Source organism: Balaenoptera musculus, chromosome 1, assembly GCF_009873245.2.
Source record: "Balaenoptera musculus isolate JJ_BM4_2016_0621 chromosome 1, mBalMus1.pri.v3, whole genome shotgun sequence".
Classification (NCBI taxonomy): Eukaryota; Metazoa; Chordata; class Mammalia; order Artiodactyla; family Balaenopteridae; genus Balaenoptera; species Balaenoptera musculus.
Window position 1 is genome coordinate 75,874,251 of NC_045785.1, and position 68,384 is coordinate 75,942,634.

General features: G+C 38.2%; 1 protein-coding gene across 1 annotated transcript; it reads left to right on the top strand.

Moving 5' to 3' along the window:
• Positions 1-4,431: 4,431 nt before the first annotated feature.
• Positions 4,432-38,664, top strand: CLCA1 (chloride channel accessory 1). The gene is made up of 14 exons (XM_036858619.1): positions 4,432-4,643; positions 8,990-9,130; positions 9,301-9,448; positions 12,155-12,260; positions 16,278-16,455; positions 23,610-23,828; positions 24,389-24,616; positions 27,870-28,044; positions 29,868-29,974; positions 32,467-32,682; positions 33,247-33,508; positions 34,611-34,781; positions 37,039-37,278; positions 38,120-38,664. The coding sequence occupies exons 1-14, from the start codon at positions 4,482-4,484 to the stop codon at positions 38,506-38,508; spliced, it is 2,742 nt and encodes a 913-aa protein (XP_036714514.1). The 5' UTR covers positions 4,432-4,481; the 3' UTR covers positions 38,509-38,664.
• Positions 38,665-68,384: the final 29,720 nt, after the last annotated feature.

Below are 68,384 nucleotides of genomic sequence, written 5' to 3' on the forward strand. Positions count from 1 at the left end.
ACCACGGTAATAAATTTAATGAAAGGTGCAAAAGACTTTTACCCTTAAAACTATAAAACATGGTTGAGATCAAGTAAATAAACTTAAAATGAAGAGATATGCCAGGTCCATGGATTGAAAGACTCAATATTATAAAGAGGTTGATTCTTTCCAAACTGATATATAAATTTTTTTTTAGGTAAGAAATGGACTTACTTAGAGAGATACACATTCCATAGAATGCAGTCCATCTCAAAAAGGCAAGAATGACCTTGGGAGAAATAAATACACTCTACCAACAGAGTATGGGCCATCTCAGAAGGCGAGAGTCCCCGAAATATGAGGTGGTTAGTTTTTACGGGCTGGGTAATTTCATAGGCTAATGAGTGGAGGATTATTCCAACTATTTTGGAGAAGGGATGGAGATTTCTAGGAACTGGGCCACTGCCCACTTTTTGGCCTTTTATGGTTGGCCTCAGAACTGTCATGGCACTGATGGGTGTGTCATTTAACTAATGTATTACAATGAGCGTATAAATTTAATGCGATCCGGTCAAATCCAGGAGTTTTTTTCTGGTAGAATTTCCAAGCTGATCCTAAATTTTATATTTAAATGCAAAGGACCAAAAATAGCCAAAATAATCTTGAAGAAAAACAAATCTGGAGTGCTTACATTACCAGATATCAAGACTTACAAACCAGCAGTAACTAAGACAATATGGTACTGAGGTAAGCCTGGTCATATAGACCAATAGAACAGAATAGAGTCCAGAAATAGGCCTGCACACTTGCAGTCACCCCATTCACAACAAAAGCACAACTGCAATTCAGTGGGGGGAAATGATGGTCCTTTCAATAAATGATCTGCATGTATTGCTTTCCAGAGAGGAAAACAAAACAAAAATCTTGAATTTTACCTCACAATATACACACAAAAATAATTTGAGATAGATCACAAACCTAATTGTGAAAGATAAGACAATAAAACTCTAGAATAGAATATTGTACAACATCTTCACGAACTTGGGAAAGCTGTCTTAAATATGACCCCAAAAACATTACCCATAAAATAAAAAATTAAATTGAATTCCATTAAAATTAAGAACCTCTGTTCATCCAAGAGACCCATTAAGGCAAGCCACCTACTGGGAAAAGATATTTGCAATACATACATCCAATAAAGAACTCAATACCCAGAACATATAAAGAATTCCTTTAGATCAACAAGGACAATACTAACCTGATTAAAAATTGGACAAAAAGACTTGGACAGGCACTTCATAACAGAGGATATCCAAATGACCAGTAATTATATGAAAAGGTGTATAACAAAATTGGTCATCAGGGAAAATGCAGATTAAAATCACAGTACTATATGATTATACCCCACCCAGAGTGGATAAAATTGTAAAGAGCAGCAGTACCCTGTACTGGTAGAAATGTGGATCAATACAACAATTTTGAAAAGTATTTGGCCGATCGACTATGGCTAGACATACATATACCCTGTGACCCAGCAATCCCACTCTTGGTATGTACCCAACTGAAGTCAATGCTTACGTCTATGGCAGTGTTATTTAAAATAGCCCCAAACAGGAAATAATCCAAATGTTCATCAAAAGCAGTAAGTAAATTGTGGTATATTTTTACAAAGAAATACAATGGAAAAAGAACATATTACTGCTACACACAACAACATGGCTGAATTTCATGCAGAAAACGTTATGTGAAAGTAGCCAAACACAAGAGGGCATACTTATATTTCTGTTTATATAAAGTACACAGACAGGTAAAATTAATCAGCGTGGCGATGGAGGTCAGTATCGCAATTACCATTTGGAGGTTTTTGACTAGAAGGGAACACAACAAAGACTTCTGGGATGTTGGAAATACAAACTTTGGTGAAAGTTTGTCTCTCAGGGTGTTAAGTCCCTGCACCTCTGGTTTGTGTCATTTGGCCCATCTGCACTGCCTCTGACAAAGTCAGATCCCAGGTGCCGTGGGGTGATGCTTTATGTGAGCCAAAGCCTCTGTGAATCTGTTTAGGCTGAACTTGGGCACCAGAGAGAGTGGGGCTGCCACCACACCCTGTCCAGTGGAGGCCGTGCTAAACTCCGCCCTCTCCCTGGGGAAGCAAAGAGCCAGTGGTGTTAGGAGATGAGGCAACCGAGGCAGCAGCAAGGACTCTCCATTGAGGGAGCAGCCAAGGCCCAGCCAGCAGGGAAGACCATGCAAAATATGAGGAGGCACCTCAACTGGATCTGTCCTACCGGTGACCCCTGTCATAGGCACCTGCACCAGCCACAGCCCGGCAAGGGCAAGGCAACTAAAGGCTCAGACCCCTCAGTAAGGAAAGGTTGGGTTATACCAACAGGCAAAAAAAAAAAAAAAACACAGATCAGTCAAAATGCTGGCTAAAAATGAGGGAAATTGGTGATGAAGGAAGGAGATAATACATATCTATAATGGCCTTGAGACCAGCTATAGCAGCATTGTGATTTATTTCAATAACTCTGTCGCTTTGGGTATTTTAGGAGATTGCAATTGGCCAGCACTTCAAAGGAGATTCTATGAATGATTCTATGAGAGGGCTTGTACCCTCTCTCAGGGAAAAAGTAAGACAGCTTGTGCCCCTGCCCCCAATTCCAGCCTTAACTTATAATATTGGAGCTAGATAGGATGAAAGGAGGTGAGTGGATCTGAGCAGTTCAAGAAGTAAATTGTACTGGACTCATCTTATTGAAGCTCCTTAGGGTTGTTTGGCCCCACCTGTCCACCTGACCCAATGGGCACTTGCTCCTCCTCAGTCACTACCTACTCCTTGTAGGCCCAAGTGGTTTTACTGCCAGAGGTCAACAGGCACCACCTGGCATCTTTGGCTCTTTATACACCACAGGGCATAGGATTTTCTTTCCAAGCAGCTGCTGAATGGGCTGGGTGACACAGCCAGAAAGGTGATCACCTGCAGGAGATCACCTGTAGGAGATGAGAAGGAGCCAAACACTTTTCCTTCCTCCTATAGCCCATTAGGAGACATCCCAGAAAGCAGGGCAGGTGCACCTGCAGGGTGGCCTGCTGGGTCTGTTTACTATTCCAGAGCCAGTTTAGTAAGCGCCTTTCATTGCTTCCCAGGCTTCCCTGAATCATTTCCCCTTTTTCTCACTCTCACTGTTCTGGGATTAAGCTTGCAAATCATTTTCACATAAGCTTGTCTTAGGCTCTCTTTTCCAGGGAACCCAGGAGAGACACATATAGTGGGGGGGGGGGGTATGAGATATTTTAAAATGTAAAATTTTTTATGACATATGTATAATAAATGCATACATTTATTCAATAAGAATTGACTAAATTATTTTTATATAAAAGTATATTTAGATTATCTGGACAACTATTTTATCATTGAGTACTTCCACTCTATTCCAACGCTTCACTTTTGATTGATTAAAGACTACATACTTAAGCAATAAGTACTAATTATTAGCAGCAAGTACCAATTTAATTTTTATGAGTGAGTGTCAAAGACAGAGAAGATGAAATTGATGCTTACCACTGTGTGAAGATCAAATGAAGTTATGGGATGAAGGGATATTTCAAGTAATTTGAATATAGGACCAGTTTGAATTGGTAGACCAATTTGAGTTTTCATGTGAGATTTGGCAAACTTAAAAGAATCTATGCAGTAGCTGGCAGTCCACAATTCATATTCTGAGAGACATTTAATTTCAGTAAAATAATTGAATGCTAATTTGAATTTAACTGGGCAGTAGAAGCTATGGAATAGTGAAATAGAGGTTTGATGAGGAAACTTGAGGGAGTTTCCCTTGCACAGTGAGATATAAATTTTATCTTTTCATTATAGAATATTCAATAATATCTAATGTGGCTTGCTAATGTTTTGGTGCAAGTAGATTGTCTAAGGGAGTAACGAGAGGTGCTGAGGTTACATAAAGATCGAAGACGATAAAAATAAATACCACCATGAGGGATAACTGGATATACAGTTTATACTTAATGAATGCGTACTGAATACTCAGAACAGTCAGGCCTCCACTGGGCAGGCAGGGGTTAGAGGGTGGGGTTGGGTGGGTCGGTGTCCCTGGCTGGACAAACATTTGTAAGAAGTAAACATCTTTCAATGGCAAAGCTGCTTATCAGCTGTGAGTCCTTCCTGGGAACCAGATGTGGCTCCCCGCCCTTGTTCCCAGGAAATGGCAAAGGTGAAGGCAAGGCTAATATTCCTTTCAAAACAAAATATTTAAAAGTACACAAAATTTGAGATGAAATTGTAGTTATCATAATGATAGCTATAGTTATCATTCGTCATAGTGGTGGCAAATCCAATAGTGAAACAATTTGGGGTCAAGGGGTTAAAATCCTGTGATAAACCACCTCTGTTAACTTGGAAAAATGTGCGTTTATGTATCCATATATATAGGGGTAAGGAAAGATGCCTCCATAACTAACATTTTCCAAAGAGAGAACTCAAAGGGAGATGTACAGCAATGGGGTCATTTAAGAATTCGGTTTTCATCTTGGTCCTTCACATTCTGGAAGGGGCCCTGAGTAATTCACTCATTCAGCTGAACAATAATGGCTATGAAGGCGTTGTCATTGCAGTTGACCCTAATGTGCCAGAAGATGAAACACTCATTCAACAAATAAAGGTAAGTCCTAAATGGCAATTATCCATGCTTTTTTGAAAAATTAAGCATAATATTGTGATAGAGGAAACGTGAGTTCTCTAATTCCAGCTGCGTGAGACTGGCAAGTTTTTTTTTATACCTGTGTCTTCATTTCTTCAGCTATAAAATGGAAATAATAACACAACCATTATGATTCTTCTGAGAGATGAGATAATAAATGCAATGCACATAATTCAGAGCTTGATATATTGTTGGCACTTAATAAATGATTTCATTGAAAATTATTTAGTTCTGCAACCAAGGCAGAGCCAACTACACTTGGCAGATACTGTGAGATGCGCAGAGGGTAATTCCTTTGCCTGATTTTACCACTGGCTCATATCAGAGTCTCCTTTCATCCTCCTAATTGTAACCTGCTTCTCTGCAATTCTAATATAGGAGTCCAAGATGCAAATCTCTGACTTAAGAACAAGCCTGACCCTTACAGTGTGAGGAAACCCTGCATTTTCCCAGCCCCAGTGCAAAGTGTCCTCTCGGGGCTGCTGAGCAGCCTCATTTCACTTGTTGCTTTCTCTGTAGGGGAAGGAAAAATTCGGGAAGAGGACTCTTCCCGTCCAGGCAGAGGCATCTAACTGTTGTAAGATAGAGGGATTAGAGAGGTTTTGTACAACAGCAAACAGCAAAGAATAAGAGGGAAATGTCTTATAAAAGACCACCCTGGAAAGCAGCTGTAGCACACCCAGAGGTGGTACTGCATAATGAACAGAAGTACTGAGTTTATAAAATGGGGATAATAATAAGTATCTTCCTCACAGGGCTTTGTGAGGATTAACAATGCATGCATAAAAGGGAAGCTAGGTGAAAGGTATATGGGAACTCTGTACCTTTTTTGCATGTTATCTGTTAAGTCTAAAATTACCTCAAAAACTTAGATAGAAAGGGCTCATCATTCCTTACCAAGCCAAAGGTACTGAGACTTGTTTCTGGGCAAAGTTCCTGAGTGTGAGCTCAGAAGTTAATAGTGCAAGGGCCCCCAGGGGTCTCCTCGAAAGGTTCCTTGCTCTAAACAGAAGCAAACCCAGAAAGATGGAGTCTGGGGAGAGAACCGTCTCTACCACCAAGAGGAGTTTGGGGCTGGAGAAGTACAGCAGTTGAGGGAGAGAGGAAGTTCACCTGCTTAAACCAGAAGACCATCAGATATTACTGCCATCAGTGAAAGGGAAATTCATGCCTTCTGAAATTTCTTAACAATCAGAAAACTTGGGTGAGTCTTTGATTGCTTCTAAACTTAGGAATGGCATCAGAAAAAATAGCCACTTGGAGCAAGAGACCAGGAAAGTGTTGGAGGAAAGTGTGACCAGTATGTTTCTGTCTCCAGCTGGACAGTCAGTGGTGCTCAGGGACATGTGGGAAGGAGCACATTAGCGTCTCTAAGGACAATGGCAATTTGTATTTCTATGGTGCTTTAGAGCAAAAGCAAAAGGACTTTCACCTCACTCTCTTTGGGGGGGTTCCTCCTGAGAAATATACTTCTCCCTACAATTATTAAATTGGTTTTTTGGTATGAGCCCTAAGTGAGTTGGGTATGAGAGAGGTTGGTTTCCACGTTTCCTTGTCACAGGAGCACTTTTAAGGGCAATAGTGTGCTCAGAGTCCCTAACTGAGTAACTAATAAAAGCGAGTCCCTATTTGATGTTCCAGACCTGCAGTCGAGGGACTTCACTGTGGGTTTTGCCACTTTCCTGGTCATCCCTCAGTCTCTGCTTTCTGGGGAGACTCTCCCCCGGGTGTCCTTGTGTGAGCAGAAGCCTCTAAGTCAGCTCTTAAATACTATACTTGCTTCAGCAGGGCAGTCCGAGCGTCTCTCCACCTACAATACCGGCGGGTGGCGCTGCGGCAGTTCCATCCAGGGAGACTACACTCTCATCAGTATTGCATAAGCAGTGGGAGCACAGGTCATAAGATGAGGGAGTGAGAATCAGGGAGAAGCGCTCTCTCGCTCTCTCTCACACACACACCACACAAGAAAGATAAACAACAGGAGTCGTTTGGGGCCTCCTCAATGTATGGGAACCCAGGCATCTTCGGTCTTAGCGCTCCTGGACAGTTTGCCCCTCATTATAACCTCTTCATTCATTCATTTGTTCCTTAATCCAAGAAATATTTACAGAGCATTTACATTATGTCAGGTACCAGGAATCCAGTGGTGAACAATATACTATCCCTATCCTTAAGGAATTACCAGCCCATTCTATAAACTTCATCCTCAACATTCTTCAAACCTCAAAAGCTTAAGTGTCTTTTTGGATATGAGGTCACTTTCTCAAAATATGGAACAGATGCCAAAGCAAAGATTCATTATTAATGTTTCTGTTAAAACACAGAAGACATTTCATGCTGCTTAGTCGTCTTCCTAGGAGACACCGAAAATTTACATTTCACAAGTCAAATTGTAATATAATACTCTAACATAGGAAGTTTTATACCTACTTTTCAACTTTCTGGTGATATTGGCTCAGTATTTTTATTTTAAAAAATTATACAATGTTAAATTCTCCTAGCAATTGTTTAAAATCTGGCTTTTTTTGGAAGGAGATGCAAATCATTTGGAGAGCTTTTATAAAACTAGCAAGGCAACCATTATTATCACCATGTGAAAGGTTGGAAACTGAAGCTCAGAGAGACAAAATAAATTCCGAAAGTTTAACCCATTAGCAAGCAACAGAGCAGGATTCACCCCTGCATCAGTACCCAAGTACTCTTTCCCCATACAGTGATGAATTGTTTCTGCTCCTAAGGCCAACCTCCTAGACATTGGAGCCTAGTCACTCTGGTCTATTCCAGCAAGGACTTTCCTCCAGCAATGATCCCTTTTTTCTCTTGTATTATCAGGTTTTTTTTTTTTTCCATTAGCATATACATATAATAGTTCCCATTAAAAAAACAAACTCCCTTGCCCTGTAGTCTTCCTTCATCTACTGCTTCATTTCTCAATTCCCTTTTAATTTGTAGAAAAACTTCTTGACCCGCTGTCTGTTTTCACTGCCTCTGCTTCCTCACCTCCCGCCCTCTTGAATTCACTCATATGGAGCTGTTGTCTCCATTCCACAAAATGGTTTACTCAGATTGCCAAATTCATTGCTCAGTTCTGAGTCCTCATCTTCCTTGATTGCTCAGCAGCATTCAACTCGGATGATCACTCTCTCCTTCCTGAAACACTCTCACCCTCTGCCTTCGGATTTCCTTCCCGTGCACCAGCTGCTCCTTCTGAGTCTCCTTTGCTGGCTCTTCCTCTTCCCACTTCTGAATACTGGGGCTCCTGGAGCTCAGTCTTCAGTCCTCTTCTTCCCTCTGTCTACACTCACTTTTGTGTTTCTCAATGATTTTCAGCCCTAATAGACCCAATTTCCCTTTCTATAATAAATATCTTGTAATACCCTTTCTATCAATACTATCTTGTCATGATGCATCTCAGGGAATCTGCAGAGGCATTTATAATTTAACACTACAGCTCTTTTGTTTTAGAGAAATAAATTTAGGCATAATTTGAAAAGAGATTATATACTTATGCCACTTCCTTATATCTAACACTTAGTGCTATACTAAAAACAAATACTATCATAATATTTAGTTAGCCCCCAAATTATTATAGGAGTCAGCAGGTGTTGAAGTTGTATTCATTTTAATTTGAGTTTCTCTCCACTACTACTTGGTGTGAGATATTGAGACTAATACTCTCTAGTTCTCAGTTTCTCCCTTAAAGGCTCACTGATCCTCAAAGGATCATATAAAATGAAACTAAGAGCTAATATTTGATAAGCACTTGTGCTAAGTAAACATGGTTCCAAATGCTTTCTTGACTTCATTTGATCCTCACAACAACCTTATGAGCTGGTCACTGTAATATTTTCCATTTTATAAATGGGGAAACTGAGGCTCAGGAGGGCTCAAGGAAATTTCTTTTCTTTCTTTTTTTTTGGCCACGCCACGAGGCTTGTGGGATTCTAGTTCCCCAACCAGGGATCGAACCCAGGCCCCAGCAGTGAAAGCGCTGAATCCTAACCACTGGACTGCCAGGGAACTCCCTCAATGAAATTTCTGATGTCCCACCATAAGTGGTGCAGCTGGGATTAGTGTCTGCTTCTGGAGTCTTCACTATCAACCATTACACTGTGACACAGAGCATGTGGTAAAAAATCTCAAAAAAGGCTAGCTATTATTATTAACAAAATAATCTCCTCTTCCAAGCTTGATAAATAGCTAGTTTTTGGAATTGTGAGATACAGATGTAAATTTGAATAATTGGTAATTTCATCTTTTTTTCTGTCATTAAATGCTCTTGTTTATGTTCCCCCTCTCCTGACCAGGATATGGTGACCGAGGCATCTCCATATCTGTTTGAAGCTACAGAAAAAAGATTCTATTTCAAAAATGTTGCCATTTTGATTCCTCAAAATTGGAACACAAAACCTGAATATGTGAAACCCAAACTTGAGACCTACAAAAATGTGAGAATATCAAGTTCTTTTTTCAAATTTGGTTTTCTTTTGTGACTCAGATTTTTTTCATCAAAATATTCTAGAATCAAATAAAATTGTTTCAAAATATGCTGGTGTGAAGTAAGGTCAGTTCATTTGCTGAAATTTTGTAATGATGAAAACTTTTTCTTAAATTTCAGGCTGATGTTCTGGTTGCTGAACCTAATCCCACAGGTAACGATGGACCCTATACTGAGCATATGGGAGGCTGTGGAGAAAAGGGTAGTAAAATTTATCTGACTCCTGGGTTCCTAGCAGGAAAAAAGTTGCTTCAATATGGATCACAAGGTATGGGTAGAGATGAAATATTCTGCTATATTTCTCATAATTTAATAATTTTATGTTGCAAATGGATAAACAATAGCGTTATCTTTCTGAGTAAGAACATAAAATAGACTATTATAGTATGTTTCTTTCATGTAAAACAGATTCCAAATAGTGCATTTCTCAGTTAGAAATTTATTTTCTTCATATTCTGCATATATATGTGTGCAAATATAATATTTTTAATTTTCAGATTAGTATCAGATAATAACTCTAAAATAGTTTAATATGTAATGTTGGGTTTCTATTGCTCTGTGGGGAGACACCTGAACAAATTAAACCTCCTGCCTGCAATTCAGGTAGTGGCCACCAGATGGCAGAGATGCATAACGTTTTCAGACTTCAATGTGCGTTCATACTATAAACGGATTGTTAAAATGATTCTGATTCAGTAGGTGTGGGATAGGACTCAAGAATCTGCATTTTAACAAGCTCCCAGGTGATGCTGATACTGCCTGATCTTGGACCTCACTTTGAGTATCAGACAGATATCCTTGCTGTTCAGCTCTCAAAAATATGTGACTAAAGAAAAAATCAAATTTTCCTTCACAAAATATCATTTAGCATTCCCATATGAACCAAATAGAGCAATCTTTGGAGAAAAGATTAAAAGAAACCATCAATGGAGTATATATAATATGTACTTTCCAAGTATAATCAAGTGTGATTAGTATTAACTAATTAGGTTAACTAATAACTTGTACTAGGTTTCTTTACCACTTTGAAAAGATTAGAACAAATTTGATTTTCTTCATTTAAATAGGCAAGGCAGAGAAAACAAACAAGCAAACAAAATAGCGCTGGTGCCTGCATGCCCCACCCCCAAATACCCTAGAGCACTTTTACAGACCTTATCAGAAAGAAGTGTCCAACAAACACACCTCTTTGTTGTTCTTTTACAACACCTCCATAACACGAACAGAAAATTGCCAATGTATAGCTCAATAAATATGTGTTGAACTGATTTACTTAGCTGCTCCAACCCACTCCTGGGCCCACTCCAGCCATCAAGGTCACTATATACAATGTCATTCCTTTATACTCTCTCCTTTCTGTACTATGACTCCACGCCTGCTACTTCACAGTCTTCCCTTACCTTTAAGAGGCCATCAGTTGTTCCCTAGCAGTGAGAACAATCTAAAATCCTTAATGTGAGATACTAGGGTTACTTAACATACACCTCCTCACGTAACCTTCCAAATTCAGCCTACCTGGGAATTTACATTCCAGAAAAACTGAGCTGTACATAAGTCAGCTTGTACATTCATCCAAATTTAACAAATACTCACTAAGTATCTATTAAGTTCTAGACAGTATGTGCCAAGACATGACAGTGAAGAAGTCATGGCACCTGTTCTCATGGAGACAGGAGTCTGTAGTGAGAGACTGGCAAGTAAGAAGCAATGACAGGGGCTTCCCTGGTGGTGCAGTGGTTGAGAATCTGCCTGCCAATGCAGGGGACATGGGTTCGAGCCCTGGTCTGGGAAGATCCCACATGCTGCGGAGCAACTGGGTCCATGAGCCACAATTACTGAGCCTGCACGTCTGGAGCCTGTGCTCTGCAACAAGAGAGGCCACTATAATGAGAGGCCCGCGCACCGCGATGAAGAGTGGCCCCCACTTGCCGCAACTGGAGAAAGCCCTTGCACAGGAACTAAGACCCAACACAGCCATAAATAAATAAATAAATAAATAAATAAAATTTAAAAAAAAAGAAGCAATGACAATATAACATGATAAACGCCATAATGGAATATAATGAAAGTGATAAGGAGGGGTACATGGACTAGTTTGAGGATGTCAGAGAAGGCTTCTAGGTGGATATAAGCTTAATTTTGAAAGAAGAGTAGGAGTTATTCAGTCAGAGATAGGGAGAGAGTATTCCAAGCCGAGGAAAAATACGTAAAAATGACCAGAGATGAGCAAGAGCATGATGCGGCTCTAGAAAGTAAAAGGAGTTCAAGAATCCTTTGTCATTATGGAGTTTTGGAAGTGGGTGGAGAGGAGCAAGAAATATGGCTGCAGAGAGGAATAGGGCCTGAATCATCAGGGACCTTGTATGCATGTTGAAAAGTTGGACTTAACCCTGAGCACCATAGCGGAGTCATTGAAGACTGGAGACATGGAGGCCAGTTGAGTGAGTGTTGCAGTAGTTCAGAAGTAACTGGCAGTGAGACTGGAAAGATGAGAATAGGTCAAAGAAAAAAAAAGGCAGATGTGGAGGAGGCAGGGCTTGAGGTTTGTCCACATATGAGTCATTAGGGAGAAGGACCTATTGGGGATGCTGCCCTGGCTGCCCTATAGGTCAGCCTGTGCTGACCTCCATCATTACACTTGCACCCCTAAGGATTATAGTTATCTAAAATGATGTGTGTCATCTGCTAGACCATGAGCTACGTGAGGACAGGGCAATTGTTTTATCACTGTATGACTAGCTGCCTTGCACTTACTAGGTACCTAACTGACACTTGATAATTCAAAATAAATAGTCATATTTTACAGAAATGTGCAATTGTCGTATCAGATTGTTCCTTCTAAAGAAATCGAAACTTTAATTTAAAAAAAACATAGCAAAGCATAATAACATTCAGAAGAATTACTTTCTCTTAGTTTAAGAGGGTAATTTTACCATTCTTATTGTAATCAAGTGTTTAAAATACTTTTTCACAGGAAGGGTATTTGTCCATGAATGGGCTCATCTACGATGGGGAGTATTTAATGAGTACGATAATGACCAGAAATTCTACTTATCCAATAGAAGAAAAAAACCAGTGATGTATGTATATTTTGATTAACTTTTCACAAACTATTTTAAATTGCAAACAATTTTGTCTTGAATTGATTACTTTAAAAATGTCAGTCTTTTGTCTTATTTTCTATCTCTCACTCTTAGTGCCGTCTTTTTCGGATTCCCATAAAACTACTACTTTTGTTCACTTTACAAGTGTCTTAATTAGTTGAATTCTCTACTCTGCAGCTACAAATCATTTGCCTCTTTGTGTGTGTGTGTACAACTAGAAGAAATCCACAGGTGCTATGTTCAGTATCTCCATCTTCCTGTATCATAATCAGTGACATAAACAAAGCTTCAGTGCCTTGAGGGTAGAATACTATCTGTGTGAACTATGTCAGTTTGAATGGGCCTGGGAGAGACTGTGGAATTTAGCTGGAAGACAGTCCAAATATTAAAACAAAACAGAAAACTTCTCCCGATTTGAATACAACCTTGTATGGTGTCAATAGGAAGCAAAATGAACACTTAGAAAGTACCTCTGCTGCTGTGATTTTACGGGTGAGTTCTTGCAATCAAGAGTTTCAGGGAACAAACTGCTTTAGTACAAACGTAAAAGGGAACTTCCCAATTTATTTTGGAGAGCTAGCATAATTCAGATACTAAAACCTGACAGATGGCATGAAAAAGAATTCGGTAGATAAAGTTTTCTAAAAAGGTTTTAAATAAAAGGATAGTAAGTTACACCTGGCATAATTAAGGTAATAACAAACACACTAAGGCCAAGAAGGATGTCTTCCAGAAGTCTGAAAATGCTATGATATTAGGTAAGTAATTAATATAGTATATCAAGTAAAAAAAGAAAATTAAATGATTATTCCAACAGATTCTGAAAAGGAATTTGATAAGCTTGCACATTTATGCCTCAGTTAAAAACAACCACCTCTTTTTAAAGACTAGAGCTGGCACAACACGCCTCTTCACTTTTGCTTCCAGTTCTACTCCCCTGGTGGCTGTTTAAGGAGACGCACTCAGCTTTGGTTTGGTTACTGTCTTTATTCAGCACAGTTTCCAAGGGAAGCTGCACTGGGCTCAGAGATCAGCCTTGGCTTCCCCTTTCTCCCACAGGAGCATTACCGCTCTCCATTTTCCCCTTTCTTTATTACATTCAAACTCTGTCAGCTTGGTCCACTACCATGACATTTTCCCTCACTCTTATGTCACTTTAGGTATAAAAAGACACTAAGTGCTTCCCAGAGCCGTACACAGTCTACCTGATTGGCTTGTTCCCTCCGCACCGCAGACACCACTCCCCAGGGCCACTCCCCTGACGCGATCATATGTTGGATGGACCTCTCAAATCTCAGCCCACGGATGCCATTCAGCCCTGACATCTGCCTTTGCCACTTCTCCTGGCTAAGCTTCCAGACAGACACTGTATATCCCCTTGACAGAAAAGCTGGTTAGTACCTATTCCTTCCTAGGGATATTCCAGAAATATCTACATATACAGCATGTTCATCCTTCCACAGATAACATTTGCAAAACCACGTCCTTACCATGTCCTCTTAACAATAAATCTTATTATAACATACAAATAGCATTTATTGCTTATCTACCAAATTTTTTTATTACTTTTAAGGCCTAGAAACAATTACAAAAATGACAGTACTGCCCACAATGGAAGGCTTCCTTAATATGATGCAGAAAACATCAACTGAAAGCCAACTGCCTACCTCATATTTAATAGGGAATCACTAGACATTCCCAGGAATAAGATAAGAGTGGGCACTGTTAGCAGTTATCCAATCTTGTTTAGAAAGTTGTAGCCAATGCAATAATATGTTGGGGAGGTTAAAAGAGGGGGGGCTACTAGAAAGGGAGAGAGAAAATTGCTTCTAGGCAGATGATATGTGGTCCACTTAGAAAGCCTGAGGGAAAAAATAGAAATTAAAATTGATAAGGGAAGTCAATAAGGCAACCAGAGATATTTGAAGAAAACTCTAAGAAATGTGAAAGTTATATTTGAAGAAAACCATAGCATAAAATCCTTCTAAAGGATTTAAAAGAAAATCAAGATTAAACGAGAGATTTTCAATTCATGGAATATGTAAATCCAACCCCGATTAATATATAGGTTTTATAAAACTCTAATCAAAAGTACTTCTATTTTTACCGCATTTTAAAGTCCCAGAGTTTATTCAGTAGATAGTACCTGAGAACATTTTCAAAAAAGAATAGGTATAAAGGAAATTTTTCTCATTGAATTTTAAATATACAATAAAGCTATGTTAATTAAAACAATGTGAACTGACAGACACTTACACAATAATTTACTATTTAATACAGCTAGAATTATAAATCTACAAGGAAAGACAATATTTCTTAAGATGTCAGGACAATTTTTAACTATGTGGGGGGAAAAATTAACAGACTCTCTTTCAATTGGATAGACTCATTAAATATAAAAAATAAAACCATAATGAAAACTAGAAGAACATTAATACATATCAAATTCCTATATGGTGAAGGTCTTTCTATACATTCAAGAATTGGAAAAGACATAACTAAAAGAATAATAAATTTGGCTACATATAAATTAAAAATTTTGTTGCATATAAGTCAAACATAAACTAAATTAAAAAATAAGAAACAGAAAAAGATATTTGCAAAAATTAAAAAAAAACAGGCTTCTAAAAACTTAGTATTATAACACATAAAGAACTTTTGAAAACCAGTAGGAAAACAATAACACCCTAATAGAAAAATAGACACAGGAGAAGAATAATTTACAAAGGAAGAAATAAAAATGGCCAGTAAAAATGTAAAACTGTTCAGACATACTAGTAATCAAAGAGGTGCAAATTTGACAAAGATGAGAATCGTTTATTACCTAGTAAGTGACTGTCAGTGGGATGAGTGCTCCCATAGATGGTTATTAGAGGAATAAACCAGCATAACTTTTCTGGAAAGCAATTTGGTGACACATATCAAATCTCTAAAAATGTTTTCTATTTCTTGCTCCAGTAATTTCATGTTTAACAATCCATTTTAAAGGAAATGATAGAATGAGCTCTATCAACAGGCTTTAAAATTTTCAAACTTCTGGGTCTGATCATTTATTCTGGGAGTCAGTCATGTAGCAAACTTGGAAACAGAGTCAAAATTTCATGTGACATTTTATTTATTCATGGAAGTTTTATTTTTAGCACTGAAAAATTTGGGGGGGGGGAACAAAATGAATTAAATTAGGCTAAATTCTTGTTGTAGTATCAAAATATGAAATTATTAAAATCACATTTTGAAAGAATATTATGAATTATAACAATACATTACAATTTAAATGTACTAAAATACTAAGTTTTTAAGATCAAGAAGCAAAGCTATACATAGAATGTTATGCTGATACATAGAGAAGGAAATGCTTCAATATGCTAACAGTAGTTTATCTCTGACAGTGGGACATGATTCTTTTTTTCTTCTCTTCTTTATACTTTTTTGCTATTTTCCAAATTTCCTATAGTGTTCATATATTATTTATATACTCATAAAATGAGATGTGGGTGAAAAGTACTCCATTTATAATAGTGACAAAAATCATAAGCGTGTAAAGAAAAATCTAATATACCTATGAACACACAAGAACTATGCAAAAACTGTATGACATAAACTAGTTAGATCAAAACAAACAAACAAAAAATGTCAGCAAAATTTTTGAGGTAAACAAAAGAGGGCTCCTGATTTTCCAGGGACAAGGGGACTAGATTAGGAAGTGCCTTAGGACTTTGATCCTTATTAATTCTTAATAGTAGCTGTAAGCCAGCCTTAGCTCTTCTGCTGCATAGAAACACATTCTGATATCATTTTGGGAACCCCTCAGATACTTTCTGGCAAACAGAAATTACTCTAATGAGAATTTAATAATTTTGCTATTTAAGGGGCTGTATTTATTTCTTGAATTATGAAAGGAAATCGTAGACAAAGCCATCTGTAGAACCTGACCACAGAGTCCAACACTTCTAAATTATATCACCTAAACATCTAACCTTAATATATTTTCAGATGTTCGGCAACTATTTCTGGTAAAAACGTACTACGGAAGTGTCAAGGAGGAAGCTGTGTCACCCAAAAATGCAAATCCGACAGACTAACAGGACTGTACGAAAAAGGATGTGAGTTCATACCTGATGAAGTTCAGACTGAGAAGGCTTCCATAATGTATTCACAAAATATTCGTTCTGTAAGTGCCTTGTTCCTTTTGTTTTTCTTTTTTTCTTGACACTTATGAATTTAGTGAGGTTTTTATCCCAGATGCTGCAAGAAAAGGTCAAATGTTAGGAAGTCATCAGAGAACAGCTGATCTCTGTGGGACAAGCCGGGAGAACAAAATCAGGGATGAAGTCCTATCTTCCTCAGACCCCTTCCTTAGGTCCATTTTTTGCTTCTCCATCATCTCCCTCCCACTAGCTTTTAGTTTAAGGGCTTAGAACTACTTCAAATATCCTTAAAGGCAGACAAGCACAAGAATTAGTTAAACAAGAAATTTATCCAGGGGGAAGAGGCACTTCTTTTTATTAGTAATAAGAACATGATCAGTAGCCTTTAATTTAACTTTCAGAGATCTCTTTTCGGCCTGCATATTTGCTTTTGGTTGTTAACTAAAATTTTCTATCTTTTTAACAGTGTTGATGCCTTTAGGGAGCTTGTACATAGTTTTTTGTTTTTTGTTTTTTTTTTAAATTTTATTTATTTATTTATTTTTGGCTGTGTTGGGTCTTCGTTTCTGTGCGAGGGCTTTCTCTAGTTGCAGCAAGTGGGGGCTACTCTTCATTGCGGTGCGCGGGCCTCTCACTATTGCGGCCTCTACTTGTTGCGGAGCACAGGCTCCAGACGCGCAGGCTCAGCAATTGTGGCTCACGGGCCTAGTCGCTCCGCGTCATGTGGGATCTTCCCAGACCAGGGCTCGAACCCGTGTCCCCTGCATTGGCAGGCAGATTCTCAACCACTGCGCCACCAGGGAAGCCCTCTCTAAATGTTTGATAGAATTCACCTGTGAAGCCATCTGGTCCTGGACTTTTGTTTGTTGGAAGATTTTAATCACAGTCTCAATTTCAGTGCTTGTGATTGGACTGTTTATATTTCTATTTCTTCCTGGTTCAGTCTCAGAAGGTTGTGCTTTTCTAAGAATTTGTCCATTTCTTACAGGTTGTCCATTTTATTGGCATATAGTTGCTTGTAGTAATCTCTCATGATCATTTGTATTTCTGCAGTGTCAGTTGTTACTTCTCCTTTTTCATTTCTAATTCTATTAATTTGAGTCTTCTCCCTTTTTTTTTCTCGATGAGTCTGGCTAATGTTTTATCAATTTTGTTTATCTTCTCAAAGAACCAGCTTATAGTTTTACTGATCTTTGTTATCGTTTATTTCATTTCTTTTTCATTTATTTCTGACATGATCTTTATGATTTCTTTCCTTCTGCTAACTTTGGGGTTTTTTTGTTCTTCTTTCTCTAATTGCTTTAGGTGTAAGGTTATGTTGTTTATTTGAGATGTTTCTTGTTTCTTGACGTAGGAGTGTATTGCTATAAACTTCCCTCTTAGAACTGCTTTTGCTGCGTCCCACAGGTTTTGGGTTGTCGTGTTTTCATTGTCACTTGTTTCTAGGTATTTTTTGATTTCCTGTTTGATTTACTCAGTGATCTCTTGGTTATTTACTAGTGTATTGTTTAGCCTCCATGTGTCTGTATATTTTACAGAATTTTTCCTGCAATTGATATCTAGTCTCATAGCGTTGTGGCTGGAAAAGATACTTGATATGATTTCAATATTAATAAATTTGCCAAGGCTTAATTTGTGACCCAAGGTATGATCTACCCTGGAGAATATTCCATGAGCACAAGAGAAAAAAGTATATTCTGTTGTTTTTGGATGGTATATCCTATAAATATCAATTAAGTCCACCTTGTTTAATGTATCATTTAAAGATTGTGTTTCCTTATTTATTTTTATTTTGGATGATCTGTCCATTGGTGAAAGTGGGGTGTTAAAGTCCCCTACTATGATTGTGTTACTGTCAATTTCCCTTTTTATGGCTGTTAGCATTTGCCTTATGTATTGAGGTGCTCCTATGTTGGGTGCATAAATATTTACAATTGTTATATCTTCTTCTTGGATTGATCCCTTGATCATTATGTAGTGTCTTCCTTTGTCTCTTGTGATAGTCTTTATTTTAAGGTCTGTTTTGTCTGATATGAGAATTGCTATTCCAGCTCTCTTTTGACTTCCATTTGCATGGAATATCTTTTTCCATCCTCTCACTTTCAGTCTGTATGTGTCCCTAGGTCTGAAGTGGGTCTCTTGTAGACAGCATATATACGGGATTTGTTTTTGTATCCATTCAGCCAGTTTATGTCTTTTAGTTAGAGCATTTAATCCATTTACATTTAAGGTTGTTATCGATATGTATGTTCCTATTACCATTTTCTTAATTGCTTTGGTTTGTTATTGTAGGTCTTTTCCTTCTCTTGTGTTTCCTGCCTAAAGAAGTTCCTTTATCATTTGCTGTAATGTTGGTTTGGTGGTGCTGAATTCTCTTAGCTTTTGCTTGTCTGTAAAGATTATAATTTCTCTGTCAAATCTTAATGAGATCCTTGCTGGGTAGAGTAATCTTGGTTGTAGGATTTTCCCTTTCATCACTTTAAATAGGTCCTGCCTCTCCCTTCTGGCTTGCAGAGTTTCTGCTAAAGATCAGCTGTTAACCTTATGGGGATTCCCTTGTATTTTATTTGTTGTTTTTCCCTTGCTACTTTTAATATTTTTTCTTTGTATTTAATTTTTGTAGTTTGAGTAATATGTGTCTTGGTGTGTTTCTCCTTGGATTTACCCTGTATGGGACTTTCTGCATTTCCTGGACTTGACTGACTATTTCCTTTCCCACATTAGGGAAGTTTTCAACTATAATCTCTTCAAATATTTTCTCAGTCCCTTTCTTTTCCTCTTCTTCTTCTGGGACCCCTATAATTCGAATGTTGGTGCATTTAATGTTGTCCCAGAGGTCTCTGAGACTGTCCTCAAGTCTTTTCATTCCTCTTTCTTTTTTCTGCTCTGTTCTTTCTTTATTCTATTTTATCTTCCAGGTCACTTATCTGTTCCCCTGCCTCAGTTATTCTGCTACTGATTCCTTCTAGAGAATTTTTAATTTCATTTATTGTGTTGTTCATCATTGTTTGTTTGCTCTTTAGTTCTTCTAGGTCCTTGTTAAATGTTTCTTGTATTTTCTCCATTCTATTTCCAAGATTTTGGATCATCTTTACTATCATTACTTTGAATTCTTTTTCAGGTAGACTGCCTATTTCCTCTTCATTTGTTTGGTCTGGTGAATTTTTACCTTGCTCCTTCATGTGCTGTGTGTTTCTCTGTCTTCTCATTTTGCTTAACTTACTGTGTTTGCGGTCTCCTTTTTTCAGGCTGCAGGTTCGTAGTTCCTGGTGTTTTTGGTGTTTGCCCCCAGTGGCTAAGGTTGGTTCAGTGGGTTGTGTAGGCTTCCTGGTGGAGGGGACTAGTGCCTGTGTTCTGGTGGATAAGGCTGGATCTTGTCTTTCTGGTGGGCAGGACCACATCCTGTGGTGTGTTTTGGGGTGTCTGTGACCTTATTATGGTATTAGGCAGCCTCTCTGCTAATGGGTGGGGTTGTGTTCCTGTCTTGCTAGTTGTTTGGCATAGGGTGTCCAGCACTGTAGCTTGCTGGTCGTTGAGTGGAGCTGGGTCTTAGCGTTGAGATGGAGATCTCTGGGTGAGCTTTCACTGTTTGATGTTATGTGGAGCCAGGAGGTCTCTGGTGGACAAATGTTCTGAACTCGGCTCTCCCACCTCACAGGAACATGCCTGACACCCAGCCGGAGCACCAAGCCCCTGTCAGCCACATGGCTCAGAAGAAAAGGGAGAAAAAAAGAAAGAAAGAGAGAGAGAAAAAAAAAGAAATAAAATAAAGTTATTAAAATAAAAAATTTAAAGAAATTATGAAAAATAAAGAAATTAAAAATATAAAAAGAGAATGAAAGAAAGAAGAGAGCCACCAAACCAAAAAACAAATCCACCAATGACAACAAGTGCTAAAAACTACAAAAACAAACTAACAAACAAAAAACAGACAGAGAGAACTGTAGAACAAATGGTAAAAGCAAAGCTATACAGACAAAATCACACAAAGAAGCATACACATACACACTCAGAAAAAGAGAAAAAGAAAAAAAAATCTATATTTAAAAATAAAAGGAAGAGAGCAACCAAATCAATAAACAAATCTACCAATGATAATAAACTATGAATACTAAACTAAGATAAACATAAAACCAGAAACAAATTAGATGCAGAAGCAAACCCCAAGTGTACAGTTGCTCCCAAAGTCCACTGCCTCAATTTTGGAATGATTTGTTGTCTAATCAGGTATTCCAGAGATGCAGGGTACATCAAGTTGATTGTGGAGATTTAATCTGCTGCTCCTGAGGCTGCTGGGAGAATTTTCCCTTTCTATTCTTTGTTCACACAGCTCCTGGGGTTCAGCTTTGGTTTTGGCCCCGCCTCTGTGTGTAGGTTGCCAGAGGGCATCTGTTCTTCGCCCAGATAGGAGAGGGTTAAAGTAGTGGCTGATTAGGGGGCTCTGGCTCACTCAGGCCAGGGGGAGGGAGGGGTATGGAATGCGGCGTGAGCCTGCGGCGGCAGAAGCCAGCACGATGTTGCAACAGCCTGAGGCACGCCATGTGTTCTCCTGGGGAAGTTGTTCGTGGATCATGGGACCCTGGCAGTGGTAGGCTGCACAGCCTCCCGGGAGGGGAGGTGTGGATAGTGACCTGTACTTGCACACAGGCTTCTTGGTGTCTGTAGCAGCAGCCTTAGCATTTTATGCCTGTCTCTGGGGTCCGCGCTGATAGCCGTGGCTTGCACCCGTCACTGCCTAAACTGCCTCATTTAGGCAGTGCTCTGAATTCTCTCTCCTCGCACACCCTGAAACAATGGTCTCTTGCCTCTTAGGCAGGTCCAAAGTTTTTCCTGGACTCCCTCCTGGTTAGCTGAAGCTGGAGCCTCAGCTCCCAGCCCTCACCTGCCCCGGCGGGTGAGCAGACAAGCTTCTCAGGATGGTGAGTGGTGGTCGGCACTGATCCTCCGTGTGGGAATCTCTCCACTTTGCCCTCTGCACCCCTGTTGCTGTGCTCTCCTCTGTGGCTCTGAAGCTTCCCCCTAGCCACCGCCCCATATCCACCAGTGAAGGGGCTTCCTAATGTGTGGAAACTTTTCCTCCTTCACAGCTCCCTCCCAGAGGTGTAGGTCCTGTCCCTATTCTGTTATCTCTGGGTTTTTTTTGTTTTTTTTTTTTTGCCCTACCCAGGTACGTGAGGAGTTTCTTGCCGTTTGGGAAGTCTGAGGTCTTCTGCCAGCGTTCAGTAGGTGTTCTGTAGGAGTTGTTCCACATGTAGATGTATTTCTGATGTATTTGTGGGGAGGAAGGTGATCTCCACGTCTTACTCCTCCGCCATCTTTTTTTTTTTTCCTCCGCCATCTTGAAGGTCTCTCTGAGATTGTTTTAAATTAACCACAGTTAAATTTGATGCACAGTCAGGTTTGGGAGCCTCTGCTTGGGGTTTACAAAAAAGTTTTCCAGGTTCCCTTCCTAAAAAGTAGCTATAATGATAATACGGAAACACTACCAAAACAATCTGAAAATTGCAAATAAAGAGAAAAATAAGTGTTTTACAGCTAATGATTACTTTCTGAACTACTTGAACCCCAGATATTTAGGATTTTTAATTGAATGATAATACTGTAATATCACTGAGAGGAGGAACTAGGTTATACCTTCTTTGTATACTGTGCCTCTTTTTTAAATCTCCCAAATGCTAGGGATATAAAGCTTAAGAAAGGGGAAGACACTATCATTTATTGGCTGTGTTAGTATTGTCCTTATTGCATACGTTCTCATGTAATTCTTGCATAACAACTACTGCCATTCTGTAGATTTAAAGAAACACTGACATACAGGTTGGTAAAGGTTACTAAAAAAAACAATAAACATATTGAGCTTTTTTTGTGTACCAGACATAGGGCTAAGTTTTGAGGAAGCAAATTTAATAAGACAGGGTTCTGTCATAGATGGATTTTCATCCCAATAAGTGCACTACAATGTTAAAGGAGCCTTATTGAAATTTCTTATAGGGTACTGTGAGGCCACAAGGTTGAGTGGAAATTCTTTAGGGGAAGGGTATGAAATGAGAAAACATTTTGAAAATAACCTTTTGGCTGAAACATGAAGGTAGAGTTCACAATGCAGAAGACAGCGGAAGAGCTCCTTGACAAAGTGGGAATCATGAGCAAAGACACAGAGATATAAAATAGTCTGGCAAGTTTGAGCACTTATAGGCTACAGTGGGGGAAATTAGAGACTTGGAATGCACGGCCAGAGCAAAGATGGTGAGTAAAGTGAAAATTCAAATCATGGAGATTGCTATTAGCTATGTGAAGTAGTCTGGATTGTAGTGTGTGAGCAATGATGAGCCACAGAAGGATCTTAAGTACAGGAATAAGAAGGAATATGTACCTGGCAGCTGTGGAGTGGACCAATTAAAGAGGGAGCAAGATGGAAAAGGCAGATAGTCTGAGGGAGGGACCATGAGGGCTTGAATGATGGAGATTCCATTGGTAAAGGAGAAAAGATGATGAACTGGAGAGAGAGAAATGTATTGATCTTATTATTTCACAGAGGGAAGAAGGTAGGAAAACTCTCAGTTTCCTATTTAGGTGACTATAAATAGATAGTGGTGACACCAAGTTAGGAAATACTTGGTGATGGGGAGGAGCAGAGTCAGAGGAAAGGTGATGAGTTCAATTATGAAAACCTGAAGTTTAAGGATCCTATGGGACATCCAAGTGGATTTTGGAGAGAGCTGGAATGTTGGGTGTTGAAAGTTGGAAAGCAAGGTGTTTGTAAGTCAGTGGGAAGTAAGGAAGTGAGCAGGAAGTAAAAGGATGGAGAGAGAAAATGGTACCAGGAGAGAAATGTTGAGATGTAGGTGGCTTAAAGATAGTGGCGATTGCTTGAAATGGCAAATTTGAGAAGTAGGAGGGAAGCCAAGAGCAGGTAAATAGATGATTGCTGAGGAGCACTAAAAGTCCACTGAGGTCAAAGACTTGTTTTGAGATAGAAACTCTGAATTATCTCTATGATTTTCCCCAGCAGTGCTCTGCAGTGATTGTGGGATTGAGCCAAGGTTATGGGGTAACAAGGCAGTCTGGGGAGGAGGGCACATAAATGTAAATCTACATTTAAAATATTTTAATCCAATTATTAAAGATTTTAACAAGTAGTTTACTGTTATCTATATCATTTTATTGACAATTTCAGGTGGTTGAATTCTGTACAGAAAAAAACCACAATAAAGAAGCCCCAAACCAGCAAAACAGAAAATGCAATCTCCGAAGCACATGGGAAGTGATCCAAGATTCAGAGGACTTTAAGAAAACCACTCCTATGACAACACAGCCACCCAAGCCCACCTTCTCACTGTTGCAGATCGGACAAAGAATTGTGTGTTTAGTCCTTGATAAGTCTGGAAGCATGACGGTATGTTCAGTGAGTCTTGGTCTTCTGGATGGTAGTCTCACATTTGTATATGATATGATCTGGACCACAACTTGGAGCTGGCTGGGAATAAACACAACCCCAAGGGTCAGAACAGTTACAAGAATAACATTTCCATCAGAATTGCCCACCACCTCAACTTTATTCAACAAAAATTCAGCATCAAGTGTCTCATTTGCCAAATTAAATTAGCCTTCAATTTGTGAGCAAAGATCTGATGAATTATATAGAATTAACATTTTTTATGTTTCACTGACCATATGTAGGTTTATAGAAGTATTACTAGAGTATTGAACTAATGATTGAACTAAAGCCAAATCCAGCTTTATCTTTTAGGGCTATTTATACAAAATAATCCTATCCAAAGATACTACTAAATATAAAGGAGAAATTTTCCTCCATAGAAGGATATGCCTTGAGTAAGCTTATTGTCATTTACTCTACATTGAGGCAGCCACTTCCAAATTCACTCTAGCCTGTTCTGTTTTTAGTCTGCCCATCTAAACCCAACCTGACTGCTTTTCTTCTGCTTCTCCATTCAGATTGGTGACCGCCTTAAACGACTGAATCAAGCAGGCAAACTTTTCCTTCTGCAGACGGTTGAGCAAGGGTCCTGGGTTGGGATGGTGACGTTTGACAGTGCTGCCTATGTAAAAAGTGAACTTGTACAGATAAACAGTGCCACTGAAAGAGACACACTTACCAGAAGCTTACCCACAGCGGCCTCAGGAGGAACGTCCATCTGCTCTGGGATTCAATCAGCATTTACTGTGAGACAAGTTGCCCTATCATAGTTTGCCAATGTTTACAATTTATGTCTCCTAAGAAATTCCCCTTTCCAGTGTTTCCATGCATGCCTAGTGTCTAGTTGAATTAGACAACCAATTGCAGAGCAATGGTTCAAATGATGCAACAACATAGGCCCCCAAAGCTATTGTTAACTAATTCATTCATGCTTTTGTGTTTTTCTGCATCTGTGCATTCATGCTTTTCTGCATGCCTTTGAAACATTCGTGGTGTTACTTCTACATGCCGGGCACTGTGATACGCATTAAGAATACCACGAGGGCCAAACATACCACACCTGCTGTCGTGGAGCTTATAATCTTATTGGGGGGAGATTCATTAACTACATAGTCACATAAATAAGTGTATAATCATACACTAATGACTGCTATGAAGAAAGGTACACAGGGATCTAAGAGGTTATCTTCTATGAAGAAAAAAGTCAACTCTGAGTTATGGTTAAATATTGAGGTAGCTTAACATTCCAAACTTCTGGGTATATAGGACCTCCTTTTTGGGAAAAAAAAAAGTGTATTTACTGAAATAGGAGGACTTAGGAACTGTAACTCTAATTGTATTGGGGGTGTATCCAAAGATCCCATCTGATCATCCAGTCATGTCATCCCTCTACTTAGACATCAATCTCTCCCCATTTTCAACAAAACTAAGTAAAATTTCTCTAACTAATATTTAAGTTCTTTTATAATATAGCCCCTACCTACCTTTCCAGGCTCAAGTACTCAGGAGTCTCTCCCAGATATTCTATGTTTAAGCAAATTAGATCACCTGCCCTTGCCAGCCAGCTTCCACACCTTTGCTGGGCCAGCTCCCCATCTAGAGTAATTTCTCCTCGTCCTTTGTACCTCAAATCACACTCATTCTTCACACATCGTCATAGACACTACTACTTCTTGACATCTTTCCTGATCATTTCAACTGTACAGAGTTTCTCCTTCTGAATCCTATGAACTTTTTTCTATTTTTTTTTAAAACATCTCTTACGACTTTTGACTCTTCTGTCTTATTTCCTGTCATGTCCTTTGCTCAAACAAAACTTCTTCAGAGATAGGAATTATCTTTTAACTTCCCAGGCTGCTGGCACAATATCTTTTCTATAGGAGGTTCTCAATAAAAAAAATTAAATTGAGTTATTTGATTACACCTGATGCTTAAATGCTCCAAATATAGAATAGAATCTTCTATATTTATTTAGAGGCTATTTAGGTCCATGAAATAAAGAATAAGAGGCTGAAGGAAGCTGGCTGGTCTAAGGTCTCAGAATCTAGGCAGTGTCTTGGGAAAGTCTTCCCTCTGTCTGCTTGGGGTGTAACACATCAATGGGGCTGTTCCTGATTTCCAAGGCAGCAGCAGGAACATTTAGTTTTCAGCTCACACTGTTTCATGTTGACAGCAGACTCAACCATTCCCTTATGCAGTCTGTCCCTCTGGCCCTTTTATTCCACTTTGAAGGTCAGTTCCCTAAAAGTGGTTTTTATTGTGTACGCAGTCAGCTGCAAAACCCTTCTCCAGATACCTGTGCACTTGGGTTCTCTTGCTTCTGCCACTCACCCATGCTTTGATTAAAGAAGCAAGTAAGGGAGGGAAACTGACATGTCATACTAAACTCCTGCTATACAAAACCTGAGGGGAAATGACTAATGCCAGATGGCCTGGTGGTGAAGAGGGAACTTCTGGTTCTGTATTTTCCACTCCGATGGTGTGAGAGAGTATGTGAGGAACACAGTTGGAATTTAGATGCTCCTCATGCCCAACAGAGCCCGGGTATGGGGTGGGAGGAGATTGTGTGTGACTTCAGGGTGATGAGGTAAAGGGCCTTGGATCCTGCACTGTCTCAATTTCCCCACTAGTCCCTGGGGCAGGACCCTGGTCAGGTCTGGCAGTGGTATCGGTTGAGCTGTGGCCACTGGGCTTTGCTTGTTTTCTTAGCTTGATCAGGGCCCATTGGTCTTCCCCAGCTGACTCACCACACTCTGGCTCTCACTGTTGGAGCAGATCCCTGAGCACCCCCATGTCCTGCATCCAGCCCTTGGGAGGCTGTACACCCCTCAGCCTCTATGCCAAGATAAACTGTCTTCTTGCCTGCCAACTCTCAAGTCAGCTGCCGTCCATTTCCCCTATGGATACATGGAGATTTCTGCATGTTTTCCATGACACATAGCAGTGATGGGGAGTGGGACAAGGGAATCCAAACTGAGCCCTTTCTCTGGCCTCTCAGGCCCTGCACCTTGGTCAGACTGAGGCTACAGCCACAGCTGACAGGCTCCTGGGCTCCAGAATTCTTCACATGGCAGCAATCACAGTTCTGCTCTCTTCCCTTGTGGGGCAGCCCCCTCTCAAAAGAAGTGGGGTGGAAGTCTCCTCTGATCTCAGCTTCCCTTTCAACCTACTTAAGAGAGCCTTCCTTTCCTGAGAGTCTGGTCCAGAGAGGGGAGTTACTTAGGTTTGATTACTTGTTTCCTCTACTTCTGGGTCTCCCTTCCACTCTTTTTAAGGGAAGAGTGAACTCTTGCCTTCCTCTTCATAAACATTATTATTTAATCTAATTTTCCTTCTATCATAATCTTATCCAACATTGGCATAAAGCATATGCTCTCTATACCATGTAAAAAGCTGTGTCTACCAGGAATAGTTGAGACATAGGTGTCATAGGACAACTAGGAACTGGGGATTAATAGGAACAAAATGTTTTGCTTTAATCATAGGGGATATTAAAATTTTTAATAACTCATGTGACCTGGGGACTGACTAATCAGAACCAAGGCCAGCCATAAACAGCTTAAGGTAAGACTGGTGAATATCATACAAGCTAAAATCTGCCCCGAGTCTAATATTATTATAGTAATATATTAGTCCTCAGTATTATCCCCATTAAATGAGGGTAGTTTCTGAAGGCATCTGGGAACCTCTGAAAGCCTGTCAAGGAGAGATCATGTGAAAGAAACTAGAAAAACCTTCTTTTCTGCTTAGTGCTTCCATCCCTGGAACTGACTGCATCCCACCTTATTGAGCCTTCTCTGCAACAGGCTAACCCAGAGAAAAGACCATTGTCAAGTTCCATGGTCTTGTATCATTGCAAGACAGAGAGATATTTGACCATTCCTAGACACTTTTGTTTATTCCCTCTGGAATTTCTCTTCTCATTCCCTTTAACTGCAGTTTTCCCAAACACGTTGGCTACCCTGAGTATGACAACTCATGCCTGAATTATGTCCTTAGGTGATTAGGAAGAAATACCCAACAGATGGATCTGAAATCGTGTTACTGACCGATGGGGAGGACAACACTATAAGCTCATGCTTTAATGAGGTGAAACAAAGCGGAGTCATCATCCATACAGTCGCCCTAGGGCCATCTGCAGCACAGGAACTAGAGGAGCTGTCTAAAATGACAGGTGAAGGATGACCTGCTGAGTCCTACTGTATTTTCTCTTCCACTGGACTGTGAGCTCCAGTGCACTGGGGAGTAGGGGAAGGGTGGGATAGGGACAGATGGGGTTACCTTATGGACTAACTAGCTGCCTTTACCCCCAAATGACTTTTAGAACTGACTCCACTCATTTATTTTAAAGCCTTGGTTCTAGGATTAGGGCAGTCTGGAGAAGATGGGACCAGCACAGCACTCTAGGGAGAACTTGGGACTCTCTTCCCAGCCACTTTATAAGGACTGGAAAGAATCTAATCGGTTAGCCAGGAACCGCTCACTTCCAGTTGGCAGCTGGCCAAGAGACCCAGGGGACACAGACGACAAGCCACTCAGTATATAATACTATGATACAAGTGCTCTATTAGTAACAGAGGGTACAATGAGCACAAAGAAGGGAGCCTAGACTTTATCTGGGGAAGAAGGAGTTTACAGGAAGGTGACATCCGAATTGGGGCTTGAACAAGAAATAGCAGGGGAAGGGCAAAGGGCCTGCTGAACTAAACAGAAGGTCACTCTGAAAATATAGAATATAATGCAGTTTCTTTGTAAAACATTCATATATTGTGCTTCTACCTTCCATACACATATGGTTAAAATTATCCCATCTGAACCTGGCTTCTTCAGCAGAGTAGGTTTTTATTTTTTTAATTTTTTTTAACTTAGAGCCAGCATTATGGATATCAATTACTATGCTGAGTTGCCATCTAAGCCAGATAAAATGACAGAACTGTTTGCTCCTAATACTACCTGTCTTAGGCTGGGTTTCCTAGAAGCAGAGCCTGAGAAAAGGATTTAAGTGCATGTGATTTATAGAGGGAGAGCTCTCAGGAGAAAGGGAGAGTAGGGAGTAAGATCAGGGAGGGGAAGAAGCTAAGCACAGATGTGAAATTAGAGGCTAGCCAAAGCCTGGTGCCACAGGGGGCTCTGGATCTGGAATTGCATCACAGATTTGGTACAATATTGAAAGAGAAGGCTGACCTTTTGTACCACTGTGTCCATCAGTCAGTGGTTATAGACTGTCAGGGCAGGGCAGGGGTAAGGGGGCATGTTATGTCTTTAGCTAGGGTGGCCCCATTAGGTAAAGCAATTTTCTTGAATAGGAGGCAGCTATATGCCATTAATCTATCACTTAGAGCAGCTGGGGAGAGATGTGCTAGCCTAGATAAGGGGATCTGGGTGAAGTACCAGTAGGATGACCAAAATACTCTCCTTAGATTTTGGATGTCATTAACAGTTTAAAAGTGCTTTCACATCAACTATCTCAGTTACACCTATTCTAAATAGCTCAAGACTACATGGCCTGGTATATCATCTCCTGTTTACTACACATAATACTTTTCTATAACTGTCCCCTGTCAGTTGTTATTTCTTACTGTTGTAACATACATATTTCTCTTTCTGATTTAGAAGAAAACTTGAAAGTCAAGCTTGCTAAGATTATGTCTTAAATAAGAATAAATCAATACACTTGCAGTAAGGCTTAATGACTCATATGAAAGTGCATGACCTTTAAAACACGAGATTTATGTTACTAGTTTTGGTCTGTCGGAGATTCTTGACTGCTTTGCAGAGAGCTGAAGTGGCCAAATGACTATGTTGCTGAAGCTACTATTTAATAGGATTAAAAAGTTAGTATCAGCTTCTGAGTTAATCTGGACACCTATCTAATGTTAATCTATTAGTACTTTAATAACACAATATAATATGTATTTTGTTATCTTAACAATATCTAAAATGTTGCAAATACTTGTTTTCTAGAAAATAACTTCTGATAATGTAATTGCATTTTAGGAGGTTTACAGACATATGCTTCAGATCAGGTTCAGAACAATGGCCTCATGGATGCTTTTGGGGCCCTTTCATCAGGAAACGGAGCTGTCTCCCAGCGTTCCATCCAGGTCAGAGTTCTTCCTCCTTGGTTTTTCATATTTATAAATAACCATAGCCAAGATGGGGAGTTTAATGGTTAAAAGTTTTAAGTTCTACATTCTTCTAGTAATGAATTAAAATTAAAATAGACGTTTCAGCCTGATATTAGACATTATTCCTAAAATGCAACACTATTCATTTAAACAAGGCAATTAGTGTTTCTTGTTTGGAAACAATACTAAGTGACTTCCTCTTAGAAACCATCAACATAAAATATAGTGGGTCCAGGAATTCTTTTTTAACATCTGTTAATAAGCACACATAGCAATATAATTGGCTCAGAATTTTCTTCAGAGTAGATCATCTCAGTATAAATTTTCTGGGACAACTGTTCAGGGATTACTTGGTCTATTTTTCCATTACCTCAAATCCCTGATATTTGCCAAGATTTTCATATAATGGATGGAAAGTGATTTGTACTGTGAAAAGCCCATGTTGTCAGTCCAGACACCTGGATCCTGTTCATGGGTCTGCCATTAACTGTGATCACAGGCAAAGAACTTTACTTCTCTGAGCTTCAGCTTCTCAGCCAGAGATGAACCAGAAAACTTCTACGGGCCCTTCTGCTTATAAAATTTCAAGAAAACCAAATTTTCTTTCAAAAGTCTTGGGACAATAAAAAAAGGACAAATATATTTTTAAATGCTCTTCTCTAATAGTTGTAAAAGTTATTCACATGAATCTTTAAACTAGAGAGAGTGAACAATCAGCATCACACTTGTGTGAGTTGTAACTTTTATTGTGAATAAAAGTAAAGGGATAATGTAGTGTCAAAGCCAAATAATGACCTAATATATAGCACAGGGAACTCTACTCAGTACTCTTTAATGGCCTATATGGGAAAAGAATCTAAAAAAGAGTGGATATATGTATATGTATAACTGATTCACTTTGCTGTACACCTGAAACTAACACAGCATTGTAAATCAACTATACTCCAATAAAAAAAATTTAAAAAGCCAAATAATGACAGATTTCAAAACAATAGCCTTTCTAGTCTATTGATATAGCATTTATTCAGTCAAAGAAGACAGCAATTATACTCATTTGGGTTATCTTAGTTCAGATTTAGAATATTAAACCCAAGAACCCGGTTTGGACGTGGGAGGAATGTGTCTTAGAAAAGTAATTAAAGTGATGAAAGGGCAAGTTTACAGCCAGGCAGTTTCTGCCCATTATTTTTATATTTAAGAAACCTAGGGCTTCCCTGGTGGCGCAGTGGTTGAGAATCTGCCTGCCAATGCAGGGGACACGGGTTCGAGCCATGGTCTGGGAAGATCCCACATGCCGCGGAGCGACTAGGCCCGTGAGCCACAATTGCTGAGCCTGCGCGTCTGGAGCCTGTGCTCCGCAACAAGAGAGGCCGCGATAGTGAGAGGCCCGCGCATCGCGATGAAGAGTGGCCCCCACTTGCCGCAACTAGAGAAAGCCCTCACACAGAAACGAAGACCCAACACAGCCATAAATAAATAAATAAATAAATAAATAATTTAAAAAAAAAAAAAAAAAAAAAAAAAGAAACCTAAAAGGGAGAAAGATAGAGACATGAGCAGGACTCATTTACCCACCTGCCATAAAAATCATATCTAAGGGCCCCTAGCTTTCTTTACATCCCAGATCATAATATACATACAAAACTAGAAAGTCTGGCTCCATGACTAGGCCACCCTATCTTCTAATGGATATCAATTTAAGGGCCATAAATAATTATCTAGGAGATAATCCTCAAAAATCACATTTTGACAAAGTCTGGTTAGCCCTACCCTACCTCAACCCCTGCTCCACAGCTCCTTCATTCTACTTCAGACAACGAATCAGCCTTGGCCATTGATTTATTTCATTTATCTTCACAAGGACTGCAGTAATAATTCACCCACGAATTAGTTATTTGCAATTCAAACAATCCATATGTGGGCGAAAATAAGTCCTAGTTAGTCTCCTTAAGGGTTTATAGTCTAGTAGTGAGATGAGATGTGTACACCAGTAGGTATAAAGCAAAACACAATGTGAGGACGTCAAAGGATTGATTGAAACAAGATTCTATGGGAGATCAAAGGAGGGAGAGATTATTCTCCACAGTAAGTGAGATGGACATCAGAGAAAGCTTCATGGAGAAAGTGACTTTTGAATTGAATTTTGAAGGGTAGGTAAGGCTTAGACAAATGGACATGAATGTACAGACTTCCAGGAAAAGCAGAGAGTATGATAGTCAGAGAGTCAGGGATTCATGAGTATCACGTGGGGAAGTGGTCTGGTTTGGGTGTAGGAGTCAACATTATGGAAGCTAAGTCTGGAAAAGTAATTTAGAATTGGATCATAATAGGTCGTAAATATCAAACCAAGGACTCAGGCATCACTGAAGGCTTTTTAATGGGATAACTGAGAGTTGGAGACAGAATGGAAGAGACTATGTGATGGGAGCTGTATTCTCCAGAAAGTAAAGAGTTGTTTTTCTTAACAGCTTGAGAGCAGGGGATTAACCCTCCAGAACAGTCAGTGGTTGAATGGCACGGTGATTGTGGACAGTACTGTGGGGAAAGACACTTTGTTTCTCATCACCTGGACAACTGACACTCCCCAAATCCTTCTCTGGGATCCCAGCGGAAAGAAACAAGATGGCTTTTTAGTGGACACACACATCAAAATGGCCTACCTCCAAATCCCAGGCACTGCCAAGGTATGGACTCATCTTTTTTCCTTCTCACAACTTGATAAGAATATAAAATTTTTACAGAATAATTGTAGCTTTTTAAATGAGGGTGGTTGCTAAAAAAAGAGTCAGTATTGAATGAAAGAGAGAACAAGGAAAAATCTCCATCCAGTGGAAATCACTCAGTATGACAGCAAGTCAAGAAAAAGGAAGTTGGTGATATTTTCTCCAGGTACTAAAAGGAGAACCTTCAAATTACACAGAAGCTAGAGCTTTGGCATCATGAAAACTATTTCCTCTACCTCAGGAATCTATCGATTTGATCCTGCTCTTGAGAAACCAAGGCTATAATAAGGACACAACTTTCAGACCTCATTTTTCCCAACTAGGATTTTCTTGGCAATAGAACCATGTAGTTAGTCCAAACATACCAAAGTTTCCCTTGGCTGAGAGAGTATCAAAAATCTTCTTAGATATACTTGTAATGTACTTGTATTAGATGGGCTCTTCCTATAGGTGGCATTGAAGTCAGGTCTGTGTCACTTAAAGTTATTAAGTGGAAATGTCTCCATTTTTTTTTTTTTTGGCTAGGTCGGCATTTGGAAATACAGCCTACAAGCAAGGTCACAAACCCTGACTTTGACTGTCACCTCCCGTGCATCAAGTGGTACCTTGCCTCCAGTTACAGTGACCTCTAAAATGAACAAAGACACAGGCAAATTCCCTAGCCCTATGGTAGTTTATGCAAAGATTCACCAAGGAGCCTTGCCAATTCTCAGGGCCAAGGTCACAGCCCTGATAGAATCAGTGAATGGAAAAACAGTTACTTTGGAATTACTGGACAGTGGAGCAGGTAACCACCCAAGAAATTGAAGAACATATCTTTCTTTTCCAAGAAGCAACCAGGGAACAGCAGGAGGACAAGTTGTGGTGAGGACAGTTAGAAGCAGGAAGTCCAGCACTGGGATTCTGGTTGGGGGAGCTTTCTGCCACCCCACAATTCCTATATTTCAAATTGTTGGAAAACATGAGGAAGGGACTACCTTTAGCTTTTGTAAAGCCCCGAAGTCTCAGGACAACTCTAGGGAGTTGTCAGTGGGTATTCCACACCCCCCAAAAGGTGAAGAAGGTGAAGAAGGAAAATTAATAGATATTTTGTGTTAGGAGTTTGTGTGAAGATTAGACAGATGGATAGATAGATAGATAGATAGATAGATAGATAGATAGATAGATAGATCTTCATTTTTTATCTTCACCACACACTTTGGAGATATTATCCCTACATTACAGATGAAGAAATAGGCTTTCACATTTAAAAAGCAGCAGAGTTGGATTAAAGTATAGTTATATGTGACCCCCATATCTATGTAGATTCTATATTATCCTGCACCCAAAGGGAAAATTCTACCTATTATTTTTATATTTAAGAAGTCAAACAGGGAGAGAAAAAGAAAATTCTACATTTATTTTTAGAAGGAACTTGACTACTGTGAAACAAGTAACCTTATTAAAACAAATTCTGTAAATGAATTTCCCTCCTAAATCTACCCTGGCAAAAAGCCATAAATTAAAAAAAAAATCATATAACTTTTTTTTTCTCACCAGTAACATATAGTAATTGAATTCAGTTCAACAGATACGTACTGAGTAGTTACCTTGTGCTATGCTGGATGTAACAGAGGCACATGATTGATCTCTGAGTTCAAAAAAAAGACAACAATTCAGGAAGACAAGATGTACACATATGAAATTACACACACACACATACACACACACACACACACACATGGAAAAGAAGTATACCTCATCCTTAACGTAGTCAAATCCTAAACTCTCTTGGAGATAACACTGGATTATCTTTGCTTTAAAAAAATTTAATCCACGTATGAGTTGGAAATATACAAGTGCCCAGTTACCTTTAGGATATTCATTAATTCCTTCATTTCCCTGTCAAGGTGCCGATGCTACTAAGGATGATGGTGTCTATTCAAGGTATTTTACAGCTTACGATACAAATGGTAGATACAGTGTAAAAGTGTGGGCTCTGGGAGGTGTCAATACAGACACTCAGAAGGGGATACCCCAGCAGATTGGAGCCATGTACATACCTGGCTGGATCGAGAATGGTAAGTCATCTATAATAACACCCTTGGCTTGAGTAAAAGGCTTGGAATCAAGTGAAAACCACTAAACCTGTGGAGAGAATGGTACAAAATTAAATCGGGGTTTCTCAACCTTGGTAACTATTGACATTTTGGCCACATAATTCTTTGTTGTGAAGGGCAGTCCTGTGCATTGTAGGATGTTTAGCAGCATTTCTGGCCTCTATTCACTAGATATCAGAAGCGGCCCCCACAGTCATGACAATTAAAAATGTCTCCAGACATCATTCACTGTCCTCTAGGTAATAACATAGCCCCCAGTCGAAAACCACTAAACTGAATGTAGATTTTGACCACCCTGGTTCAAATTCCAGGCTTCTACCAAATAAAGTATTTTAGGTAATCTCTTGTGCTTCATTTGCCTCACTTGTAAAATAGGTAATATTGGTAACTACCTCATGGGATGGTTATGAGGAATAAACAAGAAAATACATCTAATAAGCTATTGCTGGTAAATAAGAAGTGTTCAATAAATGTTTGTTATTATTTTAAATAAATCTTAACACATTTCATAATAAAGCTCTTTCTACTGATATAGGCATTTCCACAGAATCAAAAAATAACAATTTGGGGCTTGTTATCTGCATCAGTATCACCATAAGCCCACTGTCTCCTTTTCCTCCTCTCTTCTCCTGCTCAGACTAGGGAGAATAGTAGACGAACCTAATTAACAGATAGCATACTGAGCCCACATGTAAGCAAGTGGAAAAATTACACTCCAAGGAACAGACAGACCCACACCAATCTTAGTTATGAACACTTGTCCTGGACTAGAGCTGGAATCAGGTCTGATAGGTTCCAGGACTTGTTTTCCATCAATCTCCATTCTGTCCTGGACAGGTCTGGTCCTAGTGCTGGTGTGTAGTAAGAAAAGCTCTTCTAAGAAGCTTCACACTGTCCTCTTTACTTGAGTGTGTGATCAGTAAAGGGAGGATTCTGAGACGTGTGGTATGTCCTCATGCAAAAGTGATAATAGGAAAAAATGCTTTAAAAGACACCATTGCTTCCAAAGCTCTTTTACATATTTCAGCTTATTTTATTCTCATTTGCCCTTTTTGTTGAGTTAGGGAGAGAAGTCAGGAGAAGACTGGTATAGTTGCTATATCTAGCATTATGCTCAGTGTTACACTTACATTAATATAGCTCATTCTCCTAATTATCCCATTTTACAGATGGAGAAACAGAAGCTAGAGAGGTTATTGGTCCACATTACTAACAGTGATAGCACCTGACTTGGCACTGGGAAGCTATGCTCTTCCCCCTATACCTTGATGAGCCTTGATACCAAGAGAGACAGTCTCTACTGGTGAATTGAATTAATCTTAAACCTGCTAAAGTATTCATTTCATCTTTGCCCAAGACCAGATTAATGGGTATAAAGATCAATCTGTCTTTATAGACAAAAGATTATAAGGGCTAAAGAAGAAGAGTTTATGAGAAAGTAAAACCAGAGTAATGCCACGTTAAGGTATTCCAGAATATTTTTATTGAAAAGAGAGTCTGAGAACCCCACTGATTGAGCAGGCCAGGGTATTTTTAGAATTTCAGGATGACTTTTATACAACCTTTCAACAAGAATGTGAAGCAAATTGGGATTGCTACATGAACCAGATTTCCATGCATTCATTGAGAAAATCAAGTCTTTCAAAAGCACACAATTTTAGAACCCCTAACATAAAACATTTTGTGAGAAACTGCAATCTAATAAGAAAGACAAAACACAAACATGGAGAAGAAAGAGAAAAATGCACAGAATTATTAAACAAGGCAATTCTTGAAGGCCCAGATAATCGATTAAGAAATAAATAGGAAAGACAATGAAACCCCCAGTATTACCTAGGTAGAAGAGATAGCTTGAGGAAGTCTGAGAAGGTTTAAGGCAGAGGTAGTATTTAAACTGACCCTGTGGCAGGTTAAGAGTAGGATAGCAAAAAGGTGGGAAAAGAAACAATTCCAGTACAAGTATATTTACAAAAAGTAAATTATGAAAGCTATTCCACTAAATATCCAGGAAATAAATATATGTGAGATAAAGAACTGTGATTCTCTCTTTGCTTTTTTTCCCCTGATTTGGGAGCTTTATAACAAATGGTTAAAGTAAGTTTTGTGTGCGGGAGGAAAGAAGGAAAGAGTAGAAAGAGGGTAATACAATAAAAAACAGAGGGAAGTATAGCCATTTCATGGTGTTGTTTACCTTGCACTGAGGAATTTTTTAATGCAGGTCAAGTAAAATGGAATCCACCAAGACCTGAAATTAATAAGGATGATCTTCAAGGCAAGCAAGTGTGTTTCAGCAGAACGTCCTCGGGAGGTTCATTTGTGGCCTCCAATGTTCCAAAGGCTCCCATACCTGATCTCTTTCCGCCTTGTAAAATCACTGACCTGAAGGCAAAAATCCAAGGGGACAGTCTCATCAATCTGACTTGGACGGCTCCTGGGGATGATTATGATCACGGAAGAGGTAAGCTGAATGTGGTGTGGGCCCTGTAAAAGAGTTTAGCAGCCAAGCAGAGGGGCAGAGGGCGTGAGGCAGGCAGGCGTGTTGTGATGCATGTGGAGGGATCTTGAACATCCTCTGAAATGAAAGCTTAAGATTTTTAAACATGAGAAGTTTAGATTCTGAAAAACTGGCCCAAAGGGGTGTAAGATGTTTCAACCAGGAACAGGCAATTCTCAGTTTTTTTCTGAAATCTTGCCAAGCCGTTTGCTTGGCAATCTTGCCAATCTTGCTGGCTGCTTTAATAAACCTCATTTTTAGTAATGACTCCTGGAGAGAATTGGGAAAAGATCATAGGTATCTATGGAGCAGAGCTGTCCTTTGGAAGAAATCTCAGGTTCTACCAGATTTTTCCTCTCAAAGTATGGTCTGTGGACTGCAGCATGGGCATCACATGAATGCTTGTTAGAAATGTGGAACCTTAGGCCCCACCCCAGACCTACTGAAACAGAATCTGCATTTTAAGATCCCTGGATGATGTGTATGTACGGTCAAGTTTGAGAAGCACAAATAATAAAATAATAAGCAGTAATTAACCTCCTCTCTCAGTCAGGTGCTATGGCCAGAAATACTGACCTAGGCTTTAAGTCAAGCCTGATCCAGTTTTATATTTATCACTCTGTCGGGATATAAAAATAAGAATGTAAAAGAAGATACTAATGCTTATAAATATGGACCGTCATTTACATTTATTTATTGGTATTTTATGGGATGGTGATATTGTTTCTAACAGATTTTTTAAAACTTCTTTAAGACTTGAGAATTACAAGTCACATCCTTTTTCTCTCTTTCTTTCTTTTTTAAGCTCACAAGTACATCATTGGAATAAGCACAAATATTCTTGATCTCAGAGACAAGTTCAATGATTCACTTAAAGTGAACACCACTGACCTCATCCCAAAGGAGGCCAACTCAGAGGAAGTCTTTGTGTTTAAACCAGAAGACATCACTTTTACAAATGGCACAGATCTCTTCATTGCTGTACAGGCTGTTGATAAGGTCAACCTGAAGTCAGAAATCTCTAACATTGCACAAGTATCTTTGTTTATTCCCCCAGAGACTCCTCCAGAGACACCTAGTCCTTCTCTTCCTTGTCCTGATATTAATATCAACAGTACCATTCCTGGCATTCACATTTTAAAAATTATGTGGAAGTGGCTAGGGGAATTACAGCTATCAGTAGCCTTGGGCTGAGTTTTCCCCGAAATAAACAAATCATCCATCTTTTTTTTGATTATAAAAACTTATAAAATGTATTTTAGACTTCCTGTACGAGGCAATTTAATGAAATAAAATGCTAAACAACCAGATACATATGCATAAAAACTACTTATTCAAATCCAAAAGTTTAATTATTGTTCATTTATTAATGATTTTGAGTAGTAGAAAGTAGGGGTGCTTGCATCAATAAATGGAAGTATGTTTTAATTTGATTTAAGGAGCTTTGCCAGTTATAAAAGAACATGTAATTCTATGTGAAAGATGCCAGAAAGGCCCAACCAGGTCAAACTATTTAAATATGAAAGGCATGGTTTGTTACAGAGGAGATTTGGACCAACATCACCAGAATTATGTTTTCTTTTCACTAGATTTGGGCAAGGATGATGCATTTAAGAAAGAGAGTGCATTGTAGAAGGAAATAACAGCATGGTAAGGGCTCCATAGGCATAGAAATGTACATAATACGCATGCAATTACAAGAGTTGATGATGCCTAAAGCCACAGTGGTGGGACATGAAGTAGGCAAGTAGGTTCAGGCCAGGTGTAAGGGAAAGTGATTGAGAAATAAACATTTATTTTGTACTTTGTGCCAAGTGCTCTACTAATGCCTTATATGCATTACCTTATGTAATGCAATTCGGTTCATTCAGTAAGTGTTCATTAGATGACTACTACATTCCAGGCTTACGCTAGACCCTGAGTACAAAAAGATGAGCAAGATTTGGCCTTTTCCTTATAGGCAATAAAGAACATTTGAGGATAAATCAGTGCTACGCTTGAGAAGCATCAGGAGGAGGGAGGTTTTGAGGACTACATGAAGGACTAAATAAAGGTGGAAGAGGCTAGGGTCATGACAGATGAAAGGGGAAGGAGAAGAAAAAGGAAAAAGGACAAATAGACTTAGCAGTACGGCAGTTCCCATCAAGGACTAATCACACATTCCAGTGCCTCCAACGGCAAGTATTCTTGTGAAAGTTGTTTCAAGTTCTCAGTTCATTAGCACAATTAGTTTAAAGTGCGGGTGACTCTCTGATTGAATACAAAATATCTAGAAGACTGTTTCTACATAGACTCCAAATTTATTTCTTTATTTATCGATTTTCCTTAAAGGAAGATTCAAAGATTTCAAAATAGGATTTGAGGCATCTTAGAGATACATACAATAAACATGTTTAAAAACTAAGAAAATAAAGAAATGGAGTGAAGTAAATATATAATAAAAACTAGAGGAAGCTTCAGCATATCCAAGGCCAAATATAATGTCCTGTTCAATTGCTATCGGCAGGTCACACATCAAAGATTTACAGAGTCTAAAGTGAAAAACAAACCATAGGGTCAGGAGGAGCATGGCTTTTTCTAGTTGAGACCCATGTGAAGTTTCATCTACAGATCCTCAATAAATTAGGGTACTGTGGTGTTAAGGACAGTAGCCTCAGGAACACCCATATAACAATCACAACAAGTTTAATATAGCACTGATCACATCTTTCACTGTAATCACACTTCACTGTGGTGTTACAATACACTCTGGCATTGTTCAGGAAAGACTATTATACAGGGGCCCAAACAATATAAAACTAGCAAATAGCTCTTGAGTTTGCTCCAAAGACAAAATTTGAAATGAATGGATTGTATGTCCTTTAGTCTAAGAAAGACTAGTTTTTCTTATGTATGTTTGTTATAATAGAACAGCAGAGAGTTCTGAGGCAAGGAAGACAGTGATGTCCTAAAATTCAGTATTGTTTATTGAGGACACATCCAGGTGCTTTGTCAACCAAATGGACAGAGGATCAGCTTGTAGTCTTTCTCTTAAAGTTACAAAACGAAACTAGGACATATGCTTGACTAGAGGGCCATTCACCTGCCCCATGTGGAAAAATGAGTCTGAGGCCCCCAGTTCAGCCCCATAGAATACGGTTGCCATCAGTTTAGCTTGGAAAATTTCTAAGAAGTCATTCACTGAGACTGTAATTTCCCATTTGGGTGAATTTAATGGGATGCACCTTGGGATACAGTGGGGAACTGCATAGGAATGTATGATGATACTTCAAGGAAAAGAGGTAAATGTCAGCATGTAGGTAAGACAAAATAGAGAACAGTGAGGAAAACATTCTTATGTGTTCTGGATTATAAAGCAGCTTGTTGCAAAATGGATCTGGATTGTCATATGTGATAAAAATAAACCAAAATCTTGCTTTATGCCATCATTATCCTACAATGACCTTAGGTTTTTTTTTTTTTTTAGTTTCTGATCGGTGAATTAAGTAGGTGGGTAAATGTGATGAATATATTCTAGGCATTGGTCTCTTAGGATTTTCAAATAAAGGCCTGTGTCCTTCCTAGACTTTCTCATCTGGAACCACAGCTTTATCCTGCTTCCTCTGTGAATGTCTTCTCTGCCTCCTTTACTTAACTGAGCCTGAACTCTTCTTGGAGGACTCCCTTTTCTCTACAAGAGGTTGCTCCTTCTCCCAATACCCAAGTACCAGGGGTTGATTGAGAGAAGTATTCTCCAAGCTCCCCTTTGCAACTTCCAAAGTAGGCCATTACTCCTATTGTATCATTTTTTAAGCCTCCATCCTTCGTCATTGATCTATGCCATCCTTCATCCTTTGTCTTCACTGTAATCTACCAATCTCACCCAAGACAGGCCCTTGAGTTACAACACTCTTTCCCCCTTACCTCCTAAAATCACTCTGCCTGCTATCAGAATCTATATGAATGAGTCAATCAATATATTAGCTTCAAAATTCCTTGATCTTCACCCCATCTCCACTAAATGTTGGCAAACTACTGGACTAGATCATAAATAAAAAATGGGAGAATATTGGCAATTCCATATGGTTTGACCTAATACTTCCAAGGACACAATCTAGACATAGTAATGACCTAGAACAGCTCTACCTATGAAATCTTAAGATCTCATATCTTATTCTAGTCACACATCCTCTGAGTTGTTTACTTACTCCCCCATGGAACTGGCTTTATGATTTTATGATGTCCTCTCATCATTTGATTGCCTCTTTTTACCTAGTCCATTATCTCCTTCTCTATTCAGCCCCTAGATGTCTTGGTGTGTCACTTCAAGTCCTCCCTTGACAACCCCTTCAACTCCCTCATTGAATTATCTTCTCATCACACCTTCTCTGAAAATACCTAGTTTTGCACTAAGCATATTGTCTGTGTGCTTGAGACTGTCATTTATCCATTCAACATATATTTTAAAGTACCTACATTGTATCCTAAGCACTCCGTTAGATGACAAGTATAAAATGGGTAAGCAAGCCAGGTACGGTTTTTGCTCTCAAGAATTTTATAGCTGGTCAGCATGTAAACAAGCAAGTAGATAATTAACATACACAGTATGTAGGCACTATTTTAGGAGAAGCATCTATTTTAAGACTCCATGGTTTTGTAGCTAATCCACATGTAGTGTCTGCCAGAGGAAGTGATGCTTCCACTTTCATGATGTCTGGCAGTAAGTACAAAATAAAGAGGGAAAACCAAGCAAAAGAAAAGAAATAAAATGACCTTAATCAAATCTCTGTTTCTCCAAATACTACTACATATTACATGTTGGGCAAAATCTACTGCCAGATGCACTCTGGGGTGATTCTAGGGATCTAATTATTTTCATTCACTCATTGATAGTCTGTTGATATCAATACCAGCAAAAGAATGAGAGAGAGAGAGAGAGAGAGAATATAAGAACTATGTTTTTAAAAATTATGCCTAAAAATAACTACCTGACATATGACCTCAATGGATCCACCTGCCCCCCAAAAATTCTACATTTTAGACTTTTGAAGAAATGCCAAAATATTTCCAAATAACATGCTTTCCAAAGCGTGTTTGTTAGAATGAGTCATTAAAACAAAGAAAGAGAAGATTAATCAACAAAACAGTGTTCAAGGAGGCTTATAATAAAATGTCACAGAAACAAAGATGACAATCCAGGTAAGAACTAAATAATGAGGACAGGAAATTCATTGAATTAGAAAGCCTAAGCAATGCATAGTTATAGTAATTGAGAAAAGTCTATTTTATCTGGTTCCTGGCACCCAGTGCAAAAAGGGAAATGTTAAGTGGTTCTTCTTAGCCTATTTTAACTATCACAGAGATAAATAGTTTCCTAAATTTCAAAGTAATTCCAAATTCATTAGGAAAAAAGACAAAAAGCATATGAGGAGCTGCAGAATGGACAGTGCAATTCAAACTGCAGAGGGCATACCAAGCTCATGCATGATTCAGGTAGGCACTGGGCCTCAGCTAATCCTACTCACAGGGCATGGCTGTGGGACCTGAGGCAGCACTTTAAGGGTCTAGGCAATCAGTCTATTTTGAGCAAGGCCTTAGTATCTAGGGGTTGGAAAGCAGAATACTACCACTACCACTATCACCCCACCTACTGGGTGGTGAAGAAGAGGTGTAAGGGCAGGCACAGGTGAGTAGGGCCTTTCCAAGAAGAGAATGGTGCTACATTATTAACATCATTATTTGCTATATTATCTGATAATGATAATAGCCACCATTTACTGGGTTTTTCCTAAATGTCAGGCACTAAGTGCTTTACATATTTACATCCAGACCCCCCCCCCTAATATTTGAGAAGCCTAAGGCAAAAGTATAAATGGAGATCCACATACCAAGTCTCTAAATATGCCAATATAAATCAGGCTAACAATCTATTAAATGTGTTTATCTCCTATCTTGACAAATACACTTTCATTATGACTTGAAAGGCCAGATTCAAATTTAAAATTCTTAGACCCCTCTCAGTGTCATGCTGGAACATGGCAGCTCAGGAACAGATGGGCCATGGAGCACCCTTTTTTCTTCCTACCCTCCCCAACTCCAGTCCTCACCTTGAGGGACCTCAGGTACATGGGTATGGCCCTCTCAACCCACGCAGCACATCAACATCTGCCCTTTGTTCTTCTCTCAAGCCTGAAAATGCACACACCTTTGATGCAATCTGCCCTGGGGAAAACTGATGCTGGCACCCAAGTTAGTTCTGGCCCATGCAGACCATGGAAGAAGGATCAGTTATTTATCAGGGAATTTCAGATTCCAGGCATGTGTAGTGTGTTCTAGAAGGGGAGGGGGAAGGGAGTTACTCATTGGATGGGCACAATCTCTTGGCCCTTTGGACTCCTTACTCCACAGAAAGGATGAGCTACATAATTTGGAGGACCAAGTGCAAAATGAAAATGCAGAACCCCTTGTTTAAGTAGCAGTAAAAAATAATATTATTAAAGCTACTAAAATATAGAGTTTTTCCTTTCTCCCATAACCTTTCTTGGTTTGTCATGGTAATTTTATTCATTATTTAAAGTTGTTCTAAATTCTAAAAATTACAATTGTAAAGTATTCATGTGACTTTTACCATTCATCTTTATATTGTGCAATGCTGGTTCTAAATGCACATATAAGAGCATTTAACATGTATGTGGAATACACAATTTGTATTTTATAACTCATACATACATATGTATTTCATTCTTGCCAAAATAGTGAAAACACTGCACAAAACTAACTCAAGTGTTTTTATTTCACATCTTGCTTGCCATACACTCTCTACCTTTGGCTCACTGGTGAGTAAGGAAGGACTTAAAGGAAAAGGAACTACGGGTTGCTCTATTTTCCCCTTTCATTCTATGTCATCATTTATCAATATGAGTAGTTGGTTAACAAAGGGAAATAACATGAATAAGAAAGGATATGATACAGTTTCTTGGTTGTTTGTGTTTCTTGGAATGTCATTGCCTTCTTTCTGCATTAAAAGTTCTGGATTAAACTGAAAGCACAGCTTCTTCAGGCTGTCAGGGCACCATCTACTTAGTCATAGACATAACGTATTTACCTTATACTCACTTTGAGTCTTGCTGAAATCCAACGCTTTGTGAGCTCACCTGAATTTTTGCTCATGGACATCATGAATGCTATATACAAATGGAGTGGCAAGAAATGGTGGACACACATATTGCATGTATCTCTTTTGCTTAGATGGATGATCCACTGTTCCATCAGACGCTACTTACAAAACATAAGTTCAAAGACAAAAAAGACAACTACAGCAGAGCATTAAATCAAGCATAGAACTTTTCTGAGTGCAGGGCCATATATGACTACACAGGTCTCATGCCCATGAAGCTAGCCCTAGGAAAGGCACAGCCAGCAAAGGGCAAGAGCAGGGCCCTCTAAAGGGAAAGGATGTCATATCGAAAGGCAGTACAGATGGGCAACTAAGGCTCAGAGTTAAGTAATTTGCCTGCAACCTTAGTTGGTAAGTGGCTTAAGTAGTATTTAAACCAGAGTTAGTCAAAATCTGGAGATCAATCTGGAGAACAGAAGCCCAGCTACATGAACTGGGCCAGTAGAGTACAAGCCTCAGATTTTCAGGTATTCTTTTTCCCATAGCCAAGAAGCATTTCCAAGTTGATTCTTTGGCAGGCTGGCTCTAGAAACATAGCTGCAATTATACTAATGCTATTCCAAAAACAGCCTGATTAAGAGAGAAGTTGCAAGCAACTTTTCATTGCAGTAATAATTAGAATACATATAATAATAATAACAATAATATTTATTATTATCTAATACTAATAATAAGAATAGCTAACATTTACTTAGCTCTTACTAAGTGTCAGATAGTGCTCTGAGAATTTCTGCTTTATTATTTTTATTTCACAGAGCCCCTTGGAGGTTGGTAATATTATTATTTACATTTTACAAATGAGAAAGCTGAGGCAAAGAGGGGCCAACAAATTTAGTAAGGTCACACAGCTGGTTAGTGATAGAGTCAGAATTTTGAACTCAGGAAGGTTTTTGTTGTTGTTGTTGTTTCTTTTCTGTGTTTTTTTTGTCCACAAAATAGGGAAAATCTAAAGTTTATTCATATTCACATTTACTACATTAATACTGTGTGACCTTTTTTATTGAAGTATAGTTAATTTACAATGTTGTGTTAGTTTGAGGGTGTACAGCAAAGTGATTCAGAAATATATATAACTGAATACATACATATTTATATATATATAAAAATATGTATCTATTCTTTTTCAGATTCTTTTCCACTATAGGTTATTACAAGATAGTGAATATAGCTCCCTGTGCTATATAGTTGGTCCTTGTTGTTTATCTATTTTTTATATATTAGTGTGTATATGTTAATCTGAAACTCCTAATTTATCTTCCCCCCATCCCCACTATCCCCTTTGGTAACCATAAATCTGTTTTCTATGTCTGTGAGTCTATTTCTGTTTTGTAAATAAGTTCATTTATATCATTTTTTTAGATTCCACATATAAGTGATATCATATGATATTTGCCTTTCTCTGTCTGACTTACTTCACTTAATGTGATAATCTCTAGGTCCATCCAAATGGCATTATTTTACTCTTTTTTTATGGCTGAGTAATATTCCATTGCATATATATACCACAACTTCTTTATCCATTCATCTCTCTATGGACATTTAGGGGGCTTCCATGTCTTGACTATTGTAAATAGTGCTGCTATGAACATTGGGGGTGCATATATCTTTTTGAATTATGTTTTCCTCCAGATATATGCCCAGGAGTGGGATTGCAGGATCACATGGTAACTCTATTTTCAGTTTTTTAAGGAACCTCCATACTGTTCTGCAATGGTAAATGGGATTGTTTCCTTAACTTCTCTTTTTGATCTTTCATTGTTAGTGTATACAAATGCAAGAGATTTCTGTATATTAATTTTGTATCCAGAAACTTTACCAAATTCATTGACGAGCTTTAGTAGTTTTCTGGTAATGTCTTTAGGATTTTCTACATATAGCATCATGTCATCTGCAAACAGTGACAGTTTTACTTTTCTTTTCCAATTTGGATTCCTTTTATTTCTTTTTCTTCTCTGATTGCTGTGGCTACAACTTCCAAAACTATGTTGAATAAAAGTGGCAAGAGTGGGCATCCTTGTCTTGTTCCTGGTCTTAGAGGAAATGCTTTCAACTTTTCACCATTGAGTATGATGTTAGCTGTGGTGAACCCAGAAGTTTTGTTACTTTGAACCATCTCTCTCTCTCTCTCTCTCTATAGATCCATCGCTATATTAGTGAGGTCTACTTGCAGGCAGGTGGAACTAAGCCAAGTGATCCAGACAAGGCAATCAATAAATATTTTTAGAATAACAGTATGGGGAACTTTAATAGCATTTTCATTTATCAGACATAACTAAAATCCCACATTAACCAGTTTTTCTTACATTTTACTTTTCAGAAAAGAATTTTTAAAGGTTCCCATTTTAGACCTAATTTTTTTCATCATGTAGCCAAGGTTCCATATGCAGGAAACATTTTGTATTTAATTCAATGTCCTATATACCTTCCTTATCTACACATACAGTAAGGCCAGGAACCAGGAAATAAGGGGAAAACCCTGCTGACTCACAAAACTGTCAGAAGGGACTGTTCTGAACATGGCTATTAACTCTGGAATTGAGTGTCAATCAAATTTGCTACCAAAGTACAGAGTTTATTGCCTAGCTTGCTTGTTTGTTTTGTTTTAATGCTGGTTAGTATGTGGATCAAATTTGCTAGTATAGCATGACCTAGTTGTCTAATTAGTTTTGTTGCTCTGTTTTACTACTGGATAGAATTGGATCTATGTGGAAACAGGTATCAAATATGCATACCTGGTAGTGAGTCAGTGGTCCTGAATAATAAACAGTGACAAAGGTAATGAAGAGTAACAAACAGAAGATCGTAAGCACTAGGGTTCACTCAATTTCCTCATCTGAGAATGAGGGTAGAGAAGTGCTGTGAGCAACCCCGTCGACTGGCAACAACAATAAAATCCTTGTTACTAAATAAAAAAATATATATATAGTGTTTATATGTATATTATTTGTAAAGTGTAATGAGGTATATGCTCTCATATACCATTTCATGAACCCTCATATACCATTTCATAAATGGGCAGTGACATTCTAGAAAGCAATTGGCAATGTCAAGAGCCATAAAAATTTTCTCCCCTTAACACATCAGTTTACAAACAGTATGTATCATAAGGAAATAAATAAAATTGCCAACCAAGTTATTCACAGCAGCATCCTCTGAAAGATACCCAAATGGGAAATAATATCAATGTCTAACAATAATAGTAAGTTATGTTGTATTCATGTGATGAAACTTTACTCAATCATTTGGGGTTCTGAAATATTTATTGATATAAGAAAATGCTTAAAAAATACATATTCTCTCACTAGTTATGGAACATTGGCCAAGTTACTCTCTGTACTACAGCTACTTTACCTGTAGTATAAAATGAAGGCATCATAGGATTGATGTGAAGATTAACTGAATGAATATAAGAAGAGTGGTTAGAAGAGGGCCTGGAACAAAAGAATCACTAAGTCAATATTATTTATCTCATCATCTCCATCTTCATTCTCATTCCAAAACAGTTTTTAAAAAATTATATATATATTTTAAAATTTTATTTATTTATTTATTTTTGGCTGTGTTGTGTCTTCGTTGTGGTGCGCGGGCTTCTCATTGCGGTGGCTTCTTCTGTTGCGGAGCATGGGCTCTAGGCACGCAGGCTTCAGTAGTTGTGGCTCATGGGCTCTAGAGTGCAGGCTCAGTAATTGTGGCACACGGGCTTAGTTGCTCTACAGCATGTGGGATCTTCCTGGACCGGGGCTCGAATCCATGTCCCCTGCATTGGCAGGCGGATTCTTAACCACTGCGACACCAGGTAAGCCCCCAAAACAGTTTTGTGGTAGAATGCTTATAATACCTACAATTTTTAAATGTTTACAAAATTGAAAAATTGAATACACAGCATGGTTATACACACACACACACACACACACAGACACACACATACATATAGTAATAGGTAATTAAAATTTCCTTCTTTAAACCTTTAATGTTTTCCTATTTCTTTTTACAATAAACACTTACTTATAATCAGAAAAAAAGATTTTTACATATTAGAAAAAAATCTACATAATACAAATGCCAAAACATGTTGAGAAACAAAAAAAGAAAGGTGATGCCAGAAACTCAAAATGGCAACAAAGGGACTTCCCTGGTGGTCCAGTGGTTAAGACTTCACACTTCCACTGCAGGGGACATGGGTTCAATCCCTGGTCGGGGAACTAAGATCCCGCATGGCGCACAGGGCAGCCAAAAGAAAAAAAATGGCAACAAAGAATGGCTCCTGGGAAGGCAGAAAAGAGCTAGAAATGAGGAAAATGGAGAATATACATTTCTGCAGCATATGGACAACATCTCAGCAGTGCCTTCGGGGTCCAATACACACACCTCTACAGAGATTAGCAAATTTCCAAGTACCTTGTATTGGTCTCCAGAGAAGAGCTCAAAGTTGATTTACAGAATGATGATCCCAAGTGTACAATTAAACTAATTCTAATATGAAATAGAAGATGTCACAGAGAAGCAAGCCCAAAAAACACTCAGGGAGGACAACAAGCATATGAGCTTTCTTCTCTCCCTTTCCCTATAACTCATTACCGTATTAATTTATCTGGAATTGATTACTAAAAAAAATTTAAATCTGGCACTTCCCTTCTGTGAAAATATTTGTGTGCCTTAACAAAAACTTGTCCCTTTGGATAAAGATTGGAGTATATGATGCTGGTGCCCACTGGTGGGCATTCATAGACTCTTGCCACCTGCATTCACTCATGCCCCATTACATTACCCAAGTTATCCTCAATACATTCTATTTAATATATTCTCTTTTAGAAAGATAGGCATGAAGAGTTAAAATTAAGTTTTCAAACTAAATGAGTTAGGCTTCAGTTATCTGGAAAGTTCCATGACAGTATTTATTCCTGATTGATGCCAGACAATCAAGGCTATCATACACCCATACAAATAATAACAAGGAATATCAGATTGGCTGAGACTGGTTCTCCCAAAACAGCCTATATAGCAGCCTAATGCATCTGCCAAACAGGGTGTTTTCACCTTGGGACCATCTCAGACTTTAGGAAATCATCCCCCAGATATTTTCAGAATCTGATCTAGGTATACAAAGTTGTCAGCAAAACTGATTCTGTATTGGTTCCTGGATAATCGGCAGTAGAGCTGGTTCTGAGTGCTCTTAGGGCTACCTCACCTTTGCAGTGCTATGTGAGATATGCCCAATATCCTTCAAACAAACAAACAAATAAATAAATATTTAACTAACGTATGTGAGTTGGTTTTCTGTCACATGCAACCAAAGAGTGCTGTTTAAAATATTCATACAATATAATTAATACTTCAGAAAATAATTATCTTTTTTGAGCTGAAAAAAAAAACCATTCATTGTAACCTTTATACAAGAACCTAATTCCTAAATTTTTGTTTCTTACCTATTGGTCTGAGTCTAACACTGTCTAGCCCTTGGAACATAATATTTGTTGACTCGGATTCATTTATTCATTGAGCACAACTTGTAGTGTATGACAGGCATCTTGCTGGAGTCTGGAACTACATGGTCCCTGCTCTTCCAGGGGTTTACAATTTAGTCAGGGAGACAAAGTAATTTAATGTGGTGTGATATGGTATCATGCAATTATAGGAGCATAAAGAATAAAATGAAAACATTTCTGTATATTCAAAGCCAGAAGAGGAGAGGGCAAGAAATTGAGGATTAGGAAGGTAATGAGGAAGTAGTTAAGCCTCAGAGGAAGGTTTTGAATAAAATGCCAAAGATCTTGGACTTTAGCTTGCAGGCAATGGGGAAATGATAGTAAAAAAGCTGCAGCAGGACAAGATCACATTTTATTGAGAAAAGTCATGTGCAGAATATATTGGGAGGAGTTAGGTTCTGTTAGGACAAAGATTGCAATCTCTCAGCTAGTGAGCTATCGTGGAAAGTTATAATGATGTAAGATAAAATCATTCAGGATCAACTGATTTTGTCTTTTTCATTACCTGTTACAAATATCCTACCTTTCTTACGTTTTCTTTTACACATAGATAATTTTGGCATGGTTATAACATTATCATTTTAAGTGTATCTCTATGAATAGCATATTATTACATCTTTTCAAAATCTAAGCTGAGAGTCCCTGTCTTACCAAAAGTGAGTTTAATGAATTCACATAGGTTTATTTGTTAGAAATTATTTCTACCATCTTCCTTCATATTTTCTATTTTACATATTGTTTTTGTTTCTTCTCTTCCCCTCTTTTACTAACTTCCATTAGATAAACTGAATTTTACTCTGCTGGTTTGAAAATCACACATTATGATTTTAGTCTTCTGGTGGTTATCTCAACTAATTAAGACCCATTTTTATATTTATTATTTATGTATTTATTTCCTACAGTAATAGGAAAGCAATATTTATAGTCCTCTCTCCCCTTTACTTCCAACAGAAATGCCTTAGCAGGCTCTTGTGTCTCTCTGGACTCCAATACCAACCTACCTCATGTTGGTATTTCCTAGCATTTAAATTATGAATTGATAGATTTTTGTTGTTGTTGCTCATTGCTTGTTTAGACAAGAAATTTTACTAAATTACTTACTCACGTTTAGTTCTTACTGACTTTATTTATTTTGCTTCTTGCTGGAGAATTTCCTTCAAGAGTATTTTTACAGTGTGTATCAGGTGATCTGAGACCTAGTAGTCCTGACATTATTTTTTTCACCTTATATTTAAGCGATAATTTTAAATACTAGGTTTAATTTTTTTCTCTTAATACTTTGAAAATAGTTTTCCATTGTTTCTTGTACCTATGGTTGTTGTTGAAAAGTCTGGGCTACATGTGAAGTTGGTCATCATCAGCATATAGAGAATAACTGAAGCCATGTGTGTGAGTGAGATCACCAGCTGAACATACAGAGGGAGAAGAGAAGGAGCCAAAAACTAGCTCTTGAGAAAAACCAAAATGTAAGTGAGGGATAAAGAAAGAGGTATCGTGAACCAGATTGAGAAGGAATAGCGAAATATTTGCAAATATAAACAGGAGTATGTCATGTAAACCAAGAAAGGAGGTAATTTCAAAAAAGAGCGAATTAATAGCAACATCAAATATTACAAGACGTCAAGTAAGAGTAAGTACACCAAATTGTTCGCTGCATGGAACAATATACTCAAGTTACTGTGTTTTCTTTTTAAGGATGAGAAAGATTTGTGTCACTTTCAAATGCTGATGAGAGGGAGTAGAGAGGAGTAGGAAGACAGTAGAGAGGAAGAAACAGAAAAGAGACAGGACAATTAATGCATCATTAAGGTACTGGGGGAGACTGGAGGATAGCACAAACGCATGGAGATCAGCCTTCAGAAAAGTAATTATCAGTGTTCTCTGAGGCTTGAGGAAAGCGACAGTCCAGATAAAGATATATTTATAGGTATAAAGAGTGTTTGAGGGTGTTCACATCTAGTAGCTTCTACTTTCTTTGTGAAGTAGAAATCAAGGATGTTTGCTGATAGATAAGGAGTTAGGTGAGTTAATAGAGGACCAGTATTATTGGTATCCCTTTAGATTAGGTCAAAGAACAAAAACATCTTCCTAGAGCAAATAATAGGTTCTTAAACATGCAGTTGAAACATTATATGCCTTTTCAGAACTCTTTGTTTTAATTGGAGTATAGTTGCTTTACACTGCTGTGTCAGTTTCTGCTGTACAGCAAAGTGAATCAGCCATACATATACATATATCCCCTCTTTTTTTGGATTTCCTTCCCATTTAGGTCACCACAGAGCACCAAGTAGAGTTCCCTGTGCTATACAGCAAGTTCTCATTAGTTATCTATTTTATACATAATAGTGTATATATGTCAATCCCAATCTCCCAATTCATGCCAACCCCCTCTTTCCCCCTTGGTATCCATATGTTTGTTCTCTACGTCTGAATCTCTATTTCTGTTCTGCAAAAAGATCATCAATACCATTGTTCTAGATTCTACAAATATGCATTTAATATACAATATTTATTTTTCTCTTTCTGACTTACTTCACTCTGTATGATAGTTCTAGGTCCATCAAAGTCTCTGCAAATGACACAATTTCATTCCTTTTTATGGCTGAGTAATATTCCATTGTATGTATGTGCCATATCTTCTTTATCCATTCATCTGTCGATGGACATTTAGGTTGCTTCCATGTCCTGGCTATTGTAAATAGTGCTGCAATGAACATTGGGGTACATGACTCTTTTTTGAATTATGGTTTTCTCAGGGTATATGCCCAGTAGTGGAATTGCTGGGTCATATGGTAGTTCTATTTTTAGTTTTTTTTTTTTTTTTATTCAAACAGAAAGTCACAAAAATTATAATCATCCTCATCAGTTCACTCAGTCCCATGTAATTAATTTTTTTTCATCTTGATCTTTTGTTAGCACTTTTATGAATTCATCAGTTTTCCATTAGAGTTCTGAAAATGCTTATTCATTCAGTTCAGCAGTATAGTCAGTTACCAGAAACCTGTACTTGTCAGAGTCTTCTCCATGAAGTCCTTGAAGATGAAACCCTTTTATAGGAATATTTTTGCAAAAGCATCAGAGTACACCCAGAACTGTCTGTAAATGACAAAGGTCATTTAAGGTCACTTAAAAATGACCACGGTTAAAGATTTGATGAAAGTTCATAATAATGCAATTGACAAGGAAATTTAGTTATTTCTGAGATATACATTTTAAAGTAATAACTAGAATTACAACTTATAACATTATACCAGAACATATAAGATTTTTAGGAATTTCATGTATTGTCTGAAACATTTATATTAACATATTTCCATACAAATAACCCAAAGAAAGTTTAGTATTAGTTTATTTTTAATTTTTATATTTTATTTTATTTATTTTCTCATACAGCAGGTTCTTATTAGTCATCAATTTTATACACATCAGTGTATACATGTCAATCCCAATCGCCCAATTCAGCACACCACCATCCCCACCCCCCCCACGGCTTTCCCCCCTTGGTGTCCACACGTTTGTTCTCTACATCTGTGTCTCAACTTCTGCCCTGCAAACCGGTTCATCTGTATCATTTTTCTAGGTTCCACATACATGTGTTAATATACGATATTTGTTTTTCTCTTTCTGACTTACTTCACTCTGTAGGACAGTCTCTAGATCCATCCACGTGTCAACAAATGACTCAATTTCTTTCCTTTTTATGGCTGAGTAATATTCCATCGTATACATGTACCACATCTTCTTTATCCATTCATCTGTCGATGGGCATTTAGGTTGCTTCCATGACCTGGCTATTGTAAATAGTGCTGCAATGAACATTGGGGTGCATGAGTCTTTTTGAATTATGGTTTTCTTGGTGTATATACCCAGTAGTGGGATTGCTGGGTCATATGGTAATTCTACTTTTAGTTTTTTAAGGAACCTCCATAGTGGCTGTATCAATTTACATTCCCACCAACAGTGCAAGAGGGTTCCCTTTTCTCCACACCCTCTCCAGCATTTGATGCTTGTAGATTTTCTGATGATGCCCATTCTAACTGGTGTGAGGTGATACCTCATTGTAGTTTTGATTTGCATTTCTCTAATAATTAGTGATGTTGAGCAGCTTTTCATGTGCTTCTTGGCCATCTGTATGTGTTCTTTGGAGAAATGTCTATTTAGGTCTTCTGCCCATTTTTGGATTGGGTTGTTTATTTCTTTAATATTGAGCTGCATGAGCTGTTTATATATTTTGGAGATTAATTCTTTGTGCGTTGATTCATTTGCAAATATTTTCTCCCATTCTGAGGGTTGTCTTTTCGTCTTGTTTATGGTTTCCTTTGCTGTGCAAAAGCTTTTAAGTTTCATTAGGTCCCATTTGTTTATTTTTGCTTTTATTTCCATTACTCTAGGAGGTGGATCAAAAAAGATCTTGCTGTGATTTATGTCAAAGAGTGTTCTTCCTATGTTTTCCTCTAAGAGTTTTATAGTGTCTGGCCTTACATTTAGGCCTTTAATCCATTTTGAGTTTATTTTTGTGTATGGTGTTAGGGAGTGTTCTAATTTCATTCTTTTACATGTAGCTGTCCAGTTTTCCCAGGACAACTTAATGAAGAGTCTGTCTTTTCTCCATTGTATATTCTTGCCTCCCTTGTCATAGATTAGGTGACCATAGGTGCATGGGTTTATCTCTGGGCTTTCTATCCTGTACCATTGATCTATATTTCTGTTTTTGTGCCAGTACCATACTGTCTTGATTACTGTAGCTTTGCAGTGTAGTTTGAAGTCAGTGAGCCTGATTCCTCCACCTCTGTTTTTGTTTCTCAAGATTGTTTTGGCTATTCGGGGTCTTTTGTGTTTCCATACAAATTGTAAAATTTTTTGTTCTAGTTCTGTGAAAAATGCCATTGGTAATTTGATAAGGATTGCATTGAACTGTAGATTGCTTTGGGTAGTATAGTCATTTTCACAATGTTGATTCTTCCAATCCAAGAAAATGGTATATTTTTCCATCTGTTTATGTCATCTTTGATTTCTTTCATCAGTGTCTTATAGTTTTCTGCATACAGGTCTTTTGTCTCCCTAGGTAGGTTTATTCCTAGGCATTTTATTCTTTTTGTTGTGATGGTAAATGGGATTGTTTCCTTGATTTCTCTTTCTGATCTTTCATTGTTAGTGTATAGGAATGCAAAAGATTTCCGTGCATTAATTTTGTATCCTGCAACTTTACCAAATTCATTGATTAGCTCTAGTAGTTTTCTGGTGGCATCTTTAGGATTTTCTATGTACAGTGTCATGTCATATGCAAACAGTGACAGTTTTACTTCTTCTATTCCAATTTGTATTCCTTTTATTTCTTTTTCTTTTCTGATTGCTGGGGCTAGGACTTCCAAAACTATGTTGAATAATGGTGGCGAGAGTGAACACCTTTGTCTTGTTCCCAATCTTAGAGGGAATGTTTTCAGTTTTTCACCATTGAGAATGATGTTTGCTGTGGGTTTGTCATATATGTCCTTTATTATATTGAGGTACGTTCCCTCTATGCCCACTTTCTGGAGAGTTTTTATCATAAATGGATGTTGAATTTTGTCAACAAGAGCTAACAAGAGCTAAGTGTTAGCTCTTCTCTAAATGTTTGATAGAATTTTCCTGTGAAGCCATCTGGTTCTGGACTTTTGTTTTTTGGAAGACTTTTAATCACAGTTTCAATTTCATTACTTGTGAGCGGCCTGTTCATATTTTCTAGTTCTTCTGGTTCAGTTTTCGAAGGTTGTACTTTTCTAAGAACTTGTCCATTTCTTCCAGTTGTCCATTTTATTGGCATATAGTTGCTTGTAGTAGTCTCTTATGATCCTTTGTATTTCTGAAGTGTCAGTTGTAACTTCTTTTTCATTTCTAATTTTATTGATTTGATTACCTCTCCCTTTTTTTCTTGATGAGTCTGGCTAAAGGGTTGTCGATTTTGTTTATCTTCTCAAAGAACCAGCTTTTAGTTTCATTGATCTTTGCTATTGTTTTCTTTGTTTCTATTTCATTTACTTCTGCTCTGATCTTTATTTCTTTCCTTCTGCTAACTTTGGGTTTTGTTTGTTCTTCTTCCTCTAGTTACTTTAGGTGTAAGGTTAGGTTGTTTATTTGAGATTTTACTTGTTTCTTGAGGTGAGATTGAATTGCTATAAACTTCCCTCTTAGAAATGCTTTTGCTGCATCCCATAGGTTTTGGGTCATCGTGTTTTCACTGTCATTTGTTTCTAGGTATTTTTTAAAACGTCCTCTTTGATTTCTTCAGTGATCTCCTGGTTAATTAGTAGCATATTGTTCAGCCTCCTTGTGTTTGTGTTTTCTACAGCTTTTTTCCTGTAATTGATTTCTAATCTCATAGTGTTGTGGTCGGAAAAGATGCTTGATATGATTTCAATTTTCTCAAATTTTCTGAGGCTTGATTTGTGACCCAAGATGTGATCTATCTTGGAGAATGTTCCACGTGCACTTGAGAAGAAAGTGTACTCTGCTATTTTCAGATGGATTGTCCTATAAATATCAATTAAGTCTATCTGGTCTAATATGTCATTTAAGGCTTGTGTTTCCTTATTAGTTTTCTGTCTGGATAATCTATCCATTGGCGTAAGTGGAATGTTAAAGTTCCCCACTATTATTGTGTTACTGTCGATTTCCCCTTTAATGGCGGTTAGCATTTGCCTTATATATTGAGGTGCTCCTATGTTGGGTGCATAAATATTTACAATTGTTATATCTTCTTCTTGGAATGATCCCTTGATCATTATGTAGTGTCCTTCCTTGCCTCTTGTAACAGTCTTTATTTTAAAGTCTGTTATAAGTATTGTTTGATATAAGTATTGCTCCTCTAGCTTTCTTTTGATTTCCATTTGCATGGACTATATTTTTCCATCTCCTCACTTTCTGTCTGTATGTGTCCCTAGTTCCAAAGTGGGTCTCTTGTAGACAGCAAACATACGGGTCTTGTTTTTGTATCCATTCAGCTATTCTCTGTCTTTTGGTTGGAGCATATATATCTAAGGTAATTATTGATATGTATGTTCCTATTACCATTTTCTTAATTGTTTTGGGTTTGCTTTTGTAGGTCTTTTTCTTGTCTTGTGTTTCCCGCCTGGAGAAGTTCCTTTTGCCTTTGTTGTAAAGCTGTTTGGTGGTGCTGAATTCTCTTAGTTTTTGCTTGTCAGTAAAGCTTTTGATTTCTCTCTCGAGAAAAAGGAATGCGATCCCTGCTGGGTAGAGTAATTTTGGTTGTAGGTTTTCCCTTTCATCACTCTAAATGTAACCTGCCACTCCCTTCTGGCCTGCAAAGTTTCTGCTGAAAAATCAGCTGATAACCTTATGGGAATTCCCTTGTATGTTATTAGTTGCTGTTTTTTCCCTTGCTGCTTTTAATATTTTTCTTGGTATTTAATTTTTGTTAGTTTGATTAATATGTGTCTCAGTATGTTTCTCCTTGGGTTTACCCTGTATGGGACTCTCTGCACTTCCTGGCCTTGCATGACTATTTCCTTTCCCATGTTAGGGAAGTTTGGGGCTATAATCTCTTCAAATATTTTCTCAGATCCCTTCTCTCTCTTCTTCTTCTGGGACCCCTATAATTCGAATGTTTGTGTGTTCAATATTGTCTCAGAGGTCTCTGAGACTGTCTTCAATTCTTTTCATTCTTTTTTTCTTTATTCTGCTCTGTGGCAGTTATTTCCACATTCTATCTTCCAGCTCACGTATCTGTTCTTCTGCCTCAGTTATTCTGCTATTGATTCCTTCTAGTATATTTTTCATTTCAGTTATTGTAAATATGAACAATCAATGTTAATGTGAACAATCAATGATTGTTTGTTCTTTAGTTTTTCTAGGTCTCTGTTAAACATCTCTTGTATCTTCTCGATCCATGCCTCCATTCTTTTTCTGAGATCTTGGATCATCTTTACTATATTACTCTGAGTTCTTTTTCAAAGTCTTTTCCCTCTGAAGGGTAGGGCCACGTCAGGTGGTGTGCTTTGGGGTGGCTGTGAGCTTATTATGACTTTAGGCAGCCTGTCTGCTGATGGGTGGGGCTGTGTTCCTTTCTTGCTGGTTGTTTGGTGTGAGGTGTCCAGCACTGGAGCCTGTAGGCAGTTGGGTAGAGCCGGGTTTTGGTGTCAAGATGGATACCTTCAGTTTTCCTCTAGGGTTGGTCCCTTTTTTAATTCCTCTTTTCTTTTTTCTTTCTTTCATCCTACCTAGTTGGGTGGGGATTTTTCCTGTCCTTTTCGGTGTCTCAAGTCTTCCACTAATATTCAGCAAGTGCTATGTGAGAACTGTTTCATTTGTAGATGTATTCTTGATATACTTGTGAGGAGAGACAATTCCACATCCTCTTTTTCCAGCATCTTGACTCTTCTGTGTCTTTTCACAACTCTTGAAGGGAGTTTAAGCAACATTTCTTCTCTTAAGTCTGTCTTGGTTTGTGTGTCTGATGAGAGAAGCCTTAAAGTATAAAACTTGGTTCCTGTTCTTGGCCCTGTTTTTTGCCATATGGACAAGATCATCCTCCATAGGAGAGAATGAAAGTGTCTCTGAGAGAAGTAGAAACAAAGGAAGGAGACAGAATGTTCAAGTCCCTGGTTTTGGCTCTTCCTGAAAACTAGCTGCATCTTGACCTTCCCATAATTTCTTGTCTAGTCCTTTTTTGGATTCCCTGAGTCAAAAAATTCCACTTAATTCCTTAAGTCAATCTGAGGTAAATTTCTCTTTAATGGAACCGAGACTTCACATGAGTGAATGATTAATACAAATGAATACGACAAATAGAAGCAGTGTAGGAGTTCAGAGGAGAGATATTTCTTTGGACTAGAAGGTCAAGGAAGGTTTTTTGGCCTCACTTGAGGTGGGACAAAGATCAGATCAAGTTTGGAGAGCTAGGTAGGCAACAATCATGACAAATTGCAGAGGCATTTAAACACTAAAAGTGAATAAACTGAATTTGAATTTAAACTCTACAAATAAAAATGAATGTGGAAGACAGAATAATTGCCTCCTAAACATGTCCATGTCCTAGTGCTCACAACTGTGAATGTGTTACCTTCCATGGCAAAAGGGACTTTGCAGTTGTGATTTACTTAAGGACCTTGAGATGGAGAGATTATCCTGGTTTTCAGGTGTGTCCAGTGTAATAAAAATGGTCCTTGTAAGGGAAACAGGAAGGCAGGAGAGTCAGAGAAGATGTGATGATGGAAACAGAAGTCAGAAACAGAGAGACAGAGAGAAAGACTTGAAGATACTATATTTATGGCTTTGAAGATAGAGGAAGAGGTTAAGAGCCAAGGAATGCAGGTGGCCTCTAGAAACCAGAAAAGGCAAGGAAACAGCTTCTCCCCTAGAGCCTCCAGAAGAAACCAACCCTGTCGACACCTTAGCCCAACTGACCCACCTCAGACTTCTGACTTCCAGAATCATAAGATAATGAATTTGTGTGGTTTTAAATCACTAAGCTTGAAGCAATTTCTTACAACAGAAAGAGGAAACTAACACAGTGGGACAAGAGTGATTTGATTTTAAAAGATATGTATGCTATGCTATAAGCTGATTACTCCCAGATCTCTGATTCTAAGAGCTCTCCCCAAGTACCAAGGTATGCACACGCGCATGTACACACACACACACATTTATCTGTGGGGTGTGTGTGTGTGTAGTTCTTTACAGGTCTTTTCTATCTAGATGTTCTTTGACACCTCAAACTCAATTTGTCCAAAACTGAATTACTAAATTTTTTTCTGCTTCCCATTCCCCAACCCACTTTTTTTCTTTTTCTTATTTTCTTCCTTGAATGAGTGGGAATAGGGGGTCTCAACTCTCCACCAAGATAGCCAAGTCAGAAAACTGGGAGTCATCTGATTTTCTCTCTCTCTTTTCACCCTCAGTCACCAAGTTCTAGAGACTGTATCCTGTATTCCCTCTTAAATTCATATCCTTCCTCTTTATTCCTACCAATACCACCTTAGTTTTGGCGGTATACTCTCGTCTGGATTAGAACAGAACTTCATCACTAGTTGTCTTCCAAGCCACACCAGCAGCAGGAGCCCTCCAGCCCCTTCCCAGTTTATCCTCTATATGCTGCCAGAGTTCTGTCCATCTGTACAGTCTAACTAGGTCATGTCTTTTCTTAAAAGCTTTTCAAGGTTCTTCAGCAACTCCACAGTTGACTCCATAAAGCCTAATCCTTGTTGTATGGCATTTCAGGTCTTTCACATAAGCTCCTGAACACTAGAACTGTGTCGTTGCTATGCAATCCTGACACATGTCATAGTACCAGGTATATAGTAATAACTAAATAAATTTCAAAAATAAACTTCTGTATTTTTCCAGCATCCTCTCAGGCCATTCCTCACCTTATCCTTCACAATCTGACAACACTAGACTTATCATTGTTCCCCAGACAGTCAGTGCTAGTTCACCTGCATGGCTACAATACTGTTTCCCCTGTCAGAAATGCCTGCCCCGCTCCCCACCGCCCCATTGCTATCAGGAAAACAGAGTCATCTGACAAAGCCCTATTGAGGCATTGCTTCCTCTTGAAGTTTTCTCTAATCACCTACCCCATCGGTCTCAAACTCTCTTCTCTGTACTATTTCTGAGCCTCACTTTCTTCATTTGTAAAATAAAAGAAAACATTTCTTAAGCACTTACGATGTGTCAGATAATTTCCTGGCACTGGAGATTTAGCAGTGAATAAAAAGACAAAATATCTACCTTATATTCCACTACTACTACTGCTCTTTACATGATGCTAATGCTGGATAAATATAAAAAGAATTCACCATGTTCCAGGCACTATTCTAGGCGCTTTATAATATGAACTCATTTAATATTCACAACAACTATGAGCCAAGAATCATTATTATTCCTATTCTACAGATGAGGAAACAGAGACACAAACAGATTTAGCAACCTGTTTAAGATCATACTACTGGTAAAAGCGATCAACCCAGAATTCAAACTCAGGAAGTCTGCTTCTAGAACCTACGCTCTCAACCACAATGTCATATGTATTTCTGTTAGGTATTGTATTGAACTAAATTGCAATCATCGATCTCCATGTCTGTCTCCCATGCTAATCTGTGCCTTCACTAAAGCCAAGGACTATATTTAATTTGTTTTTATATCCCTAAGGCCTACCACAGTGAGGGTTTATAGTCAGTAGGGACTGAACAAATGTTTGTTGAACTACAGGCAACCCCAGTTCCAATCAAGCTACCTAATAAAGGAAAGAGTACTGTGCTAAGTGCTAAAGTTATTAATTTAAACATGTAAAATAATAGAAAGATGTTAAACTTTCATCCTCTTAAGTTCCTGATTTTTTTATTGTGGTAAAATATATATAACATAAAATTTACAAATTTAACCACTTTAGGTGTATGGTTCTGCTGTATTAAGTACATGCACATTGTTGTGCAACTATCACCACTATCCATATCCAGCACTTTTTCATCTTCCCAAACTGAAACTCCATACCCATTAAACAATGATTTCCCCTCCAATCTCCCCCCAGGCCTTGGCAATCACCAATCTATGAATTTGATTATTCTAGATACCTCACATAAGTGGACTCAGTCAGTATTTGTCCTTTTGTGACTGGTTTATTTCACTTAGCGTAATGTTTTCAAGGTTCATCCTTGTTGTGGCACATGTCAAAATTGCTTTCCTTTTTAAAGCTGGATAATATTATTCTGTTGTATGGATATACCACATTTTGCTTAGCCATTCATCCATTGATGGACACTTGAGTTGCTTCCACTTTTGGCTACTGTGAGTCATGCTGCTATGAACATGGGTTTACAAATATCTGTTCCAGTGCCTGCTCTCAATTCTCTTTGGTATATACCTAGAAGTAGAATTGCAGGATCTCATGACAATCTTATGCTTAATTTTTTTGAGGAGCCATCATACTGTTTTCCATAGCAACTGTACCTTTTTTCATTCCCACCAGCAATGCACAAGGGTTCCAATTCTTCCACATCTTCACCAACAGTTATTTTCTGTTTTTTTTGATGATAGCTATCCCAATGGGTGTGAAGTGATGTCTCATTGTGAAGTTCCTCGAGTTTCTTGACCAGCATTTATATTTCTGGTCACTCTAAATCCTCTCTATATCTCATACTATTCTTGAGCCCTAAATTGAAGGAAAATTTCTTTGAAAACAGATGAGGGACACTTCCTACAGGATAATATTCTCTGCATTTATGCATAATGATATAGAGGTACTGAAATAGTTGAAATTTTGTGGCTAATACACAAAATTTTTTCCTACTGTGTTAACTCTAAAATAGTCTTTGTCCTCTCTTTAAATGTAGAGTTCATTTTGACCTATTCTGCTTATACCTTCATTCTGTTTATCCAGCTCTTCAGGCAACCCTACCCAAGAGTCACCAGCATGTTAATGAAGAAACATATTACTTACAAACTGCATTTTTAAAAAATCTTGGGGCAAATTTTAAAACATTTTGTATTATGCTGTTGTCATCAGAACTTTATGAAGTTTTTTCCCTTACAGATATATTCCCTTTAATCACCATCCCAAGGAAGTTTACTTTTAAAAAGGAATGAAACAGATACTTTATTGACTCATGTCAATAAAAGTGAAAAGCACTTTTCCTAAAAGAAAAAATTGATCTGTTCTTTGACAACTTTCTGAATAAAATATTTCAAAATATACAGGAACAGGTTAAATTTTTGCACTTTATATAGAGGAAAAACCCAATGCACAAAACTACACATCTCACTAAATAAGGAGCTCAATAATAACTTTGAAGAAGTAAAAAGAAGAAAAACAAGCAACCCAACGAATAATTAGTTGAGCAAGTAGTTCACTGAAAGAGAAACTTCCCCTCCCAACAATCACTGCCCCAGGTGGCAGGGACAAGAGAAGCATCTGAGCAGGTTTTACAAGAATATGTAAAAGCCAAATAAGACATTAATGGAAAATCTGACTCTGTACCAGGAACCAAGGCCATGCTGACCAAGGAAATGCAAAGGTGTAAACGTCTCACAAAGAAACTAGGTTTAGCATGAAGGATTATGTGAGTGCCAGGGCCGACACCTTTATCAGAGAGGTAATTAATAATAACGTATTTGCATCCAAGTCATATACATAGAGTCAAGATGTGCTAACTATGGTTAATATGATGAAAACTAGTGCTTCTCAAAATTTAGAGGACGGGGAAGGGTAAGCTGGGATGAAGTGAGAAAGTGGCATGGACATATATACACTAACAAATTTAAAATAGATAGCTAGTGGGAAGCAGCCGCATAGCACAGGGAGATCAGCTCCGTGCTTTGTGACCACCTAGAGGGGTGGGATAGGGAGGGTGGGAGGGAGATGCAAGAGGGGGGATATGGGGATATATGTATATGTATAGCTGATTCACTCTGTGATACAGCAGAAACTAACACACCACTGTAAAGCAATTATACTCCAATAAAGATGTTAAAAAAAAATTAATGTGCACATTAATGTGCACATTAAGATTCTGGGAATCTTGTTTAAAAGCAGATTCTGATTCAGTAGGTCTGGGATAGTGCCTGAGATTCTGCAATTTCTAACAAGCTGCCAGGTGATGTCAATACAGGTAGCCCATATCCACATGTTTAATAGCATGATGTACACACAATCAGAACATCTGGCAAATTAGATGGAAACTGAAATCTCAGGGACTTCTGGTAAAACTTTTGCTTTTCTGATACAAGAGCAGATAGTGTAGGGGCTACCACATTCCTCTACTTACAGCATAAATATGGGACCTGTAGGTGCAGCAACCTCTCATGATCACGAGTAAAAAGTCACACATCCAAGGTTGGTAGAGAAGAAATTTAGAAAGAGCCTGTGTCCTTTATGCCACCAGTAAGCCACTACACCAGTGACTGCCTAGTAAGGCAAATAAATCCATATTATGTTAAGCCACTATTATTAAGTTTTATAACTGAAAACACTTCTAATGAATACATATAAGCTAGAGATACTAATGTGTGAAGTAGGGACAAAAAAGCTAGCAGGAAAGGGAACAGGAGGAGGAGCCAAGTACCTGGTAATCCACTGAGATAAGCTTCTTTGAATAGGCAAGGATCTACTGTAGACTAGTGATCCCCAACTTTTTCAGAAATAGTCCAGTAAGGATTATTATTTTTTTAATGTCAAAAGAATGTCAGTGATCTGCTTTCCCAACTCACATACATAATAATAACTGATATATTTTTACCATGTGTCAGTGTTCTAAATGTCCCATATGTATATATATATTTAATTCATTTAAGTCATAACTATTCTTCAAGGCAGGTTTATTATTATCCTCACTCAACTGATGAGGAAATTGAGGCACAGAGAGGTCAAGTAGTTTAACCAAGTTCATCCACTTAATGATACAGCTGGGGTTTGAACTCTGACAGTACAACTCCAAACCCTTATATTCTTAACTACTTTGTCTTATCACTGCCCCACAAGATAAGAGCTCTAGTGTCTGTAGCTTGGAAAAGGAATGCATATATGCATATGAATTTGAATGCCCATTTCAGTAAACTTGAGTCCCCTGAGGGTCTTAATCCACAGGTTGGAAATCACTCTCTTTTACCTAGCGTGGGCATTAATTTGTCCAAGTTCGCATCTCCATATTAGAAACATTTGAAATTTTGAAACCTCCATTTCAGAATCACATTTTATATAGCTATGAATAGCTATGAATATAAGCGATCACTGCTTGAGAGTGAATATTCTAATTGTAAAATAATTCTGTGTCATTTTCAAGAGACTCTCAGTCAATCAGAGAAAAAGCACTACTGTTCTTTCCACCAGAGCAAGTACATGGATCTAGGTCTTTGTATTAGAATTTTAATTAGAAGTAGAGATATAGGCCATTTTCTATCTCTGTGATTTTGGCCTCTATTTCAAACAAAATTCTGGTATTCATTCTTCCATTGTAAAATAATAAAGTAAAATTAAATTAAATTAAAATGAGATAAAATAAAACATTAAAATCCTATCCATTCTTTAAGACTCATGTTAAATGAGTCATTCCCTAACTCCATCTCAAATCCTGACTCAGAATTCTTTGTTCCTTCCTCCTTGCTATCATATACTTTTATTACAGCATTTATCAGGTTGTATTACAGAACTTCAATGGTCAGTCTCCGTCACTAAATTGTGGATTCCTTAAGGGAAGGCACTGTTTTATCTTCTGAGCTTATCGCAAAGCATACTCCATAAATATTCAAGGGACTAGTCTAAAGACTATATGACATGTTATATAATATTTTTTGCCCATACAAGATTTCTCGCTCTCCCCAGTTACAGAAATCTAGATCTTCTTGATTAGGAATAGAAAATTGTAAAATATGTGATAATTTGGTTTTTGCACTAGAATTTTTATCATTTGTTTTTGTATTCTTCCACAGGTGGTGGGGTTGACTATAAGTTGGCTCCCTTACCAGGTGAAATGATGTGTCCTGGAGGAGTACAGCATAGGGGTTATGAATATGGCTTGGAGTCAGACTAGGGTTTCAGCTTGGTTCTGACACTTACTGGCAGGGTGACTTTGAGGAAGCTATTAAGGCTCAGTTTTCTCATTTGTAAAATGAGAAATGGTATCTACTCATGGGGTTCTTGTGAGGATTCAATGAGTTAATAGATTTAAAGAATGTCACATAGTGCTTGGCATATATTAAGCGCTTAATAAATATTATTTGAGAATTTAAGACATGACACTCTATCTTAGAATGGATTCACCAAAAGCAAACCCTGAGACAAGGATTTATGCACAAGCAATTTATTAAGGAAGTTCTCAAAGAAAAAATGGCAAGGGAGGAGAGAAACTAGAACAAGGAAAGAAAAGAAGTCAAGTGGGATGTTGATTACAGGTAGAGTCCCTTGGAGGTTGTTTCAGGTTGATTCCCACAGGGAGCTCTAATGTATAAGTTACACTTCGGAACTTGTCCCAACCTGAAGCAAAGGCACTAAGATTTCACATCCCTGCACTTGTCAGTCATTGACTAAGGACCACCTGGTATGATGTAAGCTACCACTGGCTCTTTGCATAAACAGACAAAGCAGCTCACGTAGCCTGAGTGCTATCCTCCAGAGAAGAGTTGCCAGTGTGAGCCACTGAGAGAGAAAGTCCCCTGACACAGAGAGAAGAGGTATACAGGAATAGTAAAGAGATATGAGGAAGTCGGGGTAGAGCACTAACAGTGTCCACTACCATACCCCAATGTGTAACCAACCAGGCAAAATATAGCTACCCATAGCATGATGTAGACATCATGCTATATTAACATCTCTGGTTTCTGTTTCACCATTTGTAGAAGGAGGAAGACAATACCTATCTCATGACTCACTTTGCTGTACAGCAGAAACTAATGCAATATTTTAAATCAACTATATTCCAATAAAATTTTTTTAAAAATAAAAATAAATAAAAATTAAAAAAGAGTGATCATGAAAACTGAATGAGTTAGTAATGTAAAGTAACGATAAGAGTATATGACATGGGTGCTCAGTAAATATTAGTTCTCCCTGATCCTTGTAGGATTCCATATATATAAAATAACGGATTATAGAGATCACTATGTATAGATGAAATCTGTGAGTACTTGCTCCTGGCATAAAATTCTTTGGACAAACTCTGTTTAAAGCAATTTTGTTCAAAGGATTTTTTTCTCCTCATGGCTCTTCCAATTCTTCTGATTACACAATGAGAAATTCTTTAATTTAGGGGTCATATGTTACAATATTTCTGTAGCATCTGCTAACTTTATGACTCCTAAAAAGAAATTGGTACCTTGAGCTCAGAGTACAGCTGGCGTAACAAATAGCAACAGCAGCAGCAGCCAGGGAGAGTAAGGAAAGACTGGTTCAGTGTTGGCGAGCAGGAAGCCATGAGAAGAGGTCACACTGGGCAAAAATCAGATGTTCTGGTTGGAGTTTTGTCACTAAGTCACTTACCTTCCTAGGACATGTATTGTCAACCATAATATCAGTGGTTGAACTAGGTGGTGTCTCAGGTACCTTCCAGCACTAAAATTCCATTATGAGGATATTCAAAACCTCAACCCCTAAATTCTGAAATTTGGAGGATTTCCTGTGTAGGAAACCGTGTTATTATTCAAAGTGTACAGAAGTTCAGAGAAGGGAAATGACAGGAGGGATTGATCAGGGAAACCTCCATAGGAAGCAGAATTTGAGCTAGATGTTGAATAATTCGAAAAATGAATGTGGTCAAGGATATCAATAGAAAGTAAAAGTAATTTTTCACAAAATATGAGTAGATCTTATTGATTAGAGGGAAAGATTTATTCTAGGTAGTACTGGAAGATAAAATGGAAACTATTGAATAAATTGACCAGATTGTGATGTATTCTGAATAGCAAGTGAAGGATCGTGCCAATCTGAAGGTAATGATACTCTCTTGAAGAATTAGAGAAGGGAAAGATGGCATTGTACATGAGATAATTTTGTGATGTGCAAGAGGAATTGGAGCTGGAAAATCTGGTGGCTAAGAATTCTGTAAGAAGGCTACCAAACTGTTTATTATGAGACGAAAAACTTTTGAAAATTGAGGGCTTTATACCATATGGTTAGCACTGTAAAGAGATTAGTTGAACAGGGCATAGTTCCTCTCACAATGAGAGAAAATGAAATCATCTCTGACTGTCCATCCCCACGTGGAGAACCTGTAGCAAGACAGACTTCCTTTTGTTTATGTAAGACTACATAGCTCTTTATAACCATAAATATTTCTCTTTAACAGGTTTAAATGTACAAGTTTGGGAGCAGGAGCAGGAGAGAGCTAATATACTACTTTGTAGAATAGATAAAAAAGTATTTGGAGCTCCAGGAATTTACAATCCTGAAAGGAATGAGTAAGAAGCGGAGAGTGAGGGAAGAAAGGGGAAAGCTAGTCACTAAGTAGGAAGAAGGGCCAATAAGAACCCCTTAATGGCGGGATGTTCCAAGAACATATACAAATATGTGATTTTATATTGTTCCCTATTTAATTAATGTTTGGGGCTTTAAAATCACACACACACACACATACAAAAACCCAGCCATTTCCTTTTCAGAGGGTGGAACTAATTTGGAAATAGATAGGAGTCAGACAGATAAAATATTGGCTAGATCAGCAGCGAAACTGGACTAAGAAATATGACTTGACCTGAAGACACAGCTGCGATTTCTTTTTTTTTTTTTTTTACAGCTGCGATTTCTAATACTTCTCTCCAAGTCTGAACTCAGAAGGATACTTCCTCCACTATCCCCAAAACACTGTCTGCAAAGCAGATACTTATCTAACTAGGTACAGAGGGAACCACAACCTCACATAAATTGGGCACTAGTAGTGGGGAAAGAGAGACTGGTTTCCAGATCTAGCTCTAGAGGGCAGAAAAGGATTCTGACCAATGTGTGCTTA

Excerpts from the sequence above, each read along its gene's own strand:
- CLCA1 (XM_036858619.1), top strand. The coding sequence starts at position 4,482 with ATGGGGTCATTTAAGAATTCGGTTTTCATCTTGGTCCTTCACATTCTG. Across the intron at positions 12,261-16,277 it reads AGAAGAAAAAAACCAGTGAT|ATGTTCGGCAACTATTTCTG; the intron begins GTATGTATATTT and ends ATATATTTTCAG. Across the intron at positions 37,279-38,119 it reads TGATTATGATCACGGAAGAG|CTCACAAGTACATCATTGGA; the intron begins GTAAGCTGAATG and ends TTCTTTTTTAAG.